General features: G+C 33.1%; 4 protein-coding genes across 4 annotated transcripts in view; 2 read left to right on the top strand and 2 right to left on the bottom strand.

Annotated features, from left to right (window-relative positions):
• LOC108912818 (protein SPT2 homolog) overlaps window positions 1-1,274 on the top strand; it is a 4,652-nt gene extending 3,378 nt beyond the window's left edge. The window contains exons 5-6 of the mRNA XM_018718211.1: window positions 686-895; window positions 988-1,274. Of these exons, the coding sequence (XP_018573727.1) occupies window positions 686-895; window positions 988-1,070 (293 nt within the window). The 3' untranslated portion in view covers window positions 1,071-1,274. The remainder of the gene's footprint in view (window positions 1-685; window positions 896-987) is intronic.
• Window positions 1,275-4,067: 2,793 nt separating this feature from the next.
• On the bottom strand, window positions 4,068-6,925 carry LOC108912822 (RING finger protein 141-like). The gene is made up of 4 exons (XM_018718215.2): window positions 6,608-6,925; window positions 6,331-6,552; window positions 6,112-6,279; window positions 4,068-5,557 (listed from the first exon to the last, which is right to left on the bottom strand). The coding sequence occupies exons 1-4, from the start codon at window positions 6,745-6,747 to the stop codon at window positions 5,392-5,394; spliced, it is 696 nt and encodes a 231-aa protein (XP_018573731.1). The 5' UTR covers window positions 6,748-6,925; the 3' UTR covers window positions 4,068-5,391.
• Window positions 6,926-8,356: 1,431 nt separating this feature from the next.
• LOC108912842 (piwi-like protein Ago3) lies at window positions 8,357-14,496 on the bottom strand. Its single transcript, XM_018718240.1, has 4 exons — window positions 13,999-14,496; window positions 13,041-13,939; window positions 12,388-12,849; window positions 8,357-10,618 (listed from the first exon to the last, which is right to left on the bottom strand). The coding sequence occupies exons 1-4, from the start codon at window positions 14,306-14,308 to the stop codon at window positions 9,713-9,715; spliced, it is 2,577 nt and encodes an 858-aa protein (XP_018573756.1). The 5' UTR covers window positions 14,309-14,496; the 3' UTR covers window positions 8,357-9,712.
• Window positions 14,497-18,707: 4,211 nt separating this feature from the next.
• LOC108912838 (homeobox protein Nkx-2.2a-like) lies at window positions 18,708-36,146 on the top strand. Its single transcript, XM_018718237.1, has 4 exons — window positions 18,708-18,911; window positions 30,839-31,038; window positions 34,735-35,128; window positions 35,237-36,146. The coding sequence occupies exons 1-4, from the start codon at window positions 18,814-18,816 to the stop codon at window positions 35,457-35,459; spliced, it is 915 nt and encodes a 304-aa protein (XP_018573753.1). The 5' UTR covers window positions 18,708-18,813; the 3' UTR covers window positions 35,460-36,146.
• The last annotated feature ends 35,943 nt before the right edge of the window (window positions 36,147-72,089 follow it).

Consider the following 72,089-nt stretch of genomic DNA (forward strand, 5'->3'; position numbering starts at 1 on the left):
ATTTGCACGAAAATTTAGAATAAGGCTCATCTTAGGCTCAAATTCAAAAGTGACTTAACGCTTTTTGTTTTTTAAGTGATATTAAATTGAAAAAAATAAGTTTTAAGCATTTTATTGAGAAAAATTTTTATAGGTCTTTTTGAGTACTTCAAAAAAACTCCTGGAGCGGTATACAAGTAAAATTAATCCTTTTTCCGTTATTTGATGTTGAATACATCGATTCGAGTATTCCCCCAAAAACAAGTCCCCTTCCACTAACCATATTTCGCTTTGTATAGGACGTACAACACTTTAAAAAACGATTTTCTTTGTTTATTTATAAGCTACATTTTTGTTCATTACACTTTTTTTAATAAAATGCGTAGTTTTCCAGTTATTCGCGAAAAATACTTTGAAAGCGTTTTTTTTTTCGCTCAAAATTCCAAGTTTTCACTCGTGAATAACTAAAAAACTATTGACTTCTCGAAAAAATTCTTCGAATATTTTTTGCTCAAAATTTGGTTCTCTATAGAGTTCCAGCGTTATTTTTGAAAAAAAAATTCCACCCCCGAGAAGCGTCAATCGGCGCTATGTCACTAATGTTCATTGACCTTTTCTCTATCTGCCAAATTTCAAATCGATCGGTTCAGTTTCAAAGAATTCGGAGGTGAAAAGCTTCAATAAGTACTAATCATCTTTCTTCCAGGGAGGATATTGGATGACGAGGACAGCGAGTATGATTCTGAAATGGACGATTTCATCGACGACGATGAGCCTGACGAAGACTACTCCAGGTACATCAGCGAAATATTTGGTTACGATAAATCGAGATACCGAAATATGGACGACGACGTCGATAATATGGAGTCTTCGTTTGCACAACAGATGAGGGAGGAGGTCATCAGTACAAAGATAGGTTAGTATGAATTCTCGAGTCTCTCAAAAAAGTTTTTAATTTCTCGGTTAAAATCAATTTAGTTATCGTTGTTATGTGTTTCATCGTTACAGGTATAATGGAGGATCTGGAAGATATGAAGAAAGAAGAAGAGGAAAAGAGGCGAAAAGCCTTGATAAAAAAAAAGAAAAAGTAATAGTTGGGATTTCTTAGTCCCGAGTTGGGTAAATTAGAGGGTTATTTATACAATGTGATTAAACATATTTGAGTTGTGATAAGAATTAATTTTTGTTATTTATATGAATTTTAAATATTGCGGATCATATTATATCAATTTAGCCGTTTGTATATACTTATAATGAATATTAAAGTGTCATTAATTTTTACTATTTTTTTCTACCTTTATCAGTTGATTAAAGTTGCGAAATATATGTAATTTTGCTAATGCATTTTTTTTTATTTTTCATCGAGTCCAATGAAAAAGGCCGGAAAATATTCAAATAACAAATGTAACACATACATTTTGATTTATTATAAAACTTTAAACAGTAAATATATAAATTGTTACAAACATCATCAACAGATAAAACTACACTTCATAAAATCACAATTAAACATCGTTTGCCACAGGAAAAACATACAGGGTGTTACATTTAAAACTCCCTGCCAAAATCTCAAAAAACAAAGAAAATGGTTTCAACTCCATATGAAAAAAAATATGACCAATAATGTCCAAAATATTATTTCAGTATAAAAGTTGTCCTGGTTAAAATGCTATGTATTTGATTTTTTAATAATTTTTTTTTAAACAAAAAAAGCAAAGGACTAAATATACAGGGTGTTTGCAAATAAGTGAGAAATATTTTAGGGGGTGGTTGTCGAAGTTATTTTGTGAAAAAAAAGTTCATATAAACGTAGGTTGAAATATGCTTCATTTCTGAGATACAGTGTTTAAATTTTAATTTTTTATTTATTTTTATTATGTCAAAGAATTTTAAATTGACTCGAAATTTGATGGTTGTATTTTATTTAAAAATATTGACAGCAACCTACTAGATAATGTATCAATAGAAATTAAAAATAAGCTTGTTGCAGTAAAGTATGTTTTATTTTTTTCCTCAAAAAATGGTGCATCCTACGAAAATATGAAGAGACCAATTTCAATCAGAATTTATAAATAAATATCAAAATGGGAAAAAGTCAATGGCGTACGATTTTTTTTATTAAAGAAAGTTGTATTGGTTCTCGCACGAACGCCACTGGTGTAAGTAGAAATATTTGGATCCCCCAAAAAATGCACATTTATCCCTCCAAACCGTTTTTCAAATTTTGAGTCAATATCTTTAAAATTCTGAAATAATTAACAAAAATACTTAAATAAAAAATTAAAATTTAAACACTGTATCTCGGAAACGAAGCATTTCGACCTACGTTTATATGAATTTTTTTCCACAAAATAACTTCAGCAACCACCCCCTAAAATCTTTCGCACTTATTTAAAAACACCCTGTATAACCCCCCAATATTAAAAAATAAATAATTTAAAGTCAAACATGGAGCTAGAAAGCATCAATTTTTGTTTTTGATATTGGGCTGAGAAATATTAAAAAAGAACCCCCTGTATACTAAATTTATTTGATTTTTGTTTAAAAAAACATTTCATATAATAGTAGGGCAACCAATAGATTTTTTGGCATATTAAAATATTAACAGCAAATTTCATGTATTACCTTTTGAAAAATACTTAGTAAATGAAAACCCAAGTGATTTCCCCAGCAAAGTAGTGAACAATTTTTTTTTAAACAAAAACATTTTTGTTTTGTGTTTTTTATAATATCTCGGAAAATAATTATGAAATTGTCTTACTCTCAATAGGACTTTTGTAGAACCCGATCAGTTCATTCTTTACAGAGTTCAGTTCATTCTTTACAGAGAAAATCCTAAAAACCTTTAATATAGACCTTTTTCAAAAATTCGTAACTCGGTCAAATTTGAAGCTGGAAAAACAGTCGAGCCACAGCCAGAGTTGGGTAGTAGTATTGGGGGAAGCAGCGAGCGTACTTTCGATTGTTTCGGGTGACTTACAAGGGCATTTTTAGCATATTTCTCATCGCCCAAGCGAAAATCCGATATACAAATTGGTGGTTTTGTCGTCTACTTTCAGATGCCGTTTTCAGAATTTAAATTGGACAATTTTCGATAAATCGACACGCTGTGTAAAAAAACCCTAATTTGTTTATAATGCAATTGTGCAAAAACTATGTATCGGACAGAAACCATCTTGCGCACGTTTAAACTACATAGTATTATCTGTCATTTTCCGCAAGATTGTTTTTCCAGCTTCAAATTTGACGGTGTTATGAATTTTTCTGTCTGTAAAACATGAACCGATCGGGTCTCACAAAAAACGATTTTATAGGTTTTTTTATTCTCTACAAAAGTCCTATTGAGAGAAAGACGATTCCATCATTATTTTTCAAAATATATAAAAAAAAAACAAACAAAAATGTCATTTTTTTGCAGTTTTTATTGTTTAAAAAAAAATTCTTCACGTCTGCTGGGAAAATCACTTGGGTTTCCATTTACTAAGTATTTTTGAAAAGGAAATACATGAAATTTGCTGTAATATTTAAGAGCCTTTTTTTTTTTCGCTCTATTGGTTGGCCTATAGGTACTTCTTCAGTCTGTGAAACATCAATGATTTACCACATTTAATAAAACGTGAATGAAATTCTATACGGGCTGTTTACAAATCTAAAGGGAATTTTTAAATAACAAGCATTTTCAATTATCAAAATCATTAGAACTGCAAAATGGTGTTTAAAATTAATAACAACCGCAATTGTTAAAACTTGTTGGGAACATCTGGAATTGTCCCGCTAGTTATGGACTACATAAATGGTGACATCCGCTTACGTTTGTTCACTACTTTTTAAGTAGAACAAAAAATTAAGTTTTAAGGCCACAGAAACATGTACTAACAATAATTCTTTTTTTTTACTAGAGGAAAAATAAAAAATAGACTAACGAGACCAACAAACAGTACCTAGCGAGATTAGTGCTTGAGACGTCATTGCGGAATGGATTACCAGTTGTCATTTAAACCCGTTTAACTACTACAGGTTATATTCTTTGATTTCTTTGTTTTTGTATCGCTTTATTCGGCGGTTCCAAAAATGTTTTAATTGATCAATGTGGTCAGTAGGTCCTCTTCAAATTTGTAAACACCCTGTATTACTGTATTACTTTTATCAGAATGTGCTGCCCTTAAAAAGGTATAGCTGTATAAATTAGACGAAAAACTACAACTCCAAAACGTAATCTTGTGTTATGATTCGCTGTATTACATCCCTAATTTAGCATAAGTAACCTTCACCTCAAAATTACGTCTAATGAGCTGCAGGATGCGTTCACTACTAAAAATACTCAGGAACAAGTACACGAAATAAAAAAAAGACAACATTGCACAGCACGTACATGACACGTTGAAACAAAATTGTGTAATAGTGTTATTATAGTTAATTTTATAACAATATCATTTAATATTTAACAAATAATTTTTAAACTACACTACAAATAGTATAGATGACACTATTATCACTTTCACTTTGCCCCAAATCCAAGAATATTAAAAGTAGTCTTAAAAAGCATATAGAAATAAAAACAGATCAATAATATAATGAAAGTTAACAGAAAATTAAAAAAGAAAACAGTTATTTTAAAAAAGTTTACATATTTGTAAAATTTAATACTTGCCAATTAAATAAGCATACATTAAAAAATATTCAGACTATAAATCTTTCAAATTTAAAGCTATTCATTGAATTGATTAAACTGTAAATACCGTTACTGTAAAGCAACTAATATAACAACTGTGTATTGGTTTCTCATCAACATTCACTGTTAGGGAATGCCATAAATCATACATATTAGAAGAACGATTCTTCAAAAAATACCGGTACTGACGTATCGTATTGTTTCACTGTACCCGATCTGTGCAATACCGGATAAAAAAGTAAAGGTACACAAAAAAACACTACATACACTATATCTCGAAATTGTTTTAAAAAACAAATGCAATTTTTTAGTAAATATAACACATAATGCAATCCTTCCAAATATTACTTTTTAAACGTAGCATGAAAAGAATAAATTAAACAGATTTTTATCCTGACTGCATAAGTTTGAATTTACGATGATCAAAATTTGAAATAATCGAATAGTTTTTTTTGTTAATATTACAATTTCTAAAACTGGTTGGCTACATATAATTATGTATAATTTTATAAGAATTACAAAATGTTTGAGCAGAGAATCTCCCCATAAAAATAAACCTGTCTTATGTTGTAATATATCGTCATGCTACAATAATCCGAACATTTTTTTCCAATGCTAAAAATTCTCTTTGCAGATCTAAGCCTACCGTGACTAGTGCTGTTTTTATAAAAATGCCCAAATCTCCACGACTACTAAAAACAATATCTATAAATGTTTTAAGAAGTGTTTAAGGACAGTATTTACGAAGGGCTACACGGGGGTGACCTATCGTTTGTCAACTCCATAAGGTTATTGCGTATTTCCGTACTGATTTCCTCAGCTTTAGGAACTTCTGAGAGCACCCATGTATCGTCAGTACTTTCTAGTTTCTCCCGACATATTGGGCAAGTGCCATGAATTTCATTCCTAGAAAATAATTCCATGAACTATATAAAAATAGCAGGCGTAAATCTAGATCTAGGTCTGATTGTTTACTCTCAACAAGTTAATTATTTATTTCAAATGTCTTAAAAAGTATTTTATTATTCAATTTAAATAGGACGCAGAATATAAATAAGTTAATTATTTACATTTATAAACACTACAACCTCGGTCTTTTATTATCTGGGTATAAATAAGGTTATTTTAAACAATATTTGTTAAATTATATATTATATATAAGCAGACAAGTTTCTAAAATAGCAAAAAGATAAATGAATAAAACAAATAAAAAATGAAATGGATAATCTGCAATTTACAAAGAATTTTACGTTTTTTTTTTTTATAAATACAAAAAATTAAGTGCTATTATACTTGTTATAAGCAATAATTAAAAACATTTTTCAAAATATCATTAAAACCAAATAAATTTTGGAAGCAAAATTTTCATGGTAATGGTACATATGAACTACTTTTAAAGATTTACTCATTTTTCAGCATTATAATTAATTTTCTAGTTTTTAAAATGAATAAATACATACCATTCTTCGATACAATGTGTGCAAAAACTATGTGCACAAGGCAGAATTATCTCCTGTTTTCTTTCAAAGCAAATGCAACATTCATTAGTTTCCTCAGAACCCGTTTTTGAATCAATGTCAACTTTATCCAAAAAGTTGGATATAGTCAAATCTGAAAGCCCGGTTGCTCTAAAAAAAATGATTTATAATTATTACAACAACAAAATAACGATATTATACGTCTCCGACTGTTCTGCAGCAGCAACCTGGCACTTAAAAGTTTTAAAAACTTTTAGAAATTCCGTTAATGATAAAAGCCTAAATGTGTCTACTTTTTGTGTCTCAGAGTTAATTTTCACACATGCAATTTGAACTGTTGCTTTCCAAAAAATTGTAGAGTCAGTATCTTTCTTTACTGCAAAAACCAACTGATTACCGTTGGAGTCCAAACATTTTTTTGATCTGAAATTAAATAAGTGTACTAAATATGCACTGCAACTACAAATATATTACTTACAGTAAATTTAATTCTCCAAGAAATTCCAAAAACTGATTATAAGTTAACTGATGAATTTCATCAGAGAGCAAAGAATTAATAGGTTCATCGTTCAGAATTTGTGAAAATGTATCTTGGAACTGAGAACCACTAGCTCCCATAGCTGTTAAATACTGTATTGCTTAAAAAATGGGACAGTAAATAGAGACAGCCATTTACGGACATACACCTATTTATTCAAATTAGGTGAACTCGGTAAATTGTCATGCACTACATTTAAAATGGAAAAAAAAAACACGATAAACAAGAGTATCGTCTTTCAATGTCAGTTGTTGTCAAGTCAAGGTTGTCGTTGTTAATGTCAACAAAACTTTCTTCTTCTTCTTCTACTACTATACCATAAACTATATTGAATTGAAGAATATAACAGCATAATACAAATCGGTCCATAATATACAGTATATGTATCTTTGTGACTATATGCTAAAAGTTACTGTGGCAGTACGTTCAGCAGGTTGAGCTGATGGCTACAAACTTAGGTTTAAATTTTGATGCTACAAATTTTATAGATAATTCTTAGATAGTGTCATTTTAAGATATGACTTTATGCGCACAGAATACAACAACCAAAAGAGAGACAGGCTTTGCAAAAATTCAGTTTCATGGCGCGATACAAGGCGAAGACGGAGACAGCTTGTATGAAGATTGAAGATACATGCTGTCCCTCTCGTTGAATGTGATTGGTTGTTCCTGTCACGTAGTCGTAGAAGGGATTAGTTGTGAGCCAATCATGTTCGGCGGGAGAGAGATAGTGAGTACCTTCATAGTAGCTTTCTCTCTTCACTTAACGCGCTCGGCTACTGTGAGGCTACCTTGGAGCTATATACAGTAAGATGTGATCCTAAAGTCTGCGTGTCACACAAAAATCAAATTCTTTTCTCTTTATTGACTCTAGGTCAGAAGCAACTGTCTCGGAGAAAGCACCACTTAATTCTTAGAGCATATACTATGTACATGGAGAAATCACGGCGTGTTAAAAAGTGAAGACGCTGCAGAAAGAGTGATAGTAAGGGTAATCGCACTCTTTGTCATAATTTTATTTGAATATTTAAATATCAGGAGGATGTTACCTTAACCAATGACATACGAGCATCTGCGACAGACATAGTGCCCAAACCACATACTTCTATACAGTATGTGGCCCAAACTGTCATTTTCTCACTGATCTACACTGTCGCCGTAAAGTTATGCCAATCGGTCGAAACTTTTTCCCCCAAGCCTATTTTAAAATCCCCTACATTCAAACTGAAATACCCTAACTTGGAACATGATAAAATTTTCAATCGATTTATAAAACTTTATTTGGTAATATTATATTGCCTTGGCATAATTAATTAATTAGATGAAAAATATAATTAAATATTTCTCATTGTATTGAAATCTAATAAATTAACTTGCCTACATAATTTTTTTTTATAAAAATTTTAAATAAAAAGGTTCTATTAATTTAAAATGTACACAAAATTTATAAATAAAGTTAACTGATTTATTGTTTAGATATATTCCTAGAAAATACCCTAAAAATATTTTCCCCCAAAAATCCCCTTTTTCAAATTCTTTTCCCTAAATTTGGGGCAAGTTGGCATCACTGGAAGTAGTGATGGCATAATCAAGAAATTTTGACACACCTATAAGTAGGGTGGGCGGGTAGTTTAGGTTAGGTACAGTACCTACAATCGGCAGTCAATTAAACCAAATTAAAACACTAAATTTCTACAAAATTTTAATACAAAAAATATTCTCATATTCTCATAAAAAAACTAACAATATTACAGTCTAGTCATACGTAAATAAAATGTGCACTGCTTATAAATATGCAAATATATTTACAAGCTGCGATTTAAATTCTTATTAAACGCTGAACACAAGATCAAAATCAAAATATTAATACTAATATTTATAACTGAAATTACTTTTACTAATTTTTAAATTTTATGGAGATGGAAGTCATCGAAAAACAGTTACGGCATTTTTTTCTAAGTACATGTTTTAATACTCCGCATTAAAGTTCATATGACATTTATTTAAACTTTAAAGACCTGAAATTTGTACCTTTTAAGCATCAGTAAGAGAATGATGTTAAAGAACAAAAAAAATTAAAACACATAATACCTTAAAACATAAACTTAATCTTCATCAAATAAATCAACATAAAATTCTGAACCAGATATATACAAGATGTTTCAATATAACACGTGATAAATTAACACTAAATAGTTGGAAAAAAGATTTCTGGATTTTGTAAATGCCGGTAGATAGACATGCTCCATAAGGTCAATCGAGACCTCAACTGGAATTTTTTTAAAGCAAATTAGGTGGTGCTGAAGTCAAAATAAGTCTTTTTTCAGGAATTTGCAAAGCGGTTTCCTGCATCACATTTGAATTCAAAAAAATTGTGTATACAGGGTGTTAAATACATGGGCAAACTGTAAAAGAAGATTTAGTGGATTTTTTATCTTTAATTACATAAATCATTACACTGAGTTCCATCAATCTGCATTAAAAATTATCATTCCTAATTGAACATCTTCAGAAATATTTTAAGATTTTTTTTTTTAATTATCCCAAACTATCGATATACGGATCCATGTTCATGTTCAAAGATTTGTTCCTTAAAGTCTGTCAACAGTTTGAAAATCCAATTCTTGAAATAGGTATTCCATTACCAAAATTTTTAAAACTTGTAATAATTTTAGTTAAAAACTAATTAAAGAAAATTTTAGATCATAACCCACGGAATTAAATTAAAACTGAAGGGTGGTGCAGAAAAAACATTTCTAAAAAAATTTCCCTTCAACTGCAGCACCATTTACAATTTGCTTTGGAAAAATTTTACTTGAAATCTCAATCAAGTTATCGAAAGTTTTCACAAATCACCCTGTATAGCATTTTTATTCAGACGAAAATTTCACAGTAATTTTCATAGCAAAGTTGTATGAAAAATTCACTCAGAGAAAATATACTGGGCTGTGTTATTATTTATTCTAAAACACCTTGTATAAAAACATCCATAAACTAAACGAAACTAAGAAAAAACAAAACATAACTGTGAGGAACGAAAAGAACTTATAAATAAAAAAGTTTATCGGCGAGGCTTGCACTCGGGGCTTTCTTGATGTGCTGGCCCACCAAGGCCGCCAGTTTATGGGCGTACTGGCAGGGCGCGGGCACTCTTATGGTGCCGGACCAATTGTAATACAAATGACAAAGTTTGTAGCACAGTCTTTGGGTGTGATCTGGCTTCAAATTGCACGTGTCGTGAAGGACGATGTAATGAGTGGGGTTCACTGTGCCCTGACGCACGTTCTGAGGAACCAAGAAAAAGTCCTGCATGTACCGTCTAGTGACGGTATGGTCCAGAACGGTTCCGGGAGGAGGATTTTCCGCACTCTCCCGCCCTAAGGCGAAGATTCTGGTGTTAATCCTTTTCTGGACCACGATGAAACACAATTTAGTTTCCAATTCGAACTCCTTCAAGCAGCTCTCGAATTGTTCTATTTCGTACCGTCGGCAGTGCTCCAATTGACCGTCGCCGACGCCGTCTCTTATAATGACGACTTTCGAGGGATAATATCCGTTCTCGTTGCGCCACGTCTCTACGGCTTTTGTAAACGCTAACTTGTAAAAGTCGCCCAGTTCTTGACTCTGGAAAAGTGCAAGGCTGAACCACCTTGAAATGCTTTCGTTAAGGCTCGCCACAAAGCCGCAAACCGAACTATCTTTCGATCCGTGGTAGACGTCGATCCCGCAAATCATCCATCCTTTGAACGGGAACCGTACCGTCCACAGGGTACCCCCTAATTTGCAGGTCATCTGCAATGCTATCTTCTGAATTATGGCCCTGACTTTCTGGGGGTTGGACAAAGTCCTGGAATTTATCACTTGGGACGCCACGGGAATCTGTGTGCAGCAGATTTTTTTGATGACGGCGTAGCGGTCCGACCTCATCGAGGGGCAAATGAATACTACGATCTGTAATAGAACGGTTCGTAATGTACGATTAATTAGCTAGTTACCCATAAATTTGTATTTATTAAGTATTAGTTTAAGTAATTTGTATCACATAGTATGGAAGAAAAGCATAAATGTCTCTTTTTCCTGCGTGGAATGAAACTGCTGTCAGGAAGATGGGAAAAAGTAGTTGCTGGCAATGGACAATACTTTCAGTGACACGTTTTTTACTCATTCTTTTAAATAAACCATCAAGTTTCACGGAAAAAGAGCGAGGATTTAATCAACTTCCTAATAACTAAAATAAAAAAAAGTGAAAAAAATTACAATATTTATATATTATAGGTAGCATCTTCATACTTGGCCAAAAAAATCTTTTTGATATAATAAAACGTTAAACCAATTTTCGTTAAAATCGGTCCGATAGTGTTCGAGTAATAATTTTGCAATCCAGATTTTTGAAAAAAAAAATGAAATTTTTGCAAATTTAACTGAGCCTAAATTAAGACTTCTAGATACTTGAAAATTTTATCACACAAAAAAGGTCACTTAAACGTTAAAATGCGTCCAGAAAAATTGAATTCCAATAATTAGGAGAGCTGTGGTAATTGTTTAAAAATATGTGTAATTTTTGCGCTTACAAAGCAATAGAATAACTTTATAAATTCATTAAAATTATTATTTTTTAATTATGCTTTTAAAGTACTCAGAAAGACGCTTCTTTAAAAAAAAACATGATTTGTTACTCGGTTCCACAGTTTATTTTTTAAACAAATACCTTTGTCATTCCGAGTACTTTCCGAGAGTGAATTTGCAAAACTTGCGCTCTTGTCGCATTCAACATTTGTTCAAACAATAATTATATAAAATTTTTAAAATCAAATTATCTTTGAAAATACTACATTTTTATTGAATATAAATTAATTAATAAGTGTTCATATACATTTTTAAAAATTAAACAATAATTTAATCAGTTAATGATTTCATTTTATTTTAAATATAAAAAATATTGTAATTTTTTTAACTTTTTTTGTTTTTGCTATATTTGCAATAATTATGTTGTATTTTTTTATTTGAAAATAGGTTATATCTTGTGCAAAATTTAATTACGAATCTTTTTTTCCTCTTCAATTTTTCTCTAAAATTAGTGGTTTTTAAACTGTGTTGAAAAAAAGAAAAAAAATTGAATTTTTCCCAATTTTTTCACTATTTGTTTAATGATAAGTTTAGGGGATCGCCTAGCCAGGTGTCTTAGCCGATGGATTTCGATCGGCCGAGGTAAGCATCACGAACGCAGGCTGGCACCTGGATGGGTGACCTAAGGCAGGTTCGGGGACGTGGCTGTGGCAGCCTACCAGAGACCTGGGTCGCTCAACACCTTCCGCCTGTGTGTGGTCCCCGATAAAATTATAATGAGAATAGAGCAATAAATCTCTGTAACTCAAGACCATTGCTCATACATAAACATTGCCACCAAGCCACCCGTGTAGTAAATAGGATGGTTTGAAGAAAAGTACTTGAGTAATGAAGGGGGGTGTACAAGAGGCCTAATAAGGCCTAAGTGCCATGGTGGAAAAGCAATTTTCCACCACCCCGACATACATACATACATAATAATAAGTTTAGCACAAGTTTTAAAGCGCGCGCATAGTGAAATTACGTTTTGTTATATAATTTTGGAGCCATTAAAGCAAAAATTAGCCATACTATATAAAACATCCACACCAAAACAGGTCCCACCTGGTCTACAAGTGATTCAAATCGTTTCAACCCCGAATGCTAATACTTACTTGTACTTCTTTGGCAATATATTGTCTGCAAGCGTTCATGTACGTTTCGGTCCTATCATCGGCTAGTTTTATAATTCTGGGATAAGCGATCGTACATCCCATCACTCCACCTAGCCTCGTCATAGTATCGCTGAAATCTTTGGCATATTTGGTGTCACGCTCCGTATGAAATACGATCCAATTGATCATATCTACAGGGCCAGTCACCTGGTTTTCACCGACGGCCCTGGTCCAGTCCGCATTGTTATTGGTCCTGTGTGTCTGGTCTCCGCCAAACCATATCGTTTCGTTATCTAGTTGCCGAGCGCGCATATCTATTGTTCCCCCGTCAATTCTTAATCCCCACTCGTTTAGAATCTGCTGAGCCTTCTCGGAATTTTTGACGCTAGATAGATATGTGCGTAAGGCGGCCATTCTCTGATGTGGGGTTACACGTGTGTATTGAGCAACGTCTTTCATCACCTACAATGACCATATTCAAGTAATTTATGATTTTTAAAATGTTCAAGATAATGATTTTAGTCAAAGTATTATTTTACAGTCTTTTAAACCAATGGAGAAATTTCAAAATCGAGCCCCCCAAAGCACTTTTTTTGTTGTAATTTTTTAGACAATGTACGCTATTAAACACAAAATTTTATCGCAATTCTTACCCTAAAATCACTCCTCATCGTATCAGTCAGTCCCGTTAAGAAGGACAATTCTGGTATCAGGCAGACCATGCGTTCCACTTTTTCGGAACTTCCCGAAACTTTTAAATTTTTTCTGTTAATCAATAATGGCTGGGTAACATCCCTGATAACAATATTATACTGCTGTTTATAGTAATCAACAAAAGAGATGCTTTTACCATCTCTCGTGGGGAAGGTATCTACTGGTGACATATCCCAAGCTATATCGTCCACTGTATATGTTTTATTATTGTATCGTGTGAATATACAAGATCCTATAATATTGGCAGTAGCAAGTTCCTTAAATCTGCGAGGGTCTGAACACCTCAATTCATTTAAAAGCTCGTACGCATTTTGTGTACGAAGCACTCGATGTTGTGTGTCAAGACATAATAGCAATCCGTCTTCGAGCTCATCGACGGTAATGGCGAAACCCGGGAATACCTCCAATTTGTGTTGAGGTATAAGATACTTGTGCTCTGTATCAAAATAATTCTTCCCCATTTGAGTATACAGTAATATATGCATAATTCTTTTGAAGAGAACTTTGTAATGAGGAATACATTCTCGTTCTCCCATACTCTTTTTGCGTTTATAAATTATAGTTGTACTGATTTCCTGATCTCCGTCTGGACCAGGTAGAGTTTCTCTGAATGTTTTACTGGTATCTGTGATTTTTTGAGGCAGATATAGAACGTTACCTCCGTCAAAAACTTTAGCACTACCCATTTCTCTCATAATAATATTTACCATTTTTATCCTTTTATTTTTTGCATCCAACTCAGGGTCAAACTTCACTTCATATTCATATACACCTCTTTCTTTTTCAACATGCAACTTTATATAATTTGCAGATACATTTATAGATTTGCCTGCTTCTCCTAAAAAAAATAAACAAATAAAACACAGTTATGAAACATTCCTTGGTAAAAATGCAAACCTTTATATTTAACTACATCTTTTTCTACAAAACTTAATTCAGATATTTGTGTTATAACATCTTGTACTTTGCTTGCCGTTAACCCACTTGTTGCCTCTGATGAACTAGAAGCTGTAACTGCTGTTGAAGTAGATGCAGCACCAACGGATTTTAAACGATTCTGCTGGAGTTGGTGCAACAACGCTGCTCTTCCTCTAGGCCTGGGAGGCTCTGTTGGCGCAGGAGTTTCCTCCGGTTTTGGTTGTCCAACTGCTTTTTCTTTTAAAAGCTTTAAAAGGACTGCACCTCTGCCCTTAGGACGGTCCTCCATTTTTAAAACACTTCTAAATCTGTACTTCGCTACAGAACACTATTAGTCCCATAAAACAACAATTTTCACTATCCCAAATAAAATTTGATTCTTCATAAAACGTGCTTTCATGTCAGTGTAATTTCACAATGAAAATGAAACAAAAATTGTTTCCCTCTTTTGATAATGGCAGTACTGGCACACCATCATTAATTATCAAACTCACTATTGCCAATACTAATTTGTAAAAATTACTAAATAGGTAATTTAATTTTTGTAGGCAATTTTTCACCGTTTACGTCATAGACCATCATTTTTATCAGGGAGACTAGACTGTACTCTCCATGTCTCCATGATTTTCATGGTGAACCGTAGAGAGTAGTTTCATTCTCAAGAGAACTTCTTGAATACGAGTAGTATGAAATTTCAATATAATTTAATGACACTTTATATAAATATAAACAAAGCACATAGGTTTAAATATGTATAAATATCCCTTTTATATGGATTCAGCAGATTAATTTAGAGAATAGAGAATTAGATAAGATCTTACAGCATACTACTGCAGCGTTCCAATGGCCGAGAGTGTAACGTAGGTTTAGAGAGAGAGAGAGAGAAAGAGAGAGAAAGAGGGAGAGATAGGAGTGTAGCAACCAAGGACATTTAAATAAAGGGGACTTATTTATTTACATTTCTATTCACAGTCTAATTGTATCATTGTTGTCAGCTGTATAATTATACTGGAAATGTACTTAATATTTTTATCGCAATTTTCATCACAATTGTGAAAATTATTATTATAGGGCAGTATTATTAAGTTATGCATACAATATTGTTAAATTCTGTACATATTAAACTATTTTTCATTTTTCATATTTGCCATGTTTGAAGACTTGGCAACTACTCAATAATTTGTAGCGTGTTCCTCGTTCGTTCTGCCGTGGTTGGCAGAATATGGCGTCTCTTGTTAGAAAATAGTTGTGATTTTAGTAAGTGAAACGTGATTAGTGTTTATACATGTATTTTGGATAAACTTTTAAGGTGTGAATATGGTTAGACAGTGCAGAATTTGTAAGAAATTGGATTATAAACATCCACATCAGCTATCCTTCCACAGGTAAGCATGCTTGAAGGTGACTTTGGAATGTATATGCAACTGTGGCCATTGTCGTGCGTGTGGGTAACTTTTATTTGAATAACGGTAAAATTTTATAAATCTGACTTGGTATTTTTTTAAAATTTTTGCTGAAATAGTAAGAAAACAATAATATGAACCACGTTTGGCCATGAAAATCAAAGGAAAATGCTGCACCACAAATAATAAGTTACATACATTATTTATATTTAATATATTTATAGGTATTTCAATGTTATCCGCCCTTATACCCAACATTACAAATTTTAATCATTCATCATTTTCATTTTCCTCTACGACAAAAACCTTTTCAAAAATATATTTACAATTTTACTAAATGCACGAGCATAAAAACTGAATAAATACAACAGCAAAAATATGGTGGTGGTTCACTTATACATAAAAATACCGAAGATGCAATCAACTGAAAGTTGCATTCATTCAACCATTTGATGTTTTCCTTTGGGAATATATTTTTGTCTCACTGAAAATTTGCCTCAGTATTCTAAAAGTGAAATGTGAACGTTTTTAGGATGCTTGGGGATGGTGCAACAAGAAAGAAATGGTTACAGTTATTGGGATTCTAAGAAGTTATAAAAATTTTATATATATTTATTATAAAAATACTGAGTAACTGTTGAAATATATTGACTTAGGACTATAAAATATTTTATTTTGACCCATCCAAAATGTACGGCAATGGAGATGTAATCGCGCACATCAGTTGGATGAAAATAAAGCCCTCTGCTTTCCCCTTGTCTAGCTTCACCCAACATATGAGATAGACTGTGACATGCATAGTCCCCTTTATTTAAATGTCCTTGGTAGCAACATGCAATCGCGTGCAAAAAAGTCTCAGGAATTTGGGAAACAAAAATTGTTTTCGAAGAAACCGATGTCTAAAAAAAAGGACGTAATCAGGAAATATCTCAAACCCGGAGACATGGAGACTAGATACATGCCCGGAGATCTGGCAGCCCTAGTCTAGACTCTAGCAGGAAACAATGTTATTATATTTTCGTTTCGCACTGTTGTATTGTGTGTTGCATAATCTAAAAGGCTGGTATATTTTATATTAAAAACTCTAGGCGCATGATATACATTTTGGATTTTTTGAACCAAGAGAATATCCACAAGATCATCTCCCTGACACCGTTGAGTGGGGGTGAGGAATACTATTTCCTCACTCAACGCTTATACATATGCACCAGAACATAATGCTAAATTTCTTGTTAAACGCTTATTAGACAAAATCTTTCTTAAACGAAGAAACTGAAGAAATATAGTGGTAATATTCCAGTGTCGAATTTTTTTTTATATTTCGAGACTGTGTCATAAAAACAAACTATGAAGGATTAATAGGAATAAATTTAATGGCCAATCTAAAAACGACCATCGACGTTTATTTGTATCAACATCAGCAAAAATCACTATCTACATAAATAATAATCAATTAATTAATCAAGATCCAAGATCACTCTATATCTGATAACAATACTGTTTACAGTACAAATAATAATAATTCAAGTTATAAGTAAAAAATACTAAGTAATAGGAAAAAATTTAAATAAAATTTTGAAAACCAGTGATCTTTTTTTAACCATATCAAACGGAGACATTTACACAATTACTAGGAATTCCAGTGAACAACAAACTACAAATTTTAATCAAGCATTTCCAGTTACAGAAATAATGAATTTGTGTTGGACTGAACTAAACCGTATTCAATCATCAGAACTCATTTCGGATGACTGTATTACAAATTCCATCACGAAGGTTTATCATTGCCCTTTACAAATCCAATTCAACATAAAAAATGTAAAAAAATGAAGCACCGTTCTACAGATATGTACAAAAAAGTCCACTACCAATTACAAAATATGTTTAGTCAAGACATCATTCAATATCAGCTTATTCAAATCTCGTTTGGGTTGTCCCAAAAAAGCTTTTTGCGCAAGGGAAAAAAAATGGCGGTTCGTTATTAACTTATTGGAAACTCAATGAAGTGACAATTGATGATAAATACACCATTTCGTGGATTGAGGACATTTCAATTAGAAAAAGCGCAATATTTTACCACTGGATTCAACTTCAGCAGGATTCCACCAAATACACAATCATGCATGAAAATGATATCGAACAAACAGCGTTCTCTACCGAAGAAGGACATTATGAATTCACACAGATTCCCACAGATGCCCTTTGGATTAAAACGAACATACTTCCTGTCAAGTATTCTGGAGATTATGTAAAGATTAACTGAAAATTCAGCAAATTTTCATATTTTGAGTATAAAACATATCTCTGGGTTATAAACCTCAACCCTAAAAAGACTCAAAATGTGTCAGTAGCAGCTTTTCAAGTGGGAAAGGTTAAGCATCCTCAAAACATTTGAAGGAATTAATTTAATTATCTTTATAATTGCTAACGCGCAATCAGTAATTATTTAGGATTGTTAGTTCACCTTAATAATCTTGAAATATTAAGGTCTCTAAACCTTTTTTCATAGGTAATTATAAATTTTTATTTCAACTATATAATACCACTTTTCTCTAATTAATCAATATTGCTCCTATTTATAGGCCACCAAAAATACAGCAGAGACTTTGCTCCTCTATGAAACCTATGTATACCCTAAATGCCTTGTGCATGAAGGTTACACAGTCCCAAGCGTTGTGGCTGTGTCGCTCCGGTGCCCTCCGTAAGCTTTCGGACCAGGGTCAGATTCTGCTTAAATTTACTATGTGCAGAGTTTACGTTTTGATCCTTATGTTTCTTCAGCTATTAAATATTATCTACTTTTATTTTGTAATACTTAAAATAATGGACCGCATTTTAGTATTCCAGAAACAAAAGTAGAGGCACTATTGAAATTTCTTGGTAGGAATATAATTTCCAATTTAGCAGAAACTGTTTTGAAGACATTATCTAAGATTTAACTTGAATTGGCCCACAAAGTAGTCGATTCCTAAAATATTATTAGTTCAAAATTAATGTTACGATTTTCGAACCTAGAGGAATTGGGAGTTTAAAAAATTATATCAATCAGTTTTGCCCATTGCCTTTTAATTCAGGTTCATCAAGAGGAACCACTTCATTCGATTGCTTGGAAGCGAAGAGTGCAAAAACGTAAATAACAAAAACTGGGACGTTTTTCTCAAACGCATGCTGTATCGAATACGGGCGCCTATTGGCGCAATATGTACTAATACAGCCCGGCACCTGTCAATAATTTTATATCATATCTTATCATATTTATATAAATATGTGTACAAGACCCGTCCACCTGGCAGAAGTTGCAATGTATTGATAAGTTCCTATCTATCTGCTATGGTGCCAGTGTGGTTCTAAGTGCTCTGTATAAAGAACCGAGAGACTTGTGGTGCACACTATGGCAGGCAGCGGATACGAAGAATGTCCACCGTACGACGCGACGTGGCATATCATACCACCGGACTATGTACAACTCGAGGATGAGTATCGCTACGCGTAAGTAATCCTCAAATCTTTAGGATTTTTGCGAATCCTCCACCCAATACCGCCAATTTGGAGATATCCTGAGTACCGTTACACGGATGGGACATTGTGAAAATCCATACAAACGTGATACAAATAGGCTACAAGTTGTGACAAACTTGGGTAGAAAAATGTTTAAGAAAAAGCAAACTGTGGACAAAATTAGCAAAATTCTCTTATAAAATTCATTGAACATTATTTTAGTATTCGAACTATTTTTTAAAGAAAACACAGTACCTTTATATATATCATCAATTCTATTTTTCAACTGCTTTTTTGATTAGTAAGAAAATTACAACATTGTGGATTCAAGATTTATTGAATCCAATCGAAGTATGAAAATACTGCATTTGCATTCTGATTATTTTTATAATTATGAAAAGTAATGTAATTTTTGTATTTTCAAACAAAATTGAGCGAAAGTTTGGCACAACTTAGAACTTACTTGTATGAAAATTATCTGGATTTTTATGTTTTCTCAAGCAGATGGCATTTATAGTTGTTCAAAACAAGCAGCATCTTCATTGAAGTGTGGATTAGTATATACTAAAATCTATCTACCTTTAGGTATAGTGTATTTTTAGGAGTATTTTTCAAGACACATTTTATATGACACATACGATATACATTGAATTAATTCGTTTTTCAAATGCATTTTTGATTAAAAAAAGCATTTATATTGCACAGTACACTAGATACATTAATATCCCTTCCAAATGTAGTTAATAAGAAAATCATAACAAAACGTTAATACATTATTCTAAAGTAAAAACCAATTACAAAGTAGAAAATACATACAATATTAAGTACAATGAATGAAGAAATTACATAACAAAAGTAAAAAATAAAAAAGGTGATAAGGAAAAAGGAACGAGGAAAATATAAAAGTTGTTTAAGTTTACTAATATACTGCCCAATAAATTGGCTAACAAATTTGACAAATTTCAATAAATTGGTTGAAAAAATTGGGGATAATAGAATTGATTCTAATTTATGGACGCATTCTCTCGATTTTTCGTGTCCATTAATATTTCGATAATGGTACTAATTTTTAGTCTACGTTTCAAGAATAAATTGCACATACTTCTTTGTTGACTTAGGTCAAAGTTTCTCCTATTTCTTTTATATTTTATAATTTGCTGTTATCATGATTGTTTTTTATTCCAAAAGTTTGCACTTTGTAACGTTAAATATGACCAATAAATTGGTCAATTTATAATAATAATATATCATAGAAAAATGTTAAAGATATAACGACAATTTCTTAACCAGTTTCTTGAACATTTGTAAACGTAAAAGCGCTTTAGGTGACTTTAAAAATGGCAATCGATATTGAATCATTCGACTGCATGTCTGTTTGCTCTAAAAAACATCATTATCAAGAAATGCCAGTCACCTACTACATCATTGTTATTATTTCCCATTAAATACATAAACTGTAATCCCTGCCAATCAATTCAGTGCCTTTTGACAAGCTTGATAAGTTTTGTTTTATTTATCACTTAAATCCTCTTTTATTTTAATCATAAATTGTTCCGATGCCGATAACTTGTTAACAAATATAGAACAATGTTCACGAAGAAGTGAATTTAGGGTTGCTAGGTTGAGATTAGTTGGATTATATTTTTCTTTTGCAGTATTCTAAATTCTGTTTGAGAGCAAGTCTGAACTTTTCAATTTGGTGAGACTTTTTTATTTGTTCATTTTTAGGCAATATCAATTTTATAATTTAGATTTGTACCTACATACTGACAGTTGACGATAATAATAATAATAATAATGATGAAGGGAAATGATTTACATAACAGAAATGAACACTATAAGAAATATTACATAGTCTTTACAATTTTGTTTTCCAAAAAAGAACAAACGTTTTTGTTTTATCCATTACTCTAAATTTTTAAATGAAGGCATCAGGATCATCAGTGTAGTATTCGTTTGGCAAAATTTGTATTTGCCAATGAAACTTTTCAATCGACAAATTTTCAGCGTATATAAAACTACTTGTACATATCTAAAGATCTGAGAGTTTATGTGTTTAATTTTGTTCAAATTTAAATCTATGATTATACTTGTCAGTGCATGAGACCTGTTTCTACAATTCACCATTTATTTGTAACGCTCTAGTGCCTACACAAGATTCTCCCAAGTTAAACGATGAAAATTAACTGTAAAAAAGCATAAATGATAATCGCATTACCCCAAGCTTTCAAGTGAAGGTACCGGGCGGTACTACATAAACGAGTTCATATCTGTTTGCCTTAGGCATGTCCACAAGTGCCTTGTGGACGCCGAAGAATGCGAGAGTTAAACGCTGTACCGTGCGTGAATGGACCTTATTTTACTACAACTTTTACTATAACACCCGGGTGGTCCCTGGTCCGGCGACAAACAGTCTAGGCCGGTTACCTGGGCTCTCTTCGGGCCTACACAGGTGTTTCCCTGGACCCTTGCCAAGGCGAAATACTGCTATAAACGACGCGATTTTTATTACCGCAAGGCTCGAAATCTAACAGGTACCAGTTGAATTTGTAAGGTGTAATAGTACTAATAGTCCTCTAACCTTCATTGTCGTCCAAATGCTCCGTGGGTTTTTCCAAAGTTTCAATAAAGTTATGGTTGGCGCTGATTAATACGGCTTAAGTGCTCATCTTACAATAAGAATTCAAGGGTATGCTTAAAGTATTCCGTAATGGCATTATTGTAAATTACTTGGGGATTTAGATGAGAGAGTGACTGAGAAGTGGTATTAAGGGATTTATTGTCGATACGCTTCAGTTTGGATAGCTAAAATTATGATATACTTAATACTTTTCTAAAGTTGTTTCAGAGACAAAAATCAGAACCCTTATTTCTTTTGTAAACAAAAAAAGTATGCTGAGACTCAATTAAAGTTTATTTTTCGTGTTCAGGCATTTACACAACATTGACAATATAATTTAGAGAGCGTTTCACGCTGAATTAAAACCGACCTCAGCGTTTTTGCATTTTTAAGGTTATGTTAGACCATGAAGTAATAATTTTCCTCCACAAAATTCTTTATTGCTTCTGAAAGTATACCGTTCTCCTTCAAAATTCATTTTTTCATCTACGAACATTCGTTTATTAAAATTAATTACTTTAGCGTATCCATAGATATTGGGATATTAGAATACACCCAAAAAGAGAGAAAAATTAAACTGCAAATACCTAAATTCCACTAGTTCTTCAGGTTTTCGAAATTTTGTCTAATTTTTTTCATTGCTACGTTCCAATATTTTATTTCATTCATATTGGATCCGCCATTTTGACTTTTGTTACTCAGATTCGTAATCAGCGACCCCGAAAACCTCGTAGGACGTCGTAAAAGTCATAAACAAAAGAGTTATCTGTAATCCTGACGCATGCGTGTAAAAGTTAGGTGAAGTTCAGTCAATATTGGATGTTCCTCGTACTCTTCAGTGGCTTTAAATTAAATCAAGATTTATATAACTCATACAGTTATATTATTTACTTACCTCAGCGTTTACTTATACATTATATTTAGATAGTTAAATTAATCTAAACATATGGTCTGCTAGACCGCTAGCAGAGTTCTTTTCATACACCGTATTAATACGATAATACCATACCGGATGATCACGTGATTAACCTGATTGGTTTGTTTGTCTTGTAAAAATAAATATTGTAAAAACAACATGTTATGTATATTCAATTAATTTACATTTTTGTGAATATAAACCCTTACAAATATGTAAAAAGTATATGTAAATTTCCACAGTTTTTGTCATTGAACAAAAAAAATCAACCTCTTCGATTTTTTGAAGCTTTGGGATTTTAATATACTTTGAATTTTATGAAACCCGTGCTTTTTTGTTTTTCCGAAAAAAATTTTTGGAGCTGTGGCGCCATGCCAATGTTTACATCGTGACAGCGTTGTTCCAAAAATGAAAATGCATATTTTTTTTAAGTGGCGGTCATATTGACCCAAATCATCCTATCGAAACGTTGGCACATTCCCGCTGGGCTAAAAGATAGCTTATTTGGCCTTAAAAAACATATCCAAATTTGGTGAAACTAAAGTATGGGGTTTTTGAGAAAATCAATTTTGAAAAAAATTACTTTTTTCCAGTTTTTCTCATTTATCTTAGAAAGTTTAAAAGCAATTTGAATTCTGAAAAAAAACAGGTAAAAGCTAATGAAATTCTGCACATGGCGCCAAAGAGCGCCAAATATTTTTTTCGGAAAAACAAAAAAACGTGGGTTTCATAAAATTCAAAGTAGATTAACATTAACCAACCAAAATTAGAAGAGGTCAATTTTGTTTGCTGCTTGAATCCATCTGGACTATCAGAAATGTAAGTTTAAAAAAATTCAGAAAGTAATTACCTGACTATATATTAATTTCAAATATATGCCAAAAAAGGAAAACTGAATAGGTACTATTGCACACGCTAATATTAAATGACAACTGGAAATATGGAACCATCAGCGTAGTTAAATATTAATGTGTAACTAACGTGTTAATATTTAGATAAAAGGATACATCTTCTGTTAGGCACATATTTAATTTACCACTCGCCACAGCAATTTCGGAAAACATGTCTAGATCCATTCATCCAATGAAACTTGTATTAAATAATTTTACACTTACGTTCTCACCACAAGATTGGAGATTGGAACGAAAGTTCGTAGCTGATGAGTGTTTTAACAATTTAACGAATCTTAAAATCTGTTAATTACTATACGTAATAAAGTTACATAAAGTTTTCTTAACACTGAACATCCTAAACTATCTTGAATTGAAGATTCACAGACAAAAATGGTAGTAGTATATTTATTTACACCAGCAACAATGTTTTTTTTTAATTTACCATCAAATAATAACAAAAAATGTAAAGTGAACAGTTTTCCATGGTTATTCCAATTTGTAAAATTCTTGATACACTTATTCTATGTGCAATCCTCTTTCAAATTGTTGCCGCATCGGAAATACGAGTCCTCTTTCAAATAAAGAATCAAAGGAACGTTTAATAGAATAGACAAAATTGCCACACTCAAATGGGTGTAAAGTCATTTTTTCGAATCCAACATCCAGGTAAACCGGAAGTTTGTCAATGGGAACCTTTTGTGTGAGGTTTCATTATGTTTGGAATAGTAAATAATTGTTTACTAGTGGGTTAGATACTACGTTGTTATTAGAATATCTCACACCTTTGTGCGAATGATACAAAAGTCCCGACTACAAAAAAAAGAACAAAAACCTCAAGTTATGGTAATAGAATGGCAGAAAGTGTAAAACCTAGTATTTTTATTAAAAATAAATTACAAAAAGTTATTACAAAATACCCATTTTCATCTCTTAACTTCAAGGGTTATTTTATACTATTGAAAAAAAAATTTAGATATGAGACATTATTTTTACAATATCTCTCCTAATTTGAAAGTTCGTTTTGCTAAACAAATTAGAATATTACGGTTTCAGAGGTAATATACTAAGTTTGCTATCATCATACTTATCCTACAGAAAACAATATGTTAGCATGAATAATCATGAGTCAGGTCTGCTCCCCATAAATAACGGAGTCCCTCAAGGCTCTGTTTTAGGTCCAATTTTGTTTCTCGTTTACATTAACGATTTGCCTATTTCCATTGGTGAAAATTCATGTGTTTTGTTTGCTGATGATACGACTCTGGTCAGTCTATGTCCAAAATTGAGTAATGACTATGTACTGACTGCTAAAAATTAGTTTTCATCAAATCTATTAAAATTAAACAATACCAAAACACAGAATTTGTTATTTACTTCTGATAAACGAGTACAAAAAGCTAGTGCCAAATTGGAATTTATTTTGATACTAATTTAAGTTGGCCAACACAAGTAGACAGACTTTGCTAAAGGTTGTCGTCTCAAATTTTTTGTATGAGGTTGCTTCAACATTCTCTCGTAGAGGATACTTTGAGAACAGTGTATTTTGCTATAATTCATAGCCACTTAATTTATGGGATAACAATGTGGGGTAATTCTAATTCAATTAATAGGATTTTTGTTTTGCAAAAATCAGCGGTACGCATTCTTGCGGGTGTACCCTATGGGAACCCTTGTCAACCCTTATTTTGGCAATATAGTATCATGCCGCTGCCTTGTATATATATTTCTGAAACTCTATTGCAAATACACCGTAATAGAAGCAAGTTTCTTAAACATTTTGATATTCACTCGTATAATACCAGGAATGCTAATGATTTTGTTACGGACTTTCCCAGAATTTGTATCACTCAAAATAATAAATTCAATATTTTAACAGGGATGTAGATATTTTAAGTTTTAACGCGTTCCACAAATTGTGTAAAAACTTTTTATTGAATAACTGTTTTTATAGTGTTAGAGACTTTTTAGAAATTAATGCTGACTAAAAATGTACTATGCTATACCTAATAGCGTCTAATTAATTTCAACACTGTATATCCTAATTAATCATTTATGAGTGATTTATTTTTACACTCAATATTTAGTTAATTATAAATCAAGTTTGACTAAAAAATGACTCATTTAATCAATTTAAATCATATTAGATAGAAAAAGTGAACTATAAATTGGTTTTATACACTCAGAATACAGTCAAAAGTCACTCAATTGATAGTTAGCAGTTAGTAGAGTTGAGTGAAACTCACTTATTTCTGATGCAATAGTTTCACTCAGTTGTACTCATACTAATAGATTGAAAATTTCACTTAATCGGGTGTGGACAGAAATTGATTGAGTAAAATTGAGTGAAATTTTTTTACAGTGTAGGAACAATATGGCGATTACTGGGTACCTAAGTTATTTACTTACCGCTCGTCTCATAGCAACTACAGACGACCTGATGAAATTATTATTATTCATGAAAGAAGTTAAGATTTTAATAATATAGAACAAATAGCTTTCTTTGTTTGCTATTATGATAAAATTAAAATTGATCGGCGAAAAAATTATGTGTTTAACTTGACAGTAAAGCAGATTGTCTTGGCTGCTTTAATAGACTCGGCTGCGCCTCGTCTATTAAATACCAGCGGTGGCATTAAATCTAGTACTTTACTGCATAGTTAAACAAATAACTATTAATTTGAGTGAGCTCCATGTCCCACTGGATACTTAATTGCACTAAGCTTCTGAATTTTTTATTTCATAAGTCCTCGACGTCGGCAAACACCGTGAAGTGGTCGCAGCCGTTGGCCCAAAGGGTTGAGAACAAGCGTCTTGAATGGATAATGGGCGGCTTATTTTGCATTATGCCGCTACAATAATTGAAAGTACCCACCGTCGATAGCACAACAACATACATTCTAGAAAAACTAGCACTCTACCAAATCCCCAGGCTCCGGTCGTCCTTTGTATAAACTAAACACCGTTCAGTCACATTCTGAAGAGCCTCCTTTTACCAGACCCCGCCGCATTGGTCCCGCGAAACTCCACCCTTCCGTCCGCCGACACCATTGGTGGAAACGAGAGCCGTCGAGAGCCTTGGAGAGACCCTCGAGTGAAGGGTGGCTCTTCAGCACTCTTCAGTGGCTCTCCAGAAGCTCTCTAGAGTTCGCGTGTCTGTCCACTTGAGTGTGTTGAGCGTACGGGCAGCTTCTCCGCGGACGAGACGTGTCGGTGTGTCTGTGATAAAATCATAAAAGTGGCTGAAGACAAGGACAAGTCCAGCGGCGAGGCCACCAAGATGCCGCCGGCGTCTGCCCCCGACGTGGCCGCGGGCCTGCCGTCCACCGCGACGTCGGCATCGACGGCCGCCGCGGCCTTCCTGGCGTGGCCGCCGCTGCTGCTCCATCCGTGGGCCCCGGCTCTGCTTCCTGGGGCCTGGTGTTCCTCGGCGATCAGGTCTGCTCTACCAGGGTTAGTTTTGCACCCTTGTTAGTTATTTTTATCTTATTTTTGCCATTTTTCTTAACTTTCTCCTCCCTGAAGTCAGTTCCCATTGAATTGACTATTACTGCATGCAGGAAAATCGCTAATAAGCACACTTTGATTGGAAAAATATTACAACACTTCTAATCCCTGTTTTTTTATTCATAAAGTAAAAAAAAACGAGAGAACTATACCTATTTTTTCATCAAATATCTTTTAAATAATTGTCCGATGTTCTTTGATGGGTTAAATATATTGCACTGTAAATAAATGGGTCCGAGTGAAAGCAAAAAGGTGTGGAGTGAACTTATTGAGTACATTTTCAGTCAATATTTGGGCATTATGGTAATTTTACACACTTTTGATAATATTTGAACTAAAGATGATAGTTTCACTCATAAAATTTTAGTTGTACTCATATTAAAAAAAATTCACTCAATCGGGTGTGTACAGAAATTGATACATCATTGAGTGAAACTGATTGTGAGTGAAAATAATAATAATATTGCAAAATGGAAGTATAAACAATGTTTTTTACAAACGGAAAGTGTATCAAGTTGATTTACAACACCTCCCGTGGCAAAGAGAGCAGATTAAAAATAAATACGAAAATGAATTTTTAAATTTTTCAGTTTTATTGGAAGGAATACACGCTTTGCTACTCAGTGATCTGAAATTTTTAGTATGTGTTTCAGATTTCCATTTTATTTTATCACATAAATATGTAGGTTGGTTATTCTTTAAAATGTTGAGTATAAAACTGGCAAAATGAATAGGTCTCCTCTGCCGTAGGGACGTAAATATGGAGTTATGACACTAAACTACGGAACAGTCGCAATAATTCTATATTTTTTGCAAACGGTGTTTATTTTCTTGAGAAATACAACATCAGTATAATTCAAATGAGATAAGACTAAAGATTCGGTAAGAAAATTTTGGTCTGAGGATTTAGATGCTTTTTAAAGCATTACAACTGTTTTAATGATAAGAAAGCTTTCTTACAGATAACAGTTACATGATTCGAAAAAGTCAACGATCAATCAAAGATCAGGCCAAGATTTTTAACAACATTGACTGCAGGAATATTTTCATTGTTAATTAAAACGTAAAGTTGTCCAGACCCCGCAATTGAGTTGATGTTCCAAATAGAATGTTTTGACATTTATTAGGATTAACTAATAAAGTATTTTTTATGGTCCAATCATGAATTAATTGTAAATAGTTATTAATAACTGCTATGGCAATATTTAAATTAGAAGGCTTAAAACTATAATGGAGTTGTAGATCGTCAGCGTACATATTTAGTTTACAATTCAGTGGAATTCTCGACAAATCTGCTGTAAATATGTTAAACAAAAGTGGTCCTAATATGGATCCCTGAGAAACACTAGATCCATATGATTATGTTAATAGTCGGGAATCTGTATTTAATCTAGCGAAAATAAGTCAAATTTTTCTTACAGTGTGGAAACTAATAACCAATAATTAATAGGTATATGTATTATAAATAATAAGGATAAAAAAAATCATACAAGTTTCCCATAATTACTAGATTTCAAGGGTATTTTTTGTTTGGTTTTGGGTATTATCTATTCATTTTCGTAAATTTTGTTTGGAATCGATAAAAAAATTTAAAAAAATGTAAAACAAATATTGGTGGGTAGAGACTCCATTTCCTAAGCAAGTACACTGTAAATAAATCGGTCTGAGTCAAAGCAAAAAGGTCTTCTATTGACTGAAATTATTGAGTATCTAGAAAGTCTTCTAACGACTATTGAAGCAATGCTACTAAAACCTGATCACCCTGTATGTAAATTAATAAGTTAAAGAATGTATCTCCCTGTACAAACCTTATAAACAAATGGAAATAAGGGCGTCGCCAAGGTGGGGCAGCTACCCCTCTTTAGAAATTCGAAAAAAGTACAAACATTTTCTTAAACTAAGAAAATATTAGATTGGAAATTTTTAATAAAATAAATTATTTACTTAAACTTTAATTTTGAAAATTAATAAATACACTACTTTATTTAAAAAAAAAACAATTGTAATAAATTAGTATAAACATTTGTTGACAAAAGAACTTAAAAATATAGCTCTGGAATTTTAAATTAAATTTTTTTTATTTTTATCTATCGGAATCAGAATAAAATATTAAAAAGATTTCTAAAAAAATTGATTCACTCTACCTATTTCTACCTATAATTTATATTTCTCCCACCCTCTCTCTTATTTTGCCCCCCCCCCCTAGCCTATTGGCTGGCGATGCCCTTGCATGGAAAGTACAATAGGTAGATTGAACAAATATAAGCCAGTATTAAAACTATTAGTATTACTCGTATATAGGTAACAGCTTGCAACATAATTTGATCAAAGAAAATATAATAGATTTTTCGATGTAAATACAAAATGAAGAAACTCCTATTATGGGTAACGATTCTTTATATAAGAACACCAAGTTGTTTTAATATGATTATACACAAAATTTTCTGATAACTATACAGCCATATTTACAATCACATATCTAGTCATCATTACATCTGAAGCTCATACCATAATATCTAAAAACAGAAGAATCGAAGTGAAAAGATAATGTTTATGTTAAAATTAAGACATAAAACTCTTTTGATTTAAGTAAAAGGCCTTAGTAAAAGCTTCACAAAATTCATAACTCTCTAATATCAAGCTCTGGCATCAATACGTAATATTTTCATTAGTGAACGAATCCAAATATGTAAAATTCGTATTTTGTAAAGAAATGATATCTGTTTAAAGATATAATAATAACGATCTTTCTTCAGAAGTACATGATATTACACATATATTGAAGTCTTTTAGATTCGTACATTATTCAAGTGCATGGTAAAGAGATTAAAAGAACCCCTTTGGTTTTCGTTTAAAAATTATCCGCATTTCACACATTCCAACGAAGAGAATCGGAACTTCAATGAGAAACAGGAAACGGCTCCGCAGGCACTTACAGGCCGTACTTTTGTGAATGAAACAAGCGTGACTTGCGAAGGTGCTCGGAAAAAACCTGACAATTTTACCTTTACGGTTCCGATTCACAGGTGTCAATCGAGGTAAATCCTATGGAAACGCAAGAAGTCACGTTCGGGCAATTTAAAATACCATAAACAGGTGTCCTCTAACAGTGAAATCAACAATAAGCACTTTAAGTTGATAGGTTTACAATAATTTGCCGAAATAGGCTGGGTTCCGTTAAATGAACATGTTCCTCTTCTGACTGAATGGGTTTTGAGGGTTATTGTTTTGTAAATCGCAAGGAATGACAAAAGTCATTCATGAAATTTAACCTCAATGAAATTTTACCGAAAATGCGAATATATTTTTAAACGTTCTACAAAAAAAGACTCTTGTTTGTAAATAAAGCTAAACGTTAATGAAATGATTTTTGTTTGTCCCTGAACAAAAAAAAAGATCAGGTTTTATTTATTCGGTTTCAGTTTTTCAAAGAAGCATATACAGGAATTTTTGGGGGCTGCAATAATAGACGTTGGCGGATATTTTCTTCAAAATGTCCTGACATCCTGAAGGTCTTTTGAGAGAATTGAAAATAAATAATGATACAGGATTGCGAAATGACACTCAACAAAATTCAGAATTGGATTACTTTATATTTATTTGTGGAATTTATTCTTGTTTCGAACAAATATGTCCACAGTTGTCTGAGGGCAAACATTTGTGTTTAAAACTTTTATTTTCTATTCTTGGAAAATAATGACAAATGCAGTTGTATAAATGTTTTAACTAAGATATTTGCAAACAGTTTTCTTCATTTATTTCATGTTACTAGTCTAGAGACTAGTCAATTTTAAATATTTCTAGATTATTTTTAGTAGAACTTGAATTTTATAACAAAATGATGAATTGAAATGAATGAATGGGGAATATATCATAGATTTATTTCAATATTTCTCCTTAAAAACAAGGCTACTAACAACTAACTCTTGTGCTCACAACAAAAGTATTCCGTGTACAATATTCATCAGTTCATCCTTTGTTACAGATTGCTGGATTCCATGAAAATGACCGGAAATACTATAGGCAACCAGAGGCAGCCCGCTGGTTTTGCGATAAGCGATATTTTAGAGTTAGATAGAAACAACAGTCAAGAAATTGACCCAATATCATCGGAAACTTCAATTTACTCAACTCAAGATCTTTCATACATCCCAAGACATTGGCCCCAACTCCCAGAGCATCATGGTAAGTACTGAACGATTTTAATTGTAAAAAAAAATTGTTTCTTCATCTATGATAGGTATTATCCAAACCAAAAATTCCAAGTCACGGTGTATCTAAAATATACAGCTTAAAACTTGAATTGGTGGGGTCAAAATAAGACGATAATTTCTATTAATAAATGTTCGGAAACGTTTCGTTTTTGAGAAATAAAGTGTTGAGGTTAAAAAAATTTCACATTTTTTTAAATATTTCTGCAGATGTTTGACATAAGTGCCGAAACGTGGGTTACCTAATATTTTTTTTGTTAAGAATATAGAATATACAAATTTTGGTCATTTTTTCCAGTGCGGTGCACATAATAAATTACTAAGTCGTTTTTTTTTGTAACAAGACCCAATTGTCTCTCCCAAGAGGGTTTATTTGTACAAAACATGTAATACCTTCGTCGTTACCACCACCAAAAGCGGATCCCATCCAGGGACCCACGAGGGTACCATTCGGCACAGTTTCCGAAGACCCAATAAAACTAATGATTGGTGACCCGGATCGATGACAATTGGGGTAGATCGAATCGAATTTCAGTGGGATCCTGACACCGATTTTGCGAGGGGGATCCCATCCATTCTCTCTGTAGGCAATTACATAACGTTCAGAGATACATTAACACGCTAAATGACTAGAACAGGGGGTTGGTTCGCCGCACAAAGCAAATTTACTGCATTGGGTCACAATGCGACGGAGTCACGCCTTTCTCAGGGCAGCTGTTTGGTCTTGGGGGGCAGCTGTCCGGGTTTTTGCCACCATTCTCGGTCATTACGCCATCATTAATTTCGTAATTTAAAAAGCGGGAGATTGTTTTCCCAACGTTTTAAGAAGTCGTGATAAATTGCTGTTTTGAGTTTTTGACTTTGGCTCGTATATGGAGCGTATCAAAAAAAAAAAAACGTTGCAAGCTATAAACCCTCAGTTGTCTGTTTCGTAAATAAATATTGATAATTCTAAAAATGCAAATTGACTGTTAATTTTTTCAAAATCACGTAGGTATATTACGTCAATCAGCAACCAGAAGACACTGTAATTTTTTATCAGTGCATTTGATTCTAAATTGGCGAGATACTAGTAATTATCTAGTTATTGTATTTTTCTTTTTCAGTTTAAAATAAATTTGCACAGATTAAATAAGTCCATAGTACGTGAGAAAAGGAAAAAAGATATTTTAAATGCTATTCTGAATATAATTTTGAATTTCTTGTATTCACTATGTTTTTTTTGTATTTAAATTGTAATAAACATTGTATGTAAAACTATATTTCTTTGTCATTTTCGATTTATTCAACTGTGGTAAATCTTAGATTAAAAAAATAGTAACCCGTAAAATGGCATTAGAAATCTATTAGTGGTGATTAAACTCTGGGAGAGAACATTTGTCATTGTCGACAGAGAATAAAGAAAACCAACCTGAAACTTCTCGAAACGAACCCAAAATTATTGAAAACACATATTATGATTCCAGACCAGAACATCAAAATAATTGTACAAGATATCTCAAACTCGATGTATGGCCCTACTGTGAGGGTACAAAAAAAAATTAAATAAAATTAGGATTTGACAGAAACGACTAATGACGTCATCAATTATATTTGTTCCAGAAACATACCCAAATTTTTTTCCTGTTAACAAACACTCTTTTTTCTAATAAACTTAGAGAAATTTTTCCGTATTACTTCCCGTTTACAAGTTATAAGCAATATCGTCCTAAAAGTCTCAAAATAAATTCCACCTAAAAATCTCATTAGCGGTGGAAGGATCAAGTAGTCGTTGGAAAATAATTGAATGTTGGTTGTTTAAAGTGCATAAATGTCACAAAATACTTGTCATTACTCAATACGAACGTCAAATGTATAACTTTTGTGCTTACAAAATGTTTTCTCATTCAGAAAAAGTTGATATGTTGCTAATTTACGGCGGGTCATAAAAAAATTGAAGAAAAGCTGTAGTTATATCGAGAAAGGTACCCAGAGCGCCTCATTCCTGATCATAGAACCTTTACACGATTGGAGGCGACCTTGCTACGAAATGAAGATGCATTTTCTGTTAGGAAAAATCAAATAATTGACCGAAGGGTAAGAAACAATGTTAATACATCTAGCCTGTTACAGTATTTCGAACAAAATCAACGAAATTCTATTCGGCAGGCTAGCCAGGAATTGAATTTGGATAAATCAGCCGTTCAACGAATTTTAAAGACCAATGGGTATCATGACTACAAAATTCACAATTTGGAGTATGACGTCATTAGTCGTTTCTGTCAAATCCCAAAGATAATACTTTCGATTGAAGATGGAGCTTACCTCATCCCATTTAACACCGCGTGTCCCAAATTTTGTGTAACTGCAATTTCAACATAAATATTAATAACAATTAAGTAATATTTTTTATATGTAAAAGTATATCAATAAATATTCTGTTGTGGTTCTATTATTGTTTTGCTTCATGGAATTTTCTTATATATCATCAAAAGTTTTGAAAGTTACTGACGATTTTTTAGTATTTTTTCTATAAAATTCTAGTTAATAAAAACACCAGAATGTGGAAAAATACGCGGCTTCTGAAAACAAGTTCAATCATGCGATTTAAACACGATCTGTCTGTTTAAATATTTGTATTTTTTTCTTACACAAACAAAGCATCAGTGTCAATGATATTATACAAACAAAATAATCTGCACGGACTCATTTCATATCTAAAATAGAGAGAAAAACGTTTCGAAATAAATGTAGCAGGTATTACTATTACCAGTCGTGGACAATTTGGATGTTTGTTTTTATAAAACAAATAATAGAAATAGGAAGACAATAATCCATTGTGTTACGGTAATCCAGGTACTTTATTTGCACCCACATCAATGTATCAGTTAATCTGTTACATTAACTAAACTTAAAAAGTATTAGTAAATCATGAAGTTGGGGGGTTTAGGTGCTTAGGGATTACTAGAACACTTAAAACTAATTTGCAATGATTAGTTCATAAGATATACACGAATTTTTTCTTTATCAACCTTCCATTTCAATACGGCTGTACTAAACGTTACTAAAGTTATCGGAACGTTCAATAAAATTGACTCAATTGTGGCGCGAATAATATTCAACAGACAATAGATTCTTTGTATTATTACGGGGGATGTAGTCGTATTTTATATTATAAGAATGTAGAAGGTGATGTACATTCAAACAGCTAACAAGATTGTTAATAAACATATGGAATAATGGGCTCAGGACTGATTCCTGAGGAACACTAGAGACGAACTGTAAAACTGCACTATGAAAATCTGAGGCATACATATTGATACCAGTCGGTGCAATAGTTGGTCAGAAGCTTTGGGAAAATCAGTATAGATCACATTCACTTGCTCTTGATTGTCCAAAACCTGTGATAGGTACTGTTTAAAGTCTAAAGCATAATAAATTTGCTGCTGTACAATCATGGACAATACCGATATACTCCCAAGCTGGTTAATCTTAATATCTTACAGTCTACTGTAATATCCTTGGACATACCTGTAGATAACAGCAGTATTCTTGTTCATTTCTTGTTCTATCAGGATTAGCTTAGAAACCAAAGACAGGACGGAACTACTGCTTTGTAGACCACATTCAATTGCAATTTACAAATTTTGGTCAATATTCGCTTTACCATTCCCACTTTTCCTCGTTTCAGTTCTCCACCCTCAGGCGCAGATCAGCATTCAACCTCATCCTGCGCAGCTAAGTCCAGACAGCACCAGCCCGGCCATATCAGAGCGCTCCAGCGTTGAACCCAACGGTTTACACGACAGCAGTTTACCGCCGAATCAAAACACCTCAGCGTCGGTTTCGAACGGCCTCAGCGAAAACGAGAACGATGATGATCACGAAGATATTAAGGAGCACGACCAACAGCCGGGCGGTCACAAGAAGCGCAAGAGGAGGGTTCTCTTCTCCAAAGCGCAGACTTACGAGTTGGAAAGGCGGTTTAGGCAGCAGCGGTACTTGTCCGCGCCCGAAAGAGAGCATCTGGCCTCCATCATAAGGCTGACCCCCACCCAAGTCAAAATTTGGTTCCAGAATCATAGGTTAGTGACAGTTTCTGGTTATATAAATGTTGGGTAATCGTTCATGATCAGATAAAAACGTTCTTAAAGTTATTTAGTTATGAATATCAACCACGTTTATCTTTCCAGATACAAGACAAAGAGGGCGCAGCACGAGAAAGGCATGCACGACCAGCAAAACAACCCCCTGCCATCCCCAAGAAGAGTGGCCGTCCCCGTTTTAGTTAGGGACGGTAAGCCTTGCCTTAACGGTGGCCCCAAACCTGATGGTTTGCAGGTGCCGGGACCCATGATGATGGGATCCCATCCGGCCCCCCACCTCTTGTACGGGCAACCGAGGGTCTGGTGGTGAATATAAAAAAAATCCATCTAAGTTGTATATTTGTTACTGTTATTGCGAAATAAATTATTTACGTGTTATCAGAATAGAAATGTGTTTCTACGCAAATCTAAATCAATACGAACTTTTGGACTGAGATAATATTGATAAAGATAATTTTCCGTAATTTCTGGTTATAAAGGAGGGTTTGGCTGTATATGGAAGGCAATTAGTATGCACCTATGACGTATCACGTGTCAGATCCTGATTTGCAATAATTCGGAATTTTTGGAGGTGGCGTAGATGTGAATGACATCTAGAAACCTTTTTCGATATTGTTTTCATTAAATAAAAGACAAAAGACCTTCCCCCAGTGACAAATAACAAAGGAAATATATATGACACCACGCACTGTGACATAGTATAATGTCAATTTATTAAATCTAGTCAATTATTTTTTGTTAATTTTCTTCCTGTGCCATTTGAGCAGCATATAGCAGAGTAAAACATAAAAACGATGGTTTGTCATACGTGAATGTTTTTCGAAATATTTTGTAAATAGATAGAAGTGTATATGTGTAAATAGTTAAGTAGATTGTGTATAGAAGAATAGATAGGGTAAACAAACTTATATCGACTGTGTTATCGCACTGTTTGTTTTCCTCCTGGTGTACAAAAAATAATTTATTGAATACAAATAAAAGACATTCCATTACTAAAGCGATTTTTATTTCTCTTGCGACATTCACCGCTCTTGGAAAGAGAAAATATTCCTTCCCCCTCATACATATATCTAGTGTTCCAGTTCGAGTATCAACAGCAAAAGCTGCAGGTATACTAATGATGTTTAATGCCAATCAAATGACAAAAACTTTCCATGGTTCCAAGTGTAGTATTCTATTTCTTCCTCTTACAACTAATTCAAACACAAATTGTACGGAATTATTTCATATTTGTGAAGGAAAAAAATTAATGATTTACTTTTATATCACATTTTCATTGACAGAATCGTTGTTTTAGCTGTTTAGTATGATTTAGACTTATTATTTCTTCTCTAATAAACTATATGCATCTGAATAGTCATTCAGAAAATTATGATTTCATTCTTGTTTCCCTTCCCTTTCCTTGTTAAGTTGTTGAAGAAGAACACGTGTACTGCAAGAACAGTCTTTTTAATAAAGTAAAATACAGAAAAATCCTATCGCTTTTCTGATAAATGAAATACATTTGGCAAAATCAGGTTACAGGTATCCAAAAAATGTTCATTATTCCTCTATCAATACAATTTGAGGTGTTTGTGACAATTATGAAATCTAATACTTTAATCCTTGTTATTATCTGTACAATAAATATCGTTTTTTGAAGTAGGTAGACAACATTTTTGGTATACTGAGATACGTGTAGTAAGTATGCCTCCTACGCTTTAATCAGCATGGGGAATCTGGGTAATAGAAATTTATTAGTATTATTTACCACTTGACGATTGTAAACTTGATTGAATTATTAATACTTACGCTACAGCCGTATCTCAAGTTTTACTACCAATAATAAATGATATCACGGTACGGGAAACTGTTTTAGTTAAATTCTTTTCGAAAAACTCCCAGTGGCTTCTATGTAATTGTTTAAAGAAGATAACTATTTTTAAATACTTCGTATCCTACTTTAACAGTCTTCCAGGAATAACTTGTCCAATAATCATCATCAAACTCATGAAATATCCAAATCTGACCTAGATTGGCTGTCAAAATGATTCATTTCAGAGACAGTTACTTAACACCAAATACACATTGGGGTGAGGTAACCAGGTAAACCATTACATATTGTTTCCGACAGACACCAATTTGCAAAAGCAAAGACTGCCAGGGCGTGCCAATCGATTCCAATCCGGTGTGGTGGAGCGAAGCCTAATTCCGGGGTTGAACGAATCACTGCTGACAACTGTGTTTAACCGCCAACCGCAATCTGCAATTACCGCATCCTGAAAAGCTCAATCAACGCCAACGGTTTGATAGTTTGATGGCAAATGGAGTTCCAGATAAAGTATTTATCTCTATGAAATACTCAGATGCGAGATTTTATTGTTCTTCAATATACGAGTTGCAAATCGTTAAATTGGAATACGAAATTTTTACTTCCAACATATGACCTTGACTTTAAAGTAAAAGATTATGCAATCCAAGCGATTGTTTTGATTTCCTTACGCGAATGGTAAATCTTTGAAATCCTTTTGCGATTTCACTCTCTGTGTATTTAATTGACATCCTATGAATCCTCTTAAGACCAACATTGATCCGAATAGGCTGACCACAGCTCTACTGAGCTTGAATCTGTCTATGCTGCCGACATGATGTATTTTGGATTTAGTCGGGATTTATTTAGTCTTGATCTATCAACGTAGCTTCCAAATGATAAGTCCTTCTTAGCACAGAGACATGTTCTTGTGCAATTTATTATAGATTTCGTACTTCCATGAATTTTATACAATAATGATGTATTTTTTTTACTGGAACTTACGATTGCGATGGTGCATCGATAGTGTCATAAGATGAAATTATAGCTAAAAAAAGTGTAATATTAGATAAAGTTAACCCAGTTCTAAAAAGGTAAACAAATTGAAATTAGATGCACGAAAATCGAAGGCCACGATAGCAAGCCTACACAATATAAATAGGTTGAGTAAATACAGACAACCAGGCAACTGAAACTTGTAGCTATTAGAATTGAATGGGTTCAAGAAATTAAATATTTGGATTTGATAATCCAGAGTAAATCAGATGTAAAAAAAAACGCACCAACTAGAAAGTTTTTATGTTACTAATGAAATTCTACCTTAAATATTTTAGTCATTGTTTTCTGTAGGAAGAGTTTCATTAAGGAAATATTATACAACATACTTATATCTCAAGCAGAGTGGAGAGAACAAATAATATCAACAAGTACTTGAGGATTATTATCCCTTAAAGGATTATCTACATAGAATTAGGATAAAATAGAGATGATATAATAGATACAAATTTCCATATCTTTCATAATTTTCGAAATCATTGTCAACATCTGCCGAAGTTTGTGAAGAATTTACACAAGTTACGGATGTCTCTTCTTATAAGCAATAGCTACATTTTCCTTGGATTTTCCTTGCAATATTAAGTTTGTTAGATATAGACTCATCAACATAACTTTCTGCTACAGAGGAGCTCTTTCATCCGTTAAATTCGGCGAACAATTTTTCGAAATGTTCCCTGGATTTCGCTGGCAATAAATGGGAAATTGCTTCTTGAGCTTCTTCAAAAACAGCCACAGAACATAATTACTTTCTTGCATTTTTACTAATAATTCTAAAACGTTGTATTGCATTCGTTTTATCCACTTAAGGATATTCTTGCGTGGATAAAATGCTACTTAAAACACTCATAGAATAAATAACTATTATGCGGATTAATAGAGAAAATTATTGGATAATCATAGATTTGCCACTAAGGTTTAGGATGTAATTTTTTATTTATTGTATTACATTTGAATAAATATGTTCCTTATTCCTACATGATCACAATATAATATTTTCATCGATGCGAAAAAGGAAAAAGGTAAGTATTTATAATAACTAGTATGCCAAATGATATACTTAAAAATATACGGAGACGTAAATATTATGTCAATGATTCCAAACAAGTGTGGCTAGATGCAAAAATTGGACGACGGCCAAAGAAACGATATTATAAAACTTGTCAATATTGTTTAGAATAGAAAACTGTTCCTAACACAAATCTGGGTAATATCCCAGAATGTATAAGATAAATATTAGATCATTGCCAAAAACTAGTTATTTTAACACAATTTTAGCGGCTAATGCGATAAAGAAAGAGACTACTTTGTGAATTTATTGTATAGAATATCCGCACTATAAAATTAAAAAGTCGATTGGATTAAGGTCTGGTATATGAAAAGGACTTAGTTCGTTATTTGATAAGCATTCATAACACGGTATTTTAATAATAGTTCCGACACTCTACAGATTATTACGAAATGCGGCAATAAATATCGAAATTATAATACACCTGTGTTACATTAAAATATCTCGATGTTCAATCTGTGCCGTTCCTGTACCTGTTGGTTATTAAAAATATCTCGATACGCAATAAAAATACGCGCAGCGTGCTTTATCCGCCGAGTTATAAAACAATTTTTTTTTTGTTATTTCATGAAACGGTACGAAAATACACATTAATAATAATTTGTCCTTGTCAGAGAAAACGCTGGCTGTAAAAAGCACTCTAATACGTGTAATCGATAAAGTACATTAGACAACACATCATCATTAAAAAAATAATATAAAACACGAGTATATAAATTCTGATAGGTTAAAATCAAAATCTGATTTAGCAATTAATCTGAATAAAAAAAATCAACAAATATTTAGTTAGCCTACGGGGTGTACCAAACAAAACAGGCAAATATTCGTTAAGTTTTACGTTGATAGTATTACACACCAGTAAGATAATATTAAATAACTAAATTTATGTCAATTGTTGTTTTAGCATATGAGATTTGGTAGAAAGAGGGTGCGATTTAAATTAAAACTTTATACTTCTTTAGAAACTTCTCTTTTCATACATTTTCAAATAATTAAATATTAAATTCGTTGCTGTCTATATACTAAGGTTATCTTAAATTATCCACTTGTCGTATACATACAAGTTTTTTCGGATACTAGCCAGCCTTGAAATTGAAAAAAAAATTCATTACAGAGCCACACAAAAGAAAGTGGCATATGGTTTTCACCAAACTAATATATCCTATAGTATTTTGACTCACTGAATTTGAATTCACTGTCAGAATTGCAAGAGGTATGAGAAAAAACAACAACAAAAATATTTTTCACATTTCTCAGTATTGCTATATGTAATTGGGCTCGCTGAATCCAAATCCACCTTTAGAAATCACACAGCACCCCTCATTTTTTTACAACCTCAAAAAAAGTCGGCCAGATATCGAGGTTTGCAAGAAATGAATAGAATCATAAAAATTTGGTATGTAGAGGTTTTTAGGTTCTCTAATCACGAATTTGAATTCAGAATTGGTAAATTCAACATGGCGGATCAATATGGCGGAGGAGATTTTCGAATAATCAACAGATTAATCTCGAATTGGATCCTGGAGGGTTTTGGGGGTTGCTGATCACCAATACGAACTCAGAATTGCAAATTCAACATGGTGGATTTTGTGGATGACTGTGTCTTCAGATGGATGTTTTTTTAAAACAGGAATAAATGGACTTTGAATGTGTGGATCTTTGGATGTTAACATAACCTGACCAACTAAATCATCCACAAAAGATAGGCCTTGATGAAGCTGCGAACCTCCTCCTTCTTGAAGGAATTTTCGAAATATCGATGCACTCAGCAATATCAGGTCTGTATTAGTCTAGAAATAATAAAAATAGAAGACTCAGAAGGGCCCATTGGGGACTCTTGGTTATTTTTCAGAGACTATGAACTACGAAACCTGAATACCTTGACAACAAGAACCTGAAACCTAAACTGCAAGTTTTTTTAAATGTCGAGTATGTGTTGTATGGAAGTACAAAACAATCTTAGATTCGTTTCGACTGAAAGCATTGACGTGAGTGCATAAATGTGACTTAGAACATCTCTTATACATGGTAAAAGCAACTCATTTATAAGAAAAATTATTCCTATTCTGTGTTCAATTCATGTTTACTTGTTACTATTTTTTATATCAACCAGATTTATGTGCATTACCGTTTAGATAAAATTCCTTGTTGCAAATAGAAAGTTCAACTATTATGCAATTTATTCCAAAATTCCAATCCACAAAAATGTTGCAAACTAACTTAATTCCCATAACTTTCTTCGATTTTTAAAAAGATACTGTTTAAAAATCATTTAAAGATCATTTTTTGGGCGCACCCGTTACACGGCAGAGCACCCTGTATTAGCGGCGGGCACAGGGGGGAGGGTAAAGTGAATTACTAGCAGGTAGGTAGTTGATAAGCTGAGCAAACAATTCACTGATAAAATAGCACGTTTAACTTTCATGACAGGTCGATATTTAGCTAATAAATTAATACAACACAATCATATCAGATTCATCTATAAAATATAAAGCATTCTCTTTTAATTAAATTAAAAGTACATAGTACATCGCGATATCAAGGACCACGTGTTTGTTTACTGACTCGCTGTTGGGCTAAGTGGAAAAATTTTTTGGTGGTTTTTCCGAAATCCGCTGCCGGAAAAATCGCCGAAAGAAAACTGGTAGCGAGTGGGGATTAACATGGAGAGCGTAATAAATTTCTAAATCATTAATTGAAGTAGTATACTTTACACAAGGACTGACACAATTATTTTGAGTAGCTGGTAAATTGCTGCACTTGATACCAAGTATTACTGCACTCGAATGAACGTTTGTAGGCAATACGGGAGTTAATTAAATGATATTTAATATTTAAGCGACTGTTACTCATGATTACTTAACTACAATGCATACAATTGAGAAATGCATGAAAATTTAAATAAAATTTGGTGTTATTTTCAATCGAAAGTACACTAAAATCGTTTTAAGATTGCCATTACGTCACGAGTGTGTCCTACTATTAATGACACTGGTTGAGGCTGTGAATTCATTATGTTAAATGCGCTAAAAAGAGATACAATGATGGTATAAATGTCTTCATAGTCTCAATCTATCACAGACAACCGTTTCAATATTTTATGTGTTTTACAGTGAAAGAAAATGGAAGACGTTTGTTGGGTATTAATTTTAGACTAGTTTGACTAGCACATTTAAAACAAGAAGAAACAGAACTGACACTCATTAAAAATTTTGACAGTTGTTTTGTATCGCGTCTCCATACTAACTGTTGTATTAGTATATTTTCTGAACGTTGAAATATCGATTTTTTGGCATATTTTGTATCCAGTAAAACCAAAGTCAAAGTCAAAGTCAAAAATATTTATTGTGCATAGTTACAATGGCAATATACAAACCTATACACAAAAGGAGTAGACACAGATAACTGATGATTAGCCTACCCCTCAGAAAGTCAATTCAAGTCAACCAGTATTTGCGAGATATCCAGATTTGGGAATTGTCAAGATGGCATTTCAATTATATGAAAATAGTGACTAATTTGACTAGGATTTTTCGTCTTAGTTCATACGAATATTGCTTGTGACGCAATGGAAAAGATACAGCGGTTTTAGTGTATTATTTTTGGGATTTGACAGAAACGACCGATAACATCAATTTTTCCAGAAACATACCCAAATTTTCAAACGCTTTCATACTACATCTACATCTTTCATGACATCTACCCAATCTTCGTCCTACTTCTTTGTGGGCTGCGTTTATTAACATTTCGCCGTTTAACTCATTATAAGCATTTGTGATTTTTTCTTTCAAATGATTAATACCTCGCGAAGGTGTTTTGTAAACCTTATATTTTAAAACCCCCCATAAAAAAAATCGAGGGGTGTTAGATCTGAATAAGTCGATTGAGTCCAATCCATTTTTCTGGGAGTGTTATCTAAATATTGCTGCACAATTCTGGCCTTGAGGGGTGGACCCAATTAAATGCCTAGCGATGATGCCGCACCATACATTTAGTCCAAAATGGCCTTGGTTTTGGACTGGATTTACAATGTGGAGATTTTCAATGGACCAGTAGAGTTCGTTGCTACTGTTTGGCAAACCATTACTGACAAACCGACTTTCGTTAGTGCAAAGAACGTGCCGAAAAAGGTTCTGATCAACAGTTTCTACATTTACTACAGTTTGAGCTATAAAATTAAGTCTATTTTCAATGTGACGCTCAGGCAAATAAGCCAAATTGTGAATTTTGTGGTCATGATGCCCATTGGTCTATAAAATTCGTTGAAGGGCTGATTTATCCAAATTCAATTCCCAGATAGCCTGCCGTATAGAATTTCGTGGATTTTGCTCGAAATACTGCAAAAGTCTGGCTGTATTCACATTGTTTTTTACCCTTCGGTCAATTATTTGATTTTTCCGAACAGAAAATGCATCTTCATTTCGTAGCAAGGTCGCCTCCAATCTTGTAAAGGTTCTATGATTAGGAATGAGGCGCTCTGGATACCTTTCTCGATATAACGAACATTCAATTATTTTCCAACGACTACTTGATCCTTCCACCGCTAATGTGATTTTTAGGTGGTATTTCTTTTGAGACTCTTTAGAACGATATTGCTTATAACTTTTAAACTTAAACTTTTATATTACATTTTATACTTAAATACCTCAACAAAGCAACTAAAAAATTTCATATCTCCTTCTAATGTCGTCTAATCCTTTCTTCTTCTTCTTACACAAGACATTTATTCCATTGATTCCAATTTTTAAAAGCCTGTCATTCTCAAAAGCTCAACATCTAGTAGCCTCTGAGTAATCACCCATCACAACGCACAGAAGGAACTTTTTATCGAAATACTCCTAACAACGCGTTGACTGACGACGTTCATTAGTCCGTATCTCATCAACAAAGTCAGATTTCGTTGATTGATAACCAGCAGTCTTGAATTCGGACAATAACGCATCAAGGGCGTTTCGAGGATTCCGAATAGCCGCGCTTGATGGGTATTAAGTAGGCTGCGTTGAAACGAATAGCCTGCCACCAATAACACTCAAAAAATCGACGGTAATTTCACAGGAGTATTCAAATTGGCCACACACGTTTCCAGTGGTCATTAGCGACAAATAATAGTGCTACCAGACCATTCTCGGTGTGGGATGCTTAAAAGATCATCAGAGCAAAATAAACCCTGGGTATTTAAGAAAGGATTGACCGCTGGTCTTCAGACTCAATAGGCAGCAATTAATTAATGTCCGAAATATTGAAAATCTTTTCAGGTGGACACAATGGACGGTAATGTGCATGCAAGACAACACAATGTAATCTGTAGAAATTTAATGTTTGTTCAGTGTGAAAGAAGTCAAGTGTGTCTAATTGAAATAGTAAATTTTGGGATGCTACTATTGCTACTACTGTTTAATCCATCAGTTAATGATTAAAGAAATGAATTGTGTAGCAATATGTCAAAAATTCCATTCCGACTAATGTACCAGATAATCTTTCATCAATTCCTACACAAATTACCTCAGCAGTTGATACTATAAAATTGTTTATATAGCTCTTTTTCTCACTCTTTTGATATTGTTAATGTTTCATATGCTATTAGAAAGTAAAAAATATATTAAATATGTTGTATAATGAATGTATGCCACAAGGTTATTGTACTTGGACAAAGTTCTTGTGGAAACATTTAATAGTATATTATTCAACGAGCGTATAATGATGGGTATTATTCACGAGGTGAAGTTTACGGCCACGAGCCGCAGGCGAGTGGCCTAAATCACCGAGTGAATAATACGCATTATACGGGAGTAGAATACTATACTTTATCCACGACTACTAAATATTTTTGTTGAAGTTTTTTTTGAAATGTTTCGAAAAACATGGTATGTTAAGAAACAGATATACGACTCGCACAAATGAAGTCGCTGATGGCTCAGTGTAGATGCTCTTTCCCTTCCAACCGCGGGTCCCGGGTTCGAATCCGGTCTAGGAAAATTCACTTTTTTAATTTTTTTTTTATATGTACAGCACTGAATTGAAAATATTTAATGGTTTACACGATAAAATTTTAAAAACGGATTGTTTGTAGCAGAACAATATAATATTATAGCTAAATTAAGGAAGCATCTGATAGTAGTGATTAATGACTCATTAATCACTGCCGTGATTAATGGGTATTATTAAGGTCGAGCAAACAGACGTATAATGGGTACATTATACAATAGTCGTGGGTAAAAATATTTAATTATGTAAATTAAAAAAAAAACAATTTCAGAAGACGATTCTTCAAATCATTTTGTAGAAAAAAATCATACTAACATACACCCAAAAATGTATGCTTCCCCAGAAACAAGATACTAACGTTTATTTTTGCAGGTCTTTTTATTGAAAAATTTTCTTTTTCCTGCCTATTAGAGGGCGTGTTTTAATCTACACTAAAATTTAATAGTATTGTCAGGGGCGTGCGTGTAATACTTTCCAACTATTTTAAAGATAATATGTGCCCAATTGATATTTTTAACTTTGTGAGTATTATTAGTAACTCTGGTTCATTACTTGACATAAAATAGCTTTTAGACATTTTTTCGTTAAGAGCTTAGTTCCAGAGTAGAATTTTATTTTAAAACTGCAAAAATGTGTAGCCTACAACCGACCACAAATAACAGTGGTAACAAAATCAATTTCTTTAATGCTGTCAATTTTATAGATATTTAAAATTATGTACATATTTTAATTTTTTCACGTGATCAAGAACGCGTTGTGACGTCATTTAGTGCGACCGAAAACACAACCTACTTCTCGGCCGTCTCTCATCTAGTCTACAATTCCCATGCTGACGAGAGGTAGAACCACAATTTCTACATTATATTATAAAAAAATAAGCTTGTTTTTTGCAAAAGGGACATTTTTGGACATATGTTGATATTGAACATTATTTTTGATAAATAATCAAGTATTTTAGGCTACTTAGGAAATATCCTGTAAAAGGTATATTATTAGATAACTACTTCAAGTATCCCATCCCCCAGCACGTTATTTGTTTTTAAGCCAATGTTTTGAGATTATCAAATTATCTTGATTCTACACTTCCACAAGTGGCCAATTTGCAATTGTTGATACTGATACAGAAATACAATAACATGAATAATGCCATCTATCATGTGAAATTGATCGCTCGTTTGTTTTTTGTTAAAAAATTCAAGGTGTGATTGAGCTTTTTTATGATTACCAGAATGCCGTTAATATAATATACTGATAGTATATAAAACGATTTTTAAAAACAGTGTAGATGGGTTCCCTTATAGTTTTTTTTTCGGAAGATGGCAAAACTTTTATTGAAGTAGCAAAGAAAAATAACAAAAATATATAGTTTCATTATTTTTCAAGTTATGCTTTCATAATCAAAATCATTAACTCTAAAACAAAGAAATAATGAAATAAAAGTAAACATTTTCTTACTCAAATTCGTAAAAATATTTTAATTTTAGAAGAAATATTTGCAGACTCTTGTAAACAGTATTTTTTTAGATATTTTTTTAGGAATAATGTCCGTTAAGAAATAAAACAAATTCTAAGGATAATACTATATTTATAACAAAATATTCCTATTGATTTTTTTGTGAAACAGTATGATTTTACCACTACTGCCGATTTATTCAACAGTGTGGTAAGCCTTTGAATAGATTATAAATTTTTCTTCTTAAAATGATCCAAGGAACCACCTCCTAAAATACTTTTATGTATTCAACACCCTGTATACTTCGAACATCTGCTATCACTAACTTGTAATTTATATCTTTATTTGTTTTATTAGAACATGCCTACTTTTTTAGAACTGATGATCTAACAGCGACAAAAATAAAAAAATGAATTGATTTGTAAATTTCTTTGCTAAATCATGTTGCTTTGGTTCTAAATTTATATTATTTTTTTAATTCCCTATTTGTAGTATCGTTCTGATCACATTTAAAACGTGATTCGTGTTCTATTAATTTGTATATGTATATTAGTCCTTATTCCAATTTCGAAAGAGTAAATGTACTTGAATTCAATCATTTCTGTGTAATGTTTAGTAGAATTAATTAAAGTATCTAAAATATCCCCAAGACACATTCCCAGACTTATTGAACGATCTCCATTTTGCCATAATATGTGGTTTATGTATGAAACTTCCGTAACTATACTAGGCAAAGAAATTGAGGGATATTAAAAAAAAAATCCCAAAATTTTGGGTGATTTTCAAAGAACTGTAACTTGGGGGAAATGGTCCTAGAGAGATTAAAATAAAAGGAAATTGAAGCTTCAAGTGTCTAATTTTCGTAGCTGGAGTCTAAAATTTTTTAGCGTCAGCAGTTTTTGAATAATCATAAGAAAATCAACAAAAAAAAATTGCAAATTTTTGTTTTACTTTAAAAAGGCCTATGGACTTAAACAATTTTTTTTGGTAATTTCACCATAAAGCTCTTTTAGATAATTTAATATACTTCAATTTGAACGGTTCCGGAGCCCTGTACCATGATTTGTCGCTAAATTATCGTCGATCAAAGCAAAAAAATCATTTTTGACTTTGGCAATCAATTACTCTGGAAATAATGGTCGGGAAATAATGGTCGTACAGAAAATCCAAGCAAGCTTTTGAAAACTGCAAAGTATCCTCTATAAGCCGTCATTATTGGTTTTTGATAAAAACATTTTTTTCGAAGTGAAAATGTTGGTTAAAAGTTAATAATAATGAACGTTTTTTGTGAAGAAAGTATGGATTATTGCGAAAAAACATTTTTAACTTAAAAAATAAATAAAAAGTGAAAAATTATTTATTATACTGATTTTCAGCAAAAACGATAAATTTAAATATTCCGAGCACTAAAAAAAAAATCGCAGCGTTTTGAAATTAAGTATCAGGGTTTCTTTAGGACACTTTGAGGTTGAAAAGTTACAGTTAATATCTTTAATTTATTCATTATTTGTTAAGTTATGACAAGTTATTCAAATATCCCTAATTATGCAATTTTTTACCTTTTTTTAACCGTTTTCACTTCTGGATTTTCTGTACGACCATTATTTCCCGAGTAATTGCCTTGTACCAATCATCGAAAAAGGCTCCGGAACAGTTCAAATTGAAGAGAATTAAAAAAAAAAGTCCATAGGCCTCTTTAAAGAAAAGCAAAAATTTGCAATTTTTTTGTTGATTTTCTTATGATTACTCAAAAACTGTTGACGTTAAAAAATGTTAAACTCCAAATTCGAAAACTAGACACTTGAAGCTTCAATATCCTTTTTTTATTCTCTCTACGACGATTTTCCTCCAAGTTACAGCTCTTTGAAAATCACCCAAAATTTTTGGATTTTTTTAATATCCCTACATTTCTGTGCCTAGTATATTTGAAAGAGCATTTTCCAAATAGATCCGTAGAGAAAGTGAAACTCCTGAGGGTTAGACACCACGCTCACCGGATCTAAGACTATTAGATTATTTTCTATGGGGACTTTTAGAATCCATGGTAAACTCTACATCTGTAAACACAGAGAAAGAACTGTGGGGAAGAATACAAAATACCATAAGAAGAATTCAGTTTAACTTTCTTGAACGAATAAACCTTTATATCCAAGAAACCGGAAGTCATTTTGAACATCTCCTTCTTTTTCTTCGTGGCCCGTTGGCTTCTACATACTCGTTGTTGACTCACTGGTCTTTAAATTTTTCATTGTTGCTCCCAGGAATATGTGTAGAATTTTGTCCAGACCTTCCAGAGAAACTTGTTGTTTCGGATACTACGAATACATTGTATTTGATTATACAATTTTTTACAAGGCATTCTTTTGGGGTAGTATCTCTTTTTAGGTGGTACAATTTCTGCGTAATTATCCCCGACCCCGCTGTACGGCTACTTCTCCTTTCCCTCCACGTCACAAACAGCTCCGGCCATCCGAACTCCTTCACGTGTTCCACGCGGGAACGAGACAGTTCTTATTTATTTTTCCGTTTCCCGGCCTTTACGGGCCCTAATCCGGCTTAATTTTCGTCCGGGTAGTTTTTTGTGCGTCCCAGTGAACCGTCGCATTAAATGGGGGCGTGAAATGGACCGGCGGGGGGTTCGGATGCGAGCGAGTTTTGTTATTTTTATATTTTATTGATGCCGGCCGAGAGGGTCAACCGGCCCGGGCGATTGAATTCCGTCAAATAAATCAGGATGAAGGACGTCTTTTTTACGTTACATTACTCGATTCGGACATTGTTAGCGACGCTCCTCCGGATGTTATTACAATATCAATAAAAGCGGACTGGATTAGATTAATTGGAGTGTTTTTGGGTCCGGGTTCTGGTGCTACTGGGAAGAACGGGGCAGGGGCTCTCCTCCTAGTTGTTGCCTGAGATAGAGTCTATTCTGTAACTTTCTTTTAAAATAAACTGGTTTTAGAGAATTCCGTTAAAAATTGTCCAGAACAATTGAGAATTATAATATAAAAAAGATAACTTTGAACAAACAACAGAAAACACAGGAACTCGTGTTATAGCGTTACTTCTTTGTGTTATAGCTTCACAGTATACTAAAATCTTGAAAATAAGGAAATATTAGATACAATAGGAATTAATTTTAAAAAATTTTTATGATTAGAAAAGTGATACGTTGACGGTCGTGAAAAATATACACTGTGTACGTGTAAATTATTTATTATTACATGAATTAATTATATCTCCAAATGAATGTATAATTACAAGATTTTCAGGACGAAGTAAAAATATACCATCATTTTGTCTTATTATACAGTGTGAGTTATTAATAATGGTACACAGCTTAATGGCAGATTGTTAACGTCAAATTTTAGCGATTGAGCCAAACATGCTCATTGTTGTCCTTTTAATTTTATCCGCGAATGCAGCTAAGAGCTCGCCCTCTGGCGGTCAAAATTACCTCGTCTCGGAGCTTACCGCTTTTCGCCACTTAAAAATTATCGCGGATAGGGTGTTAAAGTTGAAAAAATATTTCCGACTTTTTGCTATATTTTAAGTACGTATGAATCGATTGTTTTGAAAATTTGTAGTTTTACGTTTTTTGAAGTGGCAAATACGAAAATGCCAACAGTGTCGGGGTCGCGTCTAGGGGGCGCTAGTTATACTGCCCTATCAATGTAAAAATATGTCTAACTTTTTGTATTTTACAATTCTGAATGTTTTAACTGGAAATTATTGAACAATGTTCAATTGTAAATAAAAAAGGTATACTTGTTACAAATCGATAAACTCAACCGTTTTCAAGGAACAGACATTTTAAGTTTTTGAGATTTGGCGGGAATTAAATTAAAAAAAATATTTTTTCCAAAGTATTGACATAATAATTATACCCGAGAAGTAAGAGGATATCTTAATAGAAATTTCCCGCACCGTTAGATTAGACGCGGCAGCGAAGTACCTTGGCCTGCACGTAGCCCTGATTTAAGCCCGCTGGATTTTTCCTTTGGGGCTATCTTCATTCTCTAGTTTACAAAAGCATTATTAAGTCACGGATAACTGTGGACAAATATTAAAAAATCAGTTCATATTATCAAACAACATATATTTATTTTTTAAAATGCATAAAAATTAAATTTTTTTCCGAGACAACCATATTTTTATTGTTTTTTTAATTAATTTTTCAAGTTTTAAAACGCTTATAAAATTTTTGCTTTCGGGCTGGGAGTTTCGAAAAAAATATCACCTTGTAGGGCCAAAAAAACATTTAATTTAAAAAAAGAGTTAAATTTGCTGTTAGGTGAGCCGAGATATCGCCAAAATAGGGAAAAGACACAAAATAATTTTTTTTTGAGGTTAGGTTTGCATTTTTTGGGCTGAAAATTTACACAGAAACCATTTTTCATGTTGAACATGCCAGTATTTTTTTCGTCTCGATTCACTCCACGGCAATTTTCACTATTTTATCCGGCTAGGCCCTTTATCATAAGTGTTTACAATTGAAGCCCAAACAAGTAAAACATAATAGATTTTTCATTTAATATAATCACGGTAAGTACACAATACAACCAGTTGGCATCAATAATTTTGAAAAAATTTGTCAGAGCTACAGAATACTTAAAATTTCCAGATCATCCAGTTATACTGGGCATTGCTTAAGAAGGACCTCTGCCACTTTTCTCGCTGACAGTGGAGCTGATATTCAAACACTTAAAGACATGGAGGATGGCAGTCCAGTGTGGCTGGGTATATCGAGGAAAGCATCGTCAATAAATTGGATATTTCAAAAAATATATTTCATCAGCAAGAACTAGTGGCTGTTTGTTATTAACAGTGACATTTCACGTGGTAAAGTGCTACTTTAGCAAACGATTTTGAGTGGAGCAAAATTGCATATTATTATCAGTAAAATGCGAAAAAATATGTTTGCATTTGGTAACGGTAAAATAAACTGTTCTCACTCCCGATCCAAAGCAATTTGTAACTTAACTTTCTATTTATAGATCTCCCCATAATTTATTAACGTATTCTTTGATACAAACAAAATCTACGGTGGGTGAGTATTTCATTTGGCACATGTGAAGGCTGTTTCAAAGAGACGACGAAACGACCGTGGGTGGTAAACGGTGTGTCATAGAATTGTCAGTCTGAGGTTTTGTAATCGTACGTTCTTTTTGTAATCGAAATTTATGAATGACGTTGTGACAATAGGTGTTAAGATTAGCCCAAATATATAGTGGGAACATCTGGCAGTAGGGTCCCGTTTTCTAGGTACATAGGAGAAAGTACACTTGTAGCCATAAACCATCCTTCTTTTTAAGCCTGTTAAATAAATTAGTCTGCACTGAGAATTCAACAAGAGTGTTTCATTTCATCAATAGGCAGAGTAAAGCCACTGTAAACGAAGCTGAAGAGTAGGCGTGACAGTGGAAGATCGCTGCCGGTTTTAAGGATACTCTTATAACTCGTATTCATTGCAAAGTTCATTTTTGTTCGTATTTTACAAGTGCAGCATGTTCTTTAGCCTGAATTCTTATCCGGGAAGTCGATTTGTTAAATTTCGAATATTCTCTTTCAAAACCGCTTTTAGTTTTGTCGACTTGACGTAATCAATGAACTGTACGAGGCAGATCCTTGTGGAATAGCATATGTAAACCAGCAGCTTCGTCTCATTCAGTCGTTTTCAATGTCCTTGAATGGAGAAGCCGAGATCAGAAAAAAAGAAAGAATTAATATTCTTCAATATGTAATTCGTAAGACAGGAAATATCTTATCAGCATGTCAGTTATCCATCAAAATCGAACATAATGTTTCTGTTTTCTATTTTTCGTTTTGTCTAATCTACATGGAATCGTATTCACAATTGACTATTTTTTATGTATTAGACAAACAAAATCTCAAAAGATGTATTGATAAAGAGGTTTATTTTATGGTTTGAAAAGCTTACATTTTATTTATAATTCTTACAAAAAAAGTATTTATTATTAATTTGCTATAAAAAATATATATACATATTTCCAAAAAAAATTTAAATAAATTTAAAATTTGGATGATATGATGACAATTTTTTATTATTTATGTAAGAATTGTATCCGTTGAAAAAAAAATGTATTTTAAAATACTAAGGAGACACTTGCTTTAGTCAATTTGTGTCAGAATTTATGACAAATAATGACACTCGTATATTATTTTCAAATAAAGAACACAAACATACACGTATAATATTTTTTGGATAATTTTGTGTATAAAATAAATATTCCATATGTTACCCTTGATCTTGAGAACAAAATAAATGTGTTTATAAACTACAAGTAGTTATAGATATGAAAAAGCAAAACACGTGTGGCTTTTGAAAAATATCGATACATTTTCGCTAGATGTCGTAAATGTTTACATATTTACCGAGACATAAAATTTATTATAGAACATAATTTTGCTAATATTTATATTTAGCTATATTTATAGATGTTATATCCACGTTTTCCGTGAGCCCGCGCTAGAGAATATGAAAGATATAAAAAATTAAAAGTAAATTGATAATAGTTATTATAGACGTTCAAAAAATTTAAGTAGACGTTTCTATGTTTTTGTCTTTTTGTGCTCAATTTAAATAATTTAATTAACCAACAAGGTGCTATATTTTCACATTCGTTCCAACTCAAGATTTTTTAAATTCAGATAATCAATAGGATAGACAGTTTCATATCCGCATTTACCACAAGTTAAATTTACAATTCGTTATTTTGTTGTATTAAAATGGATTAAGCCTGTCATAAAAGTCTTCGTAAATTAAACATTTTAAATTGTCAAATAATGTTTCAGATCTCAGCAAAAATTGTGTTTGTATAATTTATCTTAGATCAGATAATGTTACATTTTAATTGAATCAATCATTATCATTTATTCCACGACATGTAAACAACTGATTTAATTTGGCAGGTATTATTTATTTGTAAGACACATTTATATATTTAGAATTATAAAAAAGTACCACAGAAATAGATAAATTTGTCGAAGAAGAATGAAATAAAATTTTCTTCACTTTTTTTATCAAATTTTATCTGCGCATTTTGTTTTTTCATTGAGAGGAAACACATTGTTTTTCACTTTTTAATCATCATTGTAAACCTCGAGCATTATACCAAAAATCAAATAGTTATGTGGGAGAAGTTGTGGCCCATAACTATGACGTAGGTCTCTTTCGACTTTTGCAATTGGAAAAAGGAAATTGAAACGAATCCGTAGGAAACACCCGTGAAATGATGAGTAAATAAAATTACCAAACGGATGGCGTACTTTATCCATTACCAACGCCTGCAATTCGTGCGTCTGCCAGGTGGTGCTGGCCAGCAAACCAATTTGTAGTGTCCGGTGCAAACGTGCTCCCGCTGATTCCCTCAGATTCGTTCATCTGCCCACACTCTTCATTCATAATCAACTGCACACGACGCTCGGCGGGCAGTCAGTCACAATAAAGAAAAAAAATGCTATAGCGGATATAGTTTAATATATACACTGTGTTCCATAAATGTCACATAAATACAAAATTTTTGCACAAATCGGATGCAAATATGTTCTAGAATAACACATTAAAATACACGAGCGGATCATTTTGTTCTAACTGAATGTTCTATTTACAAGAGCTCCAATTTTTTTTATCGCAAAAAAATTACAATATACAGAGGCGAGCCCTAGAGCTTCGGGGAAAATATTGTGATAAATAAATCGACCAAGAGAAATCGCTGGAAATAGTTATCAAGTTCGTAGCTAGAGTTGAATTTTTCTCAGAAATGTTTCCTATTAAAGTATATTAAATAGTACAAATATGGATAGCCGGATTCATTTTGCATAACTTTTGTTAATGAAATTTTGTTCTATCTCTCGACAAAAAGGGTGGGGGAAGCCCCTAATGTCTGATCAGAAAACTGCATATTTTTTAAGGATTGGCTCATCAAAAGTCCATAGTGTTATACCTCCTTGGAAAGGTCTTTTCATGCTTTATCTCCCGGTGAATGCGTAATATCATTTACCTCAATATAGAAGCCTATAGATGGCGTTATTTCAAAAGAATGACGTTTCGTGGATTTTTTCTCAAAAATCTTAAACGCAATGCCATAGTTTTCATTGTACATGAATTCAGCACAAAAAATTAATGAATATAGTATAAATTTAAGATTTCTAACGAAAGTGTTGTTTATTTATTGGCGTTATTTATCAAAGTTTAGGTTGTTTCACGTTTTCTTAAAAACTTTTTATAGGTTAGTTTGAAAAGCATAAAAATATTTACATTTTGACACCAAAAAGGGTTCGATATCTTAGTTTGTTATCAAGTTATTCGCATATTAGTGAGCAAAAAATAAATAACGATAATGCATTAAGGAACACGACGCTAACGACATTTAATTACCAGAACAAAATGCGTTTAAAAAAAAGTTCTAGGGGCTGTACTTTCCCTAATATCGTACCTCGCCGACCTTGTGGAATACCCCGTACAAAAATGTATGTTTTTCTTAAAATTTGTGTCAATTTTCTAAAACTCAATTAAACTTCATGAAACTTTCTGAAAATACTTCTCAATTCATGTAATGAGTGTCCCAAAATCCACGCATTAAGCAATTCTGACAGAAAACACAGGTTTTTAATTAAAAAATTTAAATTTTTATTGATTCATAAAGTATACAGGGTATCCCACATGAACTCCATCGATGGATATCTGGGAAACCATTAGGATTTTTTTGAAATTGTGGTGGTGTGATACGAGCCGTGGGGTCTACCAAGCTAAAGTATTTTCAAGGTCATCGTACTTCCGGTTATACCGGAAGTCGATATCAACTTTCTTATTTTAAATGAAACCCCCTGTATATTATTGCATTTTTGGAAAGAGCATTAATTTTTAAGTTGAAAGCATATAGCACACTCCATACTTAGGATTGACCATTTCCGAGATATTTTGCTTTTTAGGCAATAATTAGTTTTCCCGAAACACAGGTTTATTTTTTTGTGCGAATTGGACATTTTGTAGAGGAAGACGTAATTTATCGGATTTGAGAGATTAAACTATACTCATGAAGATTATTTAAATTTGTTCATTATTTATGGACAATGTGATAAAGTTATTTCAAGAACTTGTGACACGTTTGCTGCTAGATATCCAAAAAACGGAAAGCATCTCAAAAAACTGTGAAAAAGATACCTAATAGAGAATTTCAAAAATTTCCGGTCTGTTAAGGTAAAATGTCACAAAAATGAACCAATCGTTAACGATGAAAACAGCAATAGCTATTTTGGGTTATTTTGCTGCAAATCCCACATTGTCTCTAAGACAAGCTAAATTGGAGTCGGGAATAAATAAGAGTTAAATACAGAGAATACTTTCAAAGCACAAATTTAAGCCATATATGTATTCTGTAGTTCAGTAACTAAAATATACAGATTTTATAAAAGGATTTGCTTTTGAGAATTTATTTTTGTCCCGTTTCAAAAAAATAAACTATTTTTTATAATATTATTTGCACTAATAAGGCGAAATTCACCAAAAATTTATTTTCAATAGACGTAATTCCCATTATTGGAGTGACTCGAACCCACATAGATTTATGATGTGAATTTTTGAGTCAAGTGGCTCGGCCAACCTAAAATGTGCGAAACAAATGGAAACATACCATTTTAGGAAAAGGAAAATGTTTATTCGTAAATAAAATGAAAATGACTGGTTTATAAGGAAGCTTTAACAAAGTTACACTCAATGGGAATATATTAAAAAAATTGGAGACTTACATTTAAAAATTTCGAGTTTTCAACATTTCCTGAATTTCATATTGGTTATTTTTTTTGACCGCCTTATATAAAAACTGGAAAATGTTCATGTCAAATCCGATAAATTAAATCTTCTACAAAATGTTAAAAATAAAAAATATACAGGGTGTCCGGTAAGTACCTCCTAATCTCTCGGGAGTGTATAGGGGAGGTCAAAATAAAACTAGTCCTTCCTATAATTTTTTTTCCTAATGTGCCCCCTAACGGAGTTATGGGGGGTCAAAGGGGTACCTAGAAATTAACGTTTAGGGTTATAACTTTGAAACCACCCTGTATATATTAATAAAATTTTCGTACGTTGTATTACACATGGAGCTCTACGATTTGATGCTAAAATCAACTTTTTGCTATTATCAGGTGTCCAGAAACGGACTGGCCCTATCACAATTTTTCTCAAAATTTTGACAGAAGTAATTTTATCAAACTGAAAATATTATTATTAGATACTCTGAAGGTTTTTCTTTAAAAATGGTACTCTTTATTTATTTCGAAAAAATGAACGGTTTGCGAGATAAATCGGTTTTGAAAAAAATTGGTAACAAATACAACAACAATTAAAATTTATTTTTTTACAATAAAATCATTCCCGCTAGTGCCAGCCTACAGATTCACCATAAACATTTACTGGTGGTGAATTAAGGGAATGAATAATGCCGTTTCTTGTAAAATCAACATCTATGACCAAAATACATCTACAAATTATTATTGCTCTTGTCTCCATGGAGTTCTTTTCTATTGTTTTCGTTGTTAGACCCTGTTGATTTTAAAGTACTTGTCAAAGGCGCGTGACAGAATAAAAATTCAATTTTATTGTGGTATTCGTTTTAAGCCGTTAGAAATAACATTTAAAAATGGAAGAATATTCCTGTGCAGAATATGCTGATATGCACCTAATTTATGGGGAAGCATTATGCAACTCCGTGGAGGCAAGAAGACTTTATGAGGAAAGGTTTCCGGGTCGACATTTGCCGAGTCCAAAAACTTTTGAAAGAGTTGATCGTAGTTTAAGAGAAACAGGTAAAAAAAAAAAGTGAAAAACGTTAGTGAAACTAATTTCTTCCGAATCCTTTATTTAGGAAGCTTTTTGCCACGCCGTGGTGGAGCAGGAGCCCCGAGGAGAGTACGAGACCCTCATGTAGAGGAACAAATATTGGAAGACGTTGCTAATAATCCTTCAAATAGCATAAGGAAGCTTGCGGCGCAAAACAATGTTACAAAATGGGCTGTACATGAAACTCTGAAAGAACAATTGCTTTACCCGTACCACATCCAAAAAGTACATGCTATGTCTCCAGATGATTATCCAAAAAGACTTCAATACGCCAATTGGTTTTTACAGCATCATATTCGGAATCATAATTTTGGTACATCTATTTTGTTCACCGATGAAGCAGGTTTTACAAGAGACGGCATAATTAATTCGCATAATCTACATGTCTGGGATGAAGAAAACCCTCACGCTTTAGTTCAAACTCGCTACCAACAAAGGTTTATGGTGAATGTGTGGGCTGGCATTATCGGGAATCATTTGATTGGTCCATTTATTCTGGAGCAAAGACTTAATGGTGCTCTTTATTTGCAATTTTTAGAGGAAAATCTAAATATTTTGTTAGAAGAAGTGCCCCTTCAAATAAGAACTGAAATGTGGTACATGCATGACGGTGCACCACCCCACTTTGATCGTTTAGTACGTCAACATCTGACGAATGTTTTTGGTGATCGATGGATAGGTCGAGGCGGACCTGTATTATGGCCACCTAGGTCGCCCGACCTAAACCCATTAGACTTTTTTCTGTGGGGTCATTTAAAAAATAACGTTTATTCAACACCCGTAAATAGTAGAGAGGAACTTCTGCTGAGGCTAACACAGAACTGTGACCATCTCCGCAATAATCACGGAATATTATTTCAAGTGCACCGGGAAAACATTCGTAGGATTAGAAAGTGCATTGAAGTACGGGGTGCTCATTTTGAACATCTACCGAAGTAACATTTAGGTACCTTTGTTCATTGTTGAATGTTCTTTGTTGCATGTCTTGTAAGTAAGTTATTTTTCAAATGTTATTTTTAATTGGTCACTACTTGCTCATAAAGTATAGCCAACCCGTTCAAAGATTTCTGGACTTGATAAAGTTAAAGAAATTAAATGCATGAAATAATATGTAAAAAAAATAAATTTTAATTGTTGTATTTGTTACCAATTTTTTTCAAAACCGATTTATCTCGCAAACCGTTCATTTTTTCGAAATAAATAAAGAGTACCATTTTTAAAGAAAAACCTTCAGAGTATCTAATAATAATATTTTCAGTTTGATAAAATTACTTCTGTCAAAATTTTGAGAAAAATTGTGATAGGGCCAGTCCGTTTCTGGACACCTGATAATAGCAAAAAGTTGATTTTAGCATCAAATCGTAGAGCTCCATGTGTAATACAACGTAGGAAAATTTTATTAAAATATACAGGGTGGTTTCAAAGTTATAACCCTAAACGTTAATTTCTAGGTACCCCTTTGACCCCCCCATAACTCCGTTAGGGGGCACATTAGGAAAAAAATTATAGGAAGGACTAGTTTTATTTTGACCTCCCCTATACACTCCCGAGAGATTAGGAGGTACTTACCGGACACCCTGTATATTAAGTATACAAACACAAACGCAGGAATACTTTTTCAGGGAGCTGCTAAAACAAGCAAATAATTTAATATTCATGTAAAAAGCCCGCGCCCATATCCACCACGAGACAAAATTACTATCCGATGACATTAACCCAGTGTATACGCGTTCGGGATGCTTGCCCCGGCCCTAATCCGGCATATGTAAATGTTATCAGGGCGGCTGTGACCGTGGGGTGGAAAACGCACTTTCAATCTGACAAACGCGGACCATCGCATCACTTCCGAGTGGCTGTTCCCCCGTTATAATAATCGTAATAAATACATCATAAAACGGGACGAGCGGGAGCTTATCTACATCCTGGACAAGTCAATCCTATCGGGCCCGGCGATAAGGTCCTTCCATATGGGAGTCAATGGCGTGGACATGACGCTGCAGTAAGCGGAGCCGGCAGAACGCCGTGTCCATCCATCATCGCGGCCTGGATTTACTCGACCCGAAACGCCAGATAACTGCGATGACAAAAATCATAAAGCAAATAATGCCCCGGCCGGCAAACTTATGGTTTTAGTCCGGTTCCTGGATAAACTGTTTATTGACGTCGTCATAGGAACGCTTGGGTGGTTTATAATAGATGCAAAAATTTTGTCGCAGCTTCAGAAAGGTTTCATAGTACTGTTGTATGTTTGGTTCAAACAGTTGATGAGGTTTTCCAGGTTTCCCTCATTCCTGCACCGTGGTTAGGGCCTACCAACATAAGCCGTTCCTGGGCGCAAATGCGGCCTGCTTAATAATAATAATATGCCGCCTCCTCTCCCGCACAAGTCTCCGACTTCTAGGCTGATTATCGTGGTTAGAATAAGGAGTAGAGACATTATTGTTATTATTGGCAACAAGTAATTTTTGGTTATTCTTGTAATTTTATAACATTATTCTCTACAGTCTACAGGGTATCCCACAATCTCGGGTATCTCTCGGATTTATACAGGATATATTAAATTAACATGCCAAATTCCTATAAAAATGTTCCTTATAGGGTCCCCTATAAAGATACCCCTAAAGGATGCCCCTGAAAGTCGTAATAACTTTTAAAATACTTTGTGTAATTTAATTATTTTCTAATATGAAGGATAACAGATAAGATTCTTAAAAATTGACCCATGAAAACAATTTGGCTTATTTGGTTAGTCTGGAACGGACTAGCTGTAGCATAATAATGCCAATTTTTTTACACCCCCTTTACAATAAAGTCACAAAAATAACATTTTTAGATAACTTGAACCTTATACTAAAAAAAAGTATGTTGGTTGATACCAATAAAATGAACTGTTTTCAAGAAAAACTATTTTTGTTTAATATGATTTTTATTACATAATTTTGTATGTCGGTTCAACTTGAGCTCCTTCTAATCTTATGCATTCTCTAGGTCTACGAATTACAGATTGTTGGTTCGAGGAGGCCAAGCCACTGGTCCTCCTCTTCCTATCCAACGATTTCGAAATGCCTGTTAAATGTTTTCGAACTGCCAGACTAAAATGGGGCGGTGCCCCATCATGCATGAACCACATACCATCTCGTATTGCCAAAGGTAGGTCGTCTAAAAGTTTTGGCAAAAGTTGTCTTGGAGAAATTCCAAATAAAGTTCCCCAGCTAACCTTCTAGGCAATTCAAATGGTCCAATGAAATGTTGCCTGATGACTCCGGTCCATACGTTAATGGGTTCCAATTGGTGCTGATGATGCGTCACAATAGAAACGTGGACTTTCTTCTGCCCATAAATGCAAATTATGGGAGTTTATGATACCATTTTTACAAAATCCGGCTTCGTCCGTAAAGAGAATTGAACCGATGAAATTTGCATTGTTACGGTACCTATCTAAAAGCCGGTTTCAAAATTACATACTTCGAGGAAAGTCTACAGGAAGAAGTGCATGGACTTTATGTATGCGATAGGGATGCAATTGTTGCTCTTCTAAGAACTGTAGATTTTGGGCAATTAAACTTGGCAGTCAATTTCCGGACACTTTTTGAAGGATCTGGTTCTGTAATCTACAAGAAGCCAACATGAAAATTGAAATCATTCCATTCTTCAAATAGTGTTATTTTGTAAGGCTTTAAACCTTGAAAAATCGAACTTATTTGAATGAAAAAGTGTGACGATTTCTGTAACCACATTCGAAAAAGGAAGAAAAAAATATAGTTTTATTATTTATTTATATAGATATGGCATTTATTACTTATCTATAATTTACACATCTTTGGGAGAGTGTGTTATTTAACGTTGGATATTAGATAAGGTGATAATGTTAAATGAAGTAATATTTTAATGCAAAACAAAAATTCCACTTCAGAATTAATCTTTATTGAAGAGCGTCTTTATAATATTTATCATAGTTAACGAGTGAAATAACTTGATTACTAAAATGGATAATATGTAGTAAGTTGTAGCAAAAAGAATTTGAAAGATGATAAGGGAATGTACTATTTGGAAAAACTACTTATCTGACTTTGGGGGACAACTAAATCTATGAAAACAGAAAACAATTCGTAGAACTATATAGAGTACTATAATTTTTTATGAAAATAGTTTTGCCTATCCAAAAATTTTATACTGGAAAAAAGCAGACATTTAGGAAATACAAAAAAAAAACTACTATATATCATTAAGTAGTAACATTTTGAAAATCAATCTGTTCAAGAATATAAAATATTTTTTTTATATTCTTGTAATAAGGACTCTGTAGCGAAAAGTTGTAAGAAAACACTAGGGTATTTCTAAAACCTAGAACAAACTGACAATGACAAGTATGAACAAATAGTGTACTTAATTTTGAAAAAATAACTTTGAAAGCTGCCTTCAGTATCTGGTTTTAAAAAACCAACAACGACCGTCATAATTACCCCATTCCTTTCTAAAATCTATCAAGACATCTACTCTATACCATGTGTTACTTCACAGACGTCCATTGTCGTCTAAAGCTCGGTAAACCGGATTAAAACAGCTTTAGAGAAATAAACGCTTTCTCTGTTGCCCGTTCAAATTATTTTCCCTTTGTGGTGCCTATATAACGTAAATAACCTTATTACCACCGCACAATGCCTTCTACCTTTCGCACGTCCATGTTTATATTGGTTTGTGAAAATAAAATTTTACAAACGAAAACACTGCTTTGCAGAGGTCTGGACTGTTGTCAGGGTAGCACGATCGACATGTTTTTTATAAAGGACCTGTGATGCTTCATTACATCTTTATAATATTCCAGTTCACTGGATATGGCTTACCAGAATTCACATTACTGATGCTACAAAACATCCAGATTAGAGTTTATATTGCTTAGATTAGCATACATTAATTGAAATACACCAAAACCAATTTGTTGTTTTATGAAGCAAAACAGTTTTCGTTGGGGAAAATAATGAGGATTTTCTTATAAATTTGTTAACAACTACGACAAATCTCCAAATTGGTTGCTTATAGGTACGTTTTCACAATTTCCTAGTAAAAAGTCGGTGTGTTTTGTTACAATTCATTTATATTGACGGATGCGTTATATACGTTCCACCCCAATAGCACAATATGTTTAGGGTGAAAGGGGATTGTCGAGACAACTGTAATGAAAATAAACGAGCTCCAAAAGACTTTATAAAGCTTGTTGAACGAGCAAGCTGGAACACCACGAGGAATATTTAATAGTTTAATGGTCGGATGACTGCGAAAAACGCGGGGTAATGCCAAAGATTGATTAGTTGGCGCGCAGTCACAGATTTAATTTAACGACCCAGTTGCCCGCCTCAAATAGCTATTGTAAATATAAATTTGTTAACAGATTTACCAAAATCAAAACAAAAGATAGTATGAATTAAGTACAATTTACAGTGAATTAAAAGCTTCCTAAAAGGCATACTTATATTTTATTGCCAGAATTGGCCAGCGGAGTGCCTCAGGGATCTGTATTGGGACCCATTCTTTCGATTCCAAGTGTATGTAGCAAACACTGGTGAGAACTACATATCAACGGTAGCCATCGACGAAGACTTAAAGACTTACGCTTCTCCATCTATATTACTACAGCATGATTTAGACCAGATATCGTCGTGGTGTAGTTATTGGCTTATTCCCTTTAATAGCAAATGCACATGGGCAAAAATAATCCCAGGCTAATTTACAATGTAAACGGCGAAGGCCTTAATTCATCAATAGACCAGAATTATTTTGGTGTCTAGTTCCCAGGCTACGAAGGTAGTCAAAAACTGTAACCGAATTATTTATGTATTTATTTGCAATATCTACTTATATTATTTTTAAATATGTTTTATGTCCTTTTTTTGAATTTGAATAATATTTTTGACAATCTGTAATTCAAATGAAAATTAAATATTTCAAATAACTTTAAAAGCCAACATTTTAATCAAAATATATATATATTACAAGAACTAAAAAAACTGTATTCAATGCTAAGCACATACAAGACCAGCTTCTGTGACACCCCCTGTATATTCTCAGATGTAAAAGTTACATTATATACACGACATGCAGCATTACAAGCGATATAATATAGTAGGTTTGATAGACGCTCCACTAAGTGGATCAGGACATGGCAACCAATATCATGCTATATTTAATCATTCGAGGGGAGCAGAATCGACTGGGATAAAACGACGTTGGCTTATGAACAGCAATCTATGTCAGCAGTTTTACGAAGAATTAAATATATCCTCCCCTTCTCTATATAAGTTATCGCCAAAACAATGGAGGTCGCTATACCTTTCCGTGGGATCACTTTTTGTAATATTCATTTCAGTCGGAAAGAAACCTAGGTTTATATTAAATTTGTTTCCTTCATACTGTTCAAAATATATATTTGTGTGACATATCATTTTATTTCTCGTACTTAGAAACATGTACAGGGCGATTCACGTTTAACCGCCAAATTTCAGGAATACTGTACCTAAATGTAAATGATTTTTTTAAGTTGAATAAACAGCAATTGATAAGTTTTCGAAATGAAGTATTGTTTTAGAAATGTCGTAAAGATTAAAATATTTGGTAAAGAAAATGGTTCGATAAGGTTCAAGTCAAAGTGGTGTGGTGGTAGTTTCATAATAGTATGACCTTCCTGTAAAATTTGATAGACTTCATATATTTTAAATGTTTGCTTATGCATTTTTATAAAATTATATTATAATTCTACTTTTAATATATTATCTGCAAATTGAATTATTTTGGATCGTAATCAATGGTTTAATTGATCCTTCGGACGCGCAAATGTAGGTTTTTTTTAGCGAACATTACAACACAGCAAATTTGGTATAAGATTCGTTTGTAACCATTTTTTTTTTTCAATTTGATAATTCCCGACTTAGTTTTTGACTTAAGAATTAGTTTCACGTTTGGCTTAAAACCATCTTCCTTTGAAAGAAGCCCTAGTCCAGGGAACGAAGAGAAAAATATTTTCAAAAATATGTTTTCCAAACGGCTTAAACTTGTATAATATATTGTTAGCACATAAAAAATGTAAATTGTAGAAGGATTATCTTTAATTTTAAATCTCGTGAAAAATTCATCAGTTTTTGTACTAATTTTTTTTCCGAAAAAGCGAATTAACAATTTTATTTTGATCACAATTCTGTTAATTTTTATGCTAATGACTTAAAAGCAAGTTCATTTTAAAGATTTTTTAAAGTAATTTAAAAATGTTCTGTACATATTTCTTGAAAAATTGAAATTTTTTTAGTTATTTTACGTTAAATGTTTCCAATTTAGTTTCTGGCGGACATGAAATGATCTTCAACCAGTCGTATCTCAGCACCTGTTGCACCTACATAAATGAGAAAAAAACTTAATCTTTTTCTTCTTAAGCTTCATTTTTTTCGTGATGTTTTTTTCATAGAATGTCTATTTTCTGAGTTATTCGAGAAAAACTACTTTTTTAATAAAAAATGTACGTTTTCAATCACCAGTAACTAAATATTGACATATCGAAAAACCCTCATAAGATATTTATTGCTGAAAATTAATTAATATTTTATTTTTAACCCCCTAGAAGGGGTGGCTTCCATCCCCTGGGCAAAAGCGCTCATCGGCACTATGTAACTTTTGTTTCTTGAGCAATTTTCTACTTACAGTCTAAGTTTCACTTCAATCGGTTCTATCCGAAAGAATTCGGATTGGAAAGCCTTGATTCCCTGAACTATAAACGTTGTCTTTTTGACATGGGTTTTTCGAAGACTTTTGTTATTTTCATCACACCAAATATTTCCATAGAGCCATAGAGAATTCAAGCAGGTTTCAACCGTATAAACAATTGGTCGACCCTCTTCTTGGTATTGTTTCAGTGTTAGCCTCAAGTCTTGGATGTCATGACGTTCCATTAATATTGGTCGATTGGTCTTTGTTTTGCGCCACCAAAATCCTGATGGTGTGCAAAAGCTTAGGCAAACATCGCCTACCACAGTATATTCCACATTTTCATGCAACTTTCTACGGATATTTTCTTGAACATATCAATTTTGAACTGTCTTTCGTAGCACACAATCGAAGTCATCCAACATATTCGCTATTCACACTAACTACAACTGCCTTTGCAACTCTTTGCATGAAGACAAAGTTGACATATTCAGTCAATTTATAGTAGACAATAAAGGTATTGATATTGTAAAGTAGTGAGCACTTTTTAAAAAGAGACTGTGCAAGACTGAACTGATCAACAATGGTGTTACTTCATCTTCCGTCCATCCTATATTTAATCCTCCTCCAAATCCCTCCTTTGTTACTCTTCTTCCATCCTATCACTTAATCTATCCAACACGTATCTCGCTCTTATTGATTCATTGAGATACATCATTCCTGACAACATAATTAAATCCATACATGACTTAGCGACTCCGACACTAGTTAGGCCTCATTTATTGGCCGCTACATGCGTCATAATTTATTTAGGGTGCACTAAAGTATATTTACAAAGCATTACTCCCGTGATGGCCGGTTGATCCCGCAATATTGTCCCTCGCGACGTGCGAAATCTAATAAAGGGTAGGCAATGCTCTCGGCGCACGATATTAGATATCCTACCCGAACAAATAAGCTGTTTGACGACGGTGAGAACATAATGTTTTACAACTACCACGCACTTACTTTTATCGGGGGTGGACGAAACGAGTGTCTACAGTCCATTGAATCATTAGCATTAAACATTTTTACTGTGACATAAATATTAAATTGCAGATATTCATGTTAGATATTTCCATGTTGGATTTAAAAATTTTTATTAAAACAATAAGAGCACTGTGGAAACCACAGTAATATAAGATGTCACATTTTGGATAATTCACAGTTCGGATTTAGGGGTTCGGGGTTCGGCTTTCGGATTCGGATTTAAGTTTAACGCTACAGACGCTGCTTTTAAATTAATAGAAAACATCAATGCATGTTTGGAAAATAAGGAAATCACGTTAGGCATTTTTTGTGACCTGTCCAAGGCCTTTGATTGTATTGATCACCAAATATTACTTGACAAGCTGGAGTATTATGGCGTAATTGACAAGGAAAACAATTAGTTTAAAGCATATTTATTTGAAAGACAGACGTATACTGAAATAGTCGAAATAAAAAGTTGTGTATCAAAAAAAATTCATTCTGACTACCAGAGTTGAAAGTGAGTTCCACAAGGTTCTATTTTGGGACCACTGTTAATTCTGTTGTATATTAATGATATCGTCCCTTTTCCAGAGGTCAAATTTTCGTTATTTGCTGACAACGCCAGCTTGTTAATACAGGATGGTAGCAAAAACGATTTAATAACCAAAGCACAACATATTTTAGAACACTTTTCTGATTGGTTTCTTGCAAACAAGCCGATGCTAAATTGCAATAAAACTAACAGTATAACATTCCAATTACGTGGAATTACAGATGCCTCTTTAAAGTTAAATAGTGATTAAATATGCTCAGTACAATCCACAAAATGTCTTGGCATTTATATCGACTCTCAATTGAATTGGATTGAGCACATAACCAATTTAAAGACAAAGTTAGGGAAAGCCATATATGCAATACTAACTGTTAAACGAAATACTGATTTTTCCACAGGAAAGATTGCTTATTACGCATATTTCCAGAGTGTATTGCAATTTGGAATAGAGCTTTGGGGAAAATCTACTAGTTCTGAAGATGTATTCCTAGTACAAAAAAGCCAATAAGAATTCTATGCGATTTACCTCATAGAGAATCTTGCAGGAGTTATTTTAAAAAATTGGAATCTTTACCCTATATGTTTACAGATTAACTATTTTAATTCAAAAAAATAAACTTTTGATCAACACACCAAATGATTATCATAGTTATCCTACAAGTCGGCAAAATCTCACTTTGCCATATATAATTATAATAGAACTCGAAATGGTGCTTTGTATTCGGGGATAAAGATTTAAAATAAATTACCATCTAATCTAAAGACATTAAACAGTAAAGTTTTCACACAAAAAGTAAAAATCCTTTTAGGTCATGAATTATATTATTTAAATGAATATTTTATCACTTTTAAGGCAACAAGAGTGTATCACGTCTTTCATCAAAATTAAGTTTTAACTATTGTACATGTAAAATACATAAATATGTGTCTGTTTATTTACTGTCAATTTTTATTACTTTTGTATTTTTAATGTTTAGCTCTGTAGGTATTTTTCTCTACTTTTTTTTTAATTTTAGATTCTTTCAATTTTTTGGGCAAAAACGCAGATATGTATCCTTACTTAATATTTATCGTCAACAAAATACTTTCCTTACACATTTAATTAGGTTTTTTATGTTATTCTTCTCTAATCTTAATTTTTTTTTCTATTTATATAGAATATTGTAACATGAGGAAATAAATGTTTACTTACTACTATTTAGGTTTATATAAATTTTTATTTGACCTTCTTAAATTCTTAATTTAAACATCTTGGTAAGCAAGGAACAAAACCGACCCATAAAATCCTTATAGGAAGCTGGCCAATGACACAGTCATTTATAGAACCCACTAAACAATACCATACACGTGTTTCGTCCCCCCAGGTGTCTCCAACCGCAAATATTGATTCTGTCCCGACTTTTATGGAGAAAACGGCCATCCTTTATCTGGGATGACGTGAACTTTCGTACGACGTTGTGTAATCGGTAATTCATCGTTCTGTTGAGGCGGGACGCAATCCTTAAAGATCTTTACTTCGCGACGCGGCGGAAGTTGCATTCTAAAAGGCCAGAAACATGTGTCCTTTTGCTTTCAGTTAAACGGTTATGAAGCGGCGTTTTAGAAATCGTTAGTTTTGTAGCTTCTACCTGGGCTGGTGAATGATCTAAAACCGTGTCCGATTCTTGCGTTTGGGAAAGTCTTATAGTATTATAATTTGTTCCTCATATTTACCGAACAGTTTCAAAGAAGTTGCACTACCTTGAGTAAGATTAATTGAACTGTACATACATGTCCATGTCCAAAACAGAGCGACTGTTTCAATAAAGATATTATGTTTTCTTATTTATCCGTTTGGCGCTTTCTAACTTAATTCTCGAAAAGTTCACAACAACTTTAAAGATTGGCGTGACATAAAATTTCAAGATATCTAAATGTGTTTATCTGCCCCCATTATAGTTAATAGACTGTTAATACATTGTTTTTAAGGAGGTAACTAGATTTTACCGTAAAAGTGGAAGATGCTATGGACAACGGAAGGTAAGTGAGGTAACTTACCTCCCCAGAGAAAAAAGCGACCTTCAGTTATAAATGCATAATATATGAACAAACAAATAGAAATATTTGATGAACATTACATTTTATTAATTATTGTGAATGAATATAGTAATTGTACAGTTATTACATTTACTAACATTTATAAAATCCGGATAATTACTCCCCACGCGTTTGCTAATTGTCACATTTTTCTCAAAATGATTTGACCGCTCCATTTCATTCACCGGAGGCTCAATATTATCTGACTGATCCATAAAACAGCATGATGCGACGTACTACTAGAACCTGGAGTTGAAGTATCATTGTAAAGAATCCTGTTGGTTATTTCATTTTTGTTACTTAAACTGTCAGCAACATAACTTTCTGTAAATGTGGCTGATTTCCACCCACCACGTCTCTTGATTGCTTACACATCAACTCCTGTATTAGCCAGTAACGTTGCCGATGTTCTTCGGAATGAATGGCCTGTATATGTTTCAGGATGTTCTAGTTTCAAAAACTGTGCAATCTTATTAGGAATCATAGAAAAGGTATTCTTGCCGACTGGTTGTTTGTAACATCTACCTGCTTGACAGCGCATAAAAAAGCGTGAAATTTCAGTTTTAATTTGCAATCTAATCTTGATATATTGCTTGAGAATTTCTAGGTGAGAAACAGAACCCAGACGAGAAGTAGGTAATTGTAAATGTACGTGACATACCATTTTTAGAATCTGGAATTGTAACTACAAACTACATCGAAAAAGAATAATAACTCAAAACCAGTAAAATTGCAATTTTTATGTAGCTTTGTTTATAAACAACTTAGAAACGACAACATCTAAAGAACAAAGGCGACTTTGCAAGATTTCGAATAATGTCAAAATGAATTGATTAAGAAATGGGTTAACACCAGGCATCAGTTAAGTATAATCAGTGTATATAGTCAAGGGTATAATTTACCAGTCTCAGGCTCTATTGCCAGCTCTCGCCCTGCTCGGGCGCAAAAACGTCCTCGACTGGTAAGTAATACTTATCTCCTTTATGGTGTAAATAACTATTTATTGACTTATACAACGGAATCAAAACCTGTAGAGTTCAACTTGATGGAGCATATTTGAAGTGTAAGATTTGATCGATGTGACGAATTTACCATATAGTTGTGAGTTACCAGTGAAGAACGGCGAAACGGCCCCAGTATTGAGCCCTGTGGTACACCTGATAGAACATCGATGTTTTTTTATTTATATTCTATAAAGATTCTAAGATTTAGGAAATAGGCTGTATAGATAATTTATTTAAATGTATAAAAAATCTAGAATGATCTAATTTGTCAAAGTTCTTGGAAAAATCTAAATAAATTACATCAACCTATCCCTATTTATCCACCACATTAGATATAATCTGTGGTAGGTATACGTATAAGATTGGTTAAGATTTATCTTCCTTTCATTGAACCAAGTTGATTGTAGTCAATGTTACTTTTTACTATGATCCGTTTTCCTTTTTTGCTGGACTTCAAATGTTTCTAAGACGGCAGGATATGCTCTAATTTACTTGCAACTTGTTCTTGCCTTAGAATAATAGTTTGGTGTTGAGCGAAGTCAACAAATTGGATTTTGAATAGGACTTTGGATAACCTCTTAGGAATCTGGATAACCTCTTCATAACATTGGATGCTCTAACAACCTCATCCAATTCAATATTACTGTTACCAGTTGAAAATGAAGACGCAAATGATCTGCAAAACAGTTAACTGGTTTCAATGGTGTTAAAGAGTAAGTTCTGAACAAATAAAGATCGACCTATGACTTTTATACGTTTTTTAGATATTGAATTAATTTTACTTGCTTCCAAAATTTGGATATACTGATACCATAGCCTCCCTGTCAAATTTTGCTTCGTCGTCATGGCCTACTTATCCGCGACATCAATATCTCGTCCACCATTCCGCGTATTAGAAAAAACATTAGGTAACCCTTCGCTCACAAATCATAGAGCGGACCGGAAGGGGAAAGCCGTACGGAATAGAGTGCTCTGCGTGCCGGCGCCAATTAACCGGCTGAAAGATGATCGGCGCGGCGCGACGCTCCTCGCGGTCGCTCTTTATTCGGACGTCGGCTCGAATTTCCGGCTTCCGGCCGACCGTCCGTCGGAACAAGACTTTACACTCTCGCGTTTATGATGCACTGCACCCTCTGCCGCTCAATTAGGCAGCGGCGGCGCATCGATTTTCAATTTGCCGCCACCGGAGCAGTCCGCCGCTACGTACGATTTCGACACACGTGCACGGAGGAACAATGCCGTCGCAAATGGACGCCGCACATCAATCAAAATACGCTGTCATAATGTAATGGGTGGCGCACCTAACCGATAAACGCAATACGGGAACAAATTAATATTCGAATCAACCTTTTCCTTTTTTAATATATTTTTTATTGTCAGCTCTCTTATTTTTGTGTTATTTTAAGTCGTTAATCATCAAGTTAATTCAGAAATTAATAGATAAATTCAAATTAATTTTCTAAAATCCTATTAGCTCAGTTTATGACGCAGTTTAATCGCAAAAACCAATAGAGGGATGAATTCTAACCAAAAAATGCTCTATAACGATTTTTCCAAAAATTAATATTTTCCGAGTTATTTGCGATTGAAAATGTTGATTTTTCATCTAAAAAGTGCATGTTTTTCAACCATTTTTGATAAATAAGTCGAAAACGTTGCGTTTTATCGAAAAATCCACATATAGCAGAAATAAAGCTTTTGAAATAACGAATCGATTCATTTTTTGTTGATTACCGTAGATGTAATAATAACCCAGTTATCACTATCTAAATGTGATTGTTTATTTTTCGGAAAGTAAAATAGAACCTTTTACCGGCAAATAATGGCGAAAGAACTAATTTTTCGAAGAAAATGAATAGGTATAACCAAACGCGGAGTTAGATGAAAATAAAATGGTCATCTTATTTCGCAGAAAAAAATCAACAATAAAATCTATGGCTGAACCATAAAAATAGAAACTAAGCGTAATCCATGTATAGTTGACTATATTTAGGTACTAATAATAGGCTCTGCAAGTTTGACCGGTTTAGAATGCCTAAATTTTATAAAAAAAGTTTGAAATAATGAAAAAAAAATTATTTTAAAAAAAAATTCCTTTTTTTCGAAATATCCCAAAAACTAAACAAGATACGTGAAAAATGCAAGAGTTCAAAATTAAAGGTCTTCTTTTTATGATATTTTTTAAAAATTAACTGAGAAAACGTAGTATCCTTAGTTTGCATTTGCGTGTAAGGACCACCTTCTTTGAGCTCTTAAAACCTAAAAATCTCTAAAACGAAGAGTTCAAGACCCTTCAACTATAAAGGTTGATTTGTAGCTCTTGCAATTCCCTGCAAATAGCTTTTTGGGGCGACGAAAAATATTAAAAATTAAAATCCAACAGATTGGGGATGGATT

This window comes from Anoplophora glabripennis, unplaced genomic scaffold, assembly GCF_000390285.2.
Source record: "Anoplophora glabripennis isolate ALB-LARVAE unplaced genomic scaffold, Agla_2.0 scaffold321, whole genome shotgun sequence".
In the NCBI taxonomy this organism is placed as follows: Eukaryota; Metazoa; Arthropoda; class Insecta; order Coleoptera; family Cerambycidae; genus Anoplophora; species Anoplophora glabripennis.

Excerpts from the sequence above, each read along its gene's own strand:
- LOC108912838 (XM_018718237.1), top strand. The coding sequence starts at position 18,814 with ATGGCAGGCAGCGGATACGAAGAATGTCCACCGTACGACGCGACGTGG. Across the intron at positions 18,912-30,838 it reads GAGGATGAGTATCGCTACGC|ATTGCTGGATTCCATGAAAA; the intron begins GTAAGTAATCCT and ends CCTTTGTTACAG. Across the intron at positions 31,039-34,734 it reads CCAACTCCCAGAGCATCATG|TTCTCCACCCTCAGGCGCAG; the intron begins GTAAGTACTGAA and ends TCCTCGTTTCAG.
- LOC108912842 (XM_018718240.1), bottom strand. The coding sequence starts at position 14,308 with ATGGAGGACCGTCCTAAGGGCAGAGGTGCAGTCCTTTTAAAGCTTTTA. Across the intron at positions 13,940-13,998 it reads AGATGTAGTTAAATATAAAG|GAGAAGCAGGCAAATCTATA; the intron begins GTTTGCATTTTT and ends TATTTTTTTTAG. Across the intron at positions 12,850-13,040 it reads CGATGAGGAGTGATTTTAGG|GTGATGAAAGACGTTGCTCA; the intron begins GTAAGAATTGCG and ends TGGTCATTGTAG.
- LOC108912822 (XM_018718215.2), bottom strand. The coding sequence starts at position 6,747 with ATGGGAGCTAGTGGTTCTCAGTTCCAAGATACATTTTCACAAATTCTG. Across the intron at positions 6,280-6,330 it reads GCTGCAGAACAGTCGGAGAC|AGCAACCGGGCTTTCAGATT; the intron begins GTATAATATCGT and ends CATTTTTTTTAG. Across the intron at positions 5,558-6,111 it reads ACACATTGTATCGAAGAATG|GAATGAAATTCATGGCACTT; the intron begins GTATGTATTTAT and ends ATTATTTTCTAG.